This window comes from Phaseolus vulgaris, chromosome 9 (genome assembly GCF_051622355.1).
Source record: "Phaseolus vulgaris cultivar YP4 chromosome 9, ASM5162235v1, whole genome shotgun sequence".
Lineage (NCBI taxonomy): Eukaryota > Viridiplantae > Streptophyta > Magnoliopsida > Fabales > Fabaceae > Phaseolus > Phaseolus vulgaris.
The window spans coordinates 3,358,849-3,430,937 of record NC_143506.1 but is presented as its reverse complement, the minus strand read 5'-3'; the positions used below and the strand labels follow the sequence as shown (position 1 = coordinate 3,430,937).

Below are 72,089 nucleotides of genomic sequence, written 5' to 3'. Positions count from 1 at the left end.
GATTGTAAAACAAGTATTAAACATATGAAAACACAATTTGAACACATGAAATGGTTTTTCAAAGTTATCATAAGTGTTTGAATCAATTAATAGACCTTAGATTGTAAAAAATATATTAAACATATGAAAACACACTTTTAACACATGAAATTGTTTTTCTAAGATATCCATAAGTGTTTCAATCATTTAATAGATAAGATTGTAAAAGAAATATTAAACATATCAAAACACAATTTTAACACATGAAATTGGTTTTCAAAGATATCACAAGTGTTTTCAATCAATTAATAGCGAAAAAAAACAAGTGGCAAACATTTAGTGAAGTAATACGCTTGTTTTCAATAGTTAAGATACTTTTAAACTATTATTACACAGAACATTCACTTTCTTATAGTTTCCTAGGTTATAAAACCTTAGATTGCAAATGAAAGAAGTAGTAAACCTATCAAAACAAACTTTTAACACATGAAATTGTTTTTCAATGATATCATAGGTGTTTCAATCAATTAATAGACCTTAGATTGTAAAACAAGTATTAAACATATGAAAACACAATTTGAACACATGAAATGGTTTTTCAAAGTTATCATAAGTGTTTGAATCAATTAATACACCTTAGATTGTAAAAAATATATTAAACACACTTTTAACACATGAAATTGTTTTTCAAAGAAATCCATAAGTGTTTCAATCAATTAATAGACTAAGATTGTAAAAGAAATATTAAACATATCAAAACACAATTTTAACACATGAAATTGATTTTCAAAGATAACACAAGTGTTTTCAATCAATTAATAGCGAAAAGAACAAGTTGCAAACATTTAGTTAAGTAATACGCTTGTTTTCAATAGTTAAGATACTTTTAAACTATTATTACACAGAACATTCACTTTCTTATAGTTTCCTAGGTTATAAAACCTTAGATTGCAAATGAAAGAAGTAGTAAACCTATCAAAACAAACTTTTAACACATGAAATTGTTTTTCAATGATATCATAGGTGTTTCAATCAATTAATAGACCTTAGATTGTAAAACAAGAATTAAACATATGAAAACACAATTTGAACACATGAAATGGTTTTTCAAAGGTATCATGAGTGTTTGAATCAATTAATAGACCTTAGATTATAAAAAATATATTAAACACAATTTTAACACATGAAATTGTTTTTCAAAGATATCATAGGTGTTTCAATCAATTAATAGACCTTAGATTGTAAAACAAGTACTAAACATATCAAAACACAATTTGAACACATGAAATGGTTTTTCAAAGGTATCATAAGTGTTTGTATCAATTAATAGACCTTAGATTGTAAAAAATATATTAAACATATGAAAACACACTTTTAACACATGAAATTGTTTTTCAAAGATATCCATAAGTGTTTCAATCAATTAATAGACTAAGATTGTAAAAGAAATATTAAACATATCAAAACACAATTTTAACACATGAAATAATTTTTCAAAGGTATCATAAGTGTTTTCAATCAATTAATAGCGAAAAGAACAAGTTGCAAACATTTAGTAAAGTAATACGCTTGTTTTCAATAGTTAAGATACTTTTAAACTATTATTACACAAAACATTCACTTTCTTATAGTTTCCTAGGTTATTAAACCTTAGATTGCGAATGAAAGAAGTATTAAACCTTACAAAACACAATTTTAACACATGAAATTGGTTTTCAAAGATATCACAAGTGTTTCCAATCAATTAATAGCGAAAAGAACAAGTTGCAAACATTTAGTTAAGTAATACGCTTGTTTTCAATAGTTAAGATACTTTTAACTATTATTACAAAGAACATTCACTTTCTTATAGTTTCCTAGGTTATAAACCTTAGATTGCAAATGAAAGAAGTATTAAACCTATCAAAACACAATTTTAACACATGAAATTGTTTTTCAAAGATATCATAGGTGTTTCAATCAATTAATAGACCTTAGATTGTAAAACAAGTATTAAACATATCAAAACACAATTTGAACACATGAAATGGTTTTTCAAAGGTATCATAAGTGTTTGAATCAATTAATTGACCTTAGACTGTAAAAAATATATTAAACATATGAAAACACACTTTTAACACATGAAATTGTTTTTCAAAGATATCCATAAGTGTTTCAATCAATTAAACATATCAACACACAATTTTAACACATGAAATTTGTTTTCAAAGATATCACAAGTGTTTTCAATCAATTAATAGCGAAAAAAACAAGTTGCAAACATTTAGTTAAGTAATACGCTTGTTTTCAATAGTTAAGATACTTTTAAACTATTATTACACAGAACATTCACTTTCTTATAGTATCCTAGGTTATAAAACCTTAGATTGCTAATGAAAGAAGTATTAAACCTATCAAAACACAATTTTAACACATGAAATTGTTTTTCAAAGATATCATAGGTGTTTCAGTCAATTAATAGACCTTAGATTGTAAAACAAGTATTAAACATATCAAAACACAATTTGAACACATGAAATGGTTTTTCAAAGGTATCCTAAGTGTTTGAATCAATTAATAGACCTTAGATTGTAAAAAATATATTAAACATATGAAAACACACTTTTAACACATGAAATTGTTTTTCAAAGATATCCACAAGTGTTTCAATCAATTAAACATATCAACACACAATTTTAACACATGAAATTTGTTTTCAAAGATATCACAAGTGTTTTCAATCAATTAATAGCGAAAAAAAACAAGTTGCAAACATTTAGTTAAGTAATACGCTTGTTTTCAATAGTTAAGATACTTTTAAACTATTATTACACAGAACATTCACTTTCTTATAGTATCCTAGGTTATAAAACCTTAGATTGCTAATGAAAGAAGTATTAAACCTATGAAAACACAATTTTAACACATGAAATTGTTTTTCAAAGATATCATAGGTGTTTCAGTCAATTAATAGACCTTAGATTGTAAAACAAGTATTAAACATATCAAAACACAATTTGAACACATGAAATGGTTTTTCAAAGGTATCCTAAGTGTTTGAATCAATTAATAGACCTTAGATTGTAAAAAATATATTAAACATATGAAAACACACTTTTAACACATGAAATTGTTTTTCAAAGATATCCACAAGTGTTTCAATCAATTAATAGACTACGATCGTAAAAGAAATATTAAACATATCAAAACACAATTTTAACACATGAAATTTGTTTTCAAAGATATCACAAGTGTTTTCAATCAATTAATAGCGAAAAAAACAAGTGGCAAACAATTAGTTAAGTAATACTCATGTTTTCAATAGTTAAGATACTTTTAAACTATTATTACACAAAACCTTCACTTTCTTATAGTTTCCTAGGTTATAAAACCTTAGATTTCAAATGAAAGAAGTATTAAACCTATCAAAACACAATTTTAACACATGAAATTGTTTTTCAAAGATATCATAGGTGTTTCAGTCAATTAATAGACCTTAGATTGTAAAACAAGTATAAAACATATCAAAACACAATTTGAACACATGAAATGGTTTTTCAAAGGTATCCTAAGTGTTTGAATCAATTAATAGACCTTAGATTGTAAAAAATATATTAAACACACTTTTAACACATGAAATTGTTTTTCAAAGATATCCATAAGTGTTTCAATCAATTAATAGACTAAGATTGTAAAAGAAATATTAAACAAATCAAAACACAATTTTAACACATGAAATTGGTTTTCAAAGATATCACAAGTGTTTTCAATCAATTAATAGCGAAAAGAACAAGTTGCAAACATTAGGTTAAGTAATACGCTTGTTTTCAATAGTTAAGATACTTTTAAACTATTATTACAAAGAACATTCACTTTCTTATAGTTTCCTAGGTTATAAACCTTAGATTGCAAATAAAAGAAGTATTAAACCTATCAAAACACAATTTTAACACATGAAATTGTTTTTCAAAGATATCATAGGTGTTTCAATCAATTAATAGACCTTAGATTGTAAAACAAGTATTAAACATATCAAAACACAATTTGAACACATGAAATGGTTTTTCAAAGGTATCATAAGTGTTTGAATCAATTAATAGACCTTAGATTGTAAAAAATATATTAAACACACTTTTAACACATGAAATTGTTTTTCAAAGATATCCATAAGTGTTTCAATCAATTAATAGACTAAGATTGTAAAAGAAATATTAAACATATCAAAACATAATTTTAACACATGAAATTTGTTTTCAAAGATATCACATATGTTTTCAATCAATTAATAGCGAAAAGAACAAGTTGCAAACATTTAGTTAAGTAATACGCTTGTTTTCAATAGTAAAGATACTTTTAAACTATTATTACACAGAACATTCACTTTCTTATAGTTTCCTAGGTTATAAAACCTTAGATTGCTAATGAAAGAAGTATTAAACCTATCAAAACACAATTTTAACACATGAAATTGTTTTTCAAAGATTTCATAGGTGTTTCAGTCAATTAATAGACCTTAGATTGTAAAACAAGTATAAAACATATCAAAACACAATTTGAACACATGAAATGGTTTTTCAAAGGTATCCTAAGTGTTTGAATCAATTAATAGACCTTAGATTGTAAAAAATATATTAAACATATGAAAACACACTTTTCACACATGAAATTGTTTTTCAAAGATATCCATAAGTGTTTCAATCAATTAATAGACTAAGATTGTAAAAGAAATATTAAACATATCAAAACACAATTTTAACACATGAAATTTGTTTTCAAAGATATCACAAGTGTTTTCAATCAATTAATAGCGAAAAAAACAAGTGGCAAACATTTAGTTAAGTAATACGTTTGTTTTCAATAGTTAAGATACTTTTAAACTATTATTACACAGAACATTCACTTTCTTATAGTTTCCTAGGTTATAAAACCTTAGATTGCAAATGAAAGATGTATTAAACCTATCAAAACACAATTTTAACACATGAAATTGTTTTTCAAAGATATCATAGGTGTTTCAATCAATTATTAGACCTTAGATTGTAAAACAAGTATTAAGCATATCAAAACACAATTTGAACACATGAAATGATTTTTCAAAGGTATCATAAGTGTTTGAATCAATTAATAGACCTTGTAAAAAATATATTAAACACACTTTTAACACATGAAATTGTTTTTCAAAGATATCCATAAGTGTTTCAATCAATTAATAGACTAAGATTGTAAAAGAAATATTAAACATATCAAAACACAATTTTAACACAAAATTGATTTTCAAAGATATCACAAGTGTTTTCAATCAATTAATAGCGAAAAGAACAAGTTGCAAACATTTAGTTAAGTAATACGCTTGTTTTCAATAGTTAAGATACTTTTAAACTATTATTACACAGAACATTCACTTTCTTATAGTTTCCTAGGTTATAAAACCTTAGATTGCAAATGAAAGAAGTATTAAACCTATCAAAACACAATTTTAACACATGAAATTGTTTTTCAAAGGTATCATAGGTGTTTGAATCAATTAATAGACCTTAGATTGTAAAACAAGTATTAAACATATCAAAACACAATTTGAACACATGAAATGGTTTTGCAAAGGTATTATAAGTGTTTGAATCAATTAACAGCCCTTAGATTGTAAAAAATATATTAAACATATGAAAACACACTTTTAACACATGAAATTGTTTTTCAAAGATATCCATAAGTGTTTCAATCAATTAATAGACTAAGATTGTAAAAGAAATATTAAACATATCAAAACACAATTTTAACACATGAAATTGGTTTTCAAAGATATCACACGTGTTTTCAATCAATTAATAGCGAAAAGAACAAGTTGCAAACATTTAGTTAAGTAATACGCTTGTTTTCAATAGTTAAGATACTTTTAAACTATTATTACAAATAACATTCACTTTCTTATAGTTTCCTAGGTTATAAACCTTAGATTGCAAATAAAAGAAGTATTAAACCTATCAAAACACAATTTTAACACATGAAATTGTTTTTCAAAGATATCATAGGTGTTTCAATCAATTAATAGACCTTAAATTGTAAAACAAGTTTTAAACATATCAAAACACAATTTGAACACATGAAATGGTTTTCCAAAGGTATCATAAGTGGTTGAATCAATTAATAGAGCTTAGATTGTAAAAAATATATTAAACACACTTTTAACACATGAAATTGTTTTTCAAAGATATCCATAAGTGTTTCAATCAATTAATAGACTAAGATTGTAAAAGAAATATTAAACATATCAAAACACAATTTTAACAAATGAAATTGGTTTTCAAAGATATCACAAGTGTTTTCAATCAACTAATAGCGAAAAGAACAAGTTGCAAACATTTAGTTAAGTAATACGCTTGTTTTCTAAAGTTAAGATACTTTTAAACTATTATTACAAAGAACATTCACTTTCTTATAGTTTCCTAGGTTATAAAACCTTAGATTGCAAATGAAAGAAGTATTAAACCTATCAAAACACAATTTGAACACATGCAATTGTTTTTCAAAGGTATCATAGGTGTTTGAATCAATTAATAGACCTTAGATTGTAAAAAATATATTAATCATATGAAAACCCACTTTTAACAGATGAAATTGTTTTTCAAAGATATCCATAAGTGTTTCAATCAATTAATAGACTAAGATTGTAAAAGAAATATTAAACATATCAAAACACAATTTTAACACATGAAATTGGTTTTCAAAGATATCACAAGTGTTTTCAATCAATTAATAGCGAAAAAAACAAGTGGCAAACATTTAGTTAAGTAATACGATTGTTTTCAATAGTTATGATACTTTTAAACTATTATTACACAGAACATTCACTTTCTTATAGTTACCTAGGTTATAAAACCTTAGATTGCAAATGAAAGAAGTATTAAACCTATTAAAATACAATTTTAACACATGAAATTGTTTTTCAAAGATATCGTAGGTGTTTCAATCAATTAATAGACCTTAGATTGTAAAACAAGTATTAAACCTATCAAAACACAATTCGAACACATGAAACGGTTTTTCAAAGGTATCATAGGTGTTTGAATCAATTCATAGACCTTAGATTGTAAAAAATATATTAAACATAAGAAAACCCACATTTAACACATGAAATTGTTTTTCAAAGATATCCATAAGTGTTTCAATCAATTAATAGACTAAGATTGTATAAGAAATATTAAACATATCAAAACACAATTTTAACACATGAAATTGGTTTTCAAAGATATCACAAGTGTTTTCAATCAATTAATAGCGAAAAGAACAAGTTGCAAACATTTAGTTCAGTAATATGCTTGTTTTCAATAGTTAAGATACTTTTAAACTATTATTACAAATAACATTCACTTTCTTATAGTTTCCTAGGTTATAAAACCTTAGATTGCACATGAAAGAAGTATTAAACCTATCAAAATACAATTTTAACACATGAAATTGTTTTTCAAAGATATCATAGGTGTTTCAATCAATTAATAGACCTTAGATTGTAAAACAAGTTTTAAACATATCAAAACACAATTTGAACACATGAAATGGTTTTTCAATGATATAATAAGTGTTTGAATCAATTAATAGAGCTTAGATTGTAAAAAATATATTAAACACACTTTTAACACATGAAATTGTTTTTCAAAGATATTCATAAGTGTTTCAATCAATTAATAGACTCAGATTGTAAAAGAAATATTAAACATATCAAAACACAATTTTAACACATGAAATTGGTTTTCAAAGATATCACAAGTGTTTTCAATCAACTAATAGCGAAAAGAACAAGTTGCAAACATTTAGTTAAGTAATACGCTTCTTTTCCATAGTTAAGATACTTTTAAACTATTATTACAAAGAACATTCACTTTCTTATAGTTTCCTAGGTTATAAAACCTTAGATTGCAAATGAAAGAAGTATTAAACCTATCAAAACACAATTTTAACACATGAAATTGTTTTTCAAAGATAACATAGGTGTTTCAATTAATTTTTATTTTTTTTTTTTGATCGGCAATAAATTTCAATCAATTAATATACCTTAGATTGTAAAACAAGTATTAAACATATCAAAACACAATTTGAACACATGAAATGGTTTTTCAATGTTATCACAAGTGTTTTCAATCAATTAATAGCGAAAAGAACAAGTTGCAAACATTTAGTTAAATAATACGCTTGTTTTCAAAAGTTAAGATACTTTTAAACTATTATTACACAGAACATTCACTTTCTTATAGTTTCCTAGGATATAAAACCTTAGATTGCAAATGAAAGGAGTATTAAACATATCAAAAAAATATTTTAACACATGAAATTGTTTTCCAAAGATATCATAGGAGTTTCAATCAATTAATATACCTTAGATTGTAAAACAAGTATTAAACATATCAAAACACAATTTGAACACATGAAATGGTTTTTCAAAGGTATCCTAAGTGTTTGAATCAATTAATAGACCTTAGATTGTAAAAAATATATTAAACATATGAAAACACACTTTTAACACATGAAATTGTTTTTCAAAGATATCCATAAGTGTTTCAATCAATTAATAGACTAAGATTGTAAAAGAAATATTAAACATATCAAAACACAATTTTAACACATGAAATAATTTTTCAAAGGTATCATAAGTGTTTTCAATCAATTAATAGCGAAAAGAACAAGTTGCAAACATTTAGTAAAGTAATACGCTTGTTTTCAATAGTTAAGATACTTTTAAACTATTATTACACAAAACATTCACTTTCTTATAGTTTCCTAGGTTATTAAACCTTAGATTGCGAATGAAAGAAGTATTAAACCTTACAAAACACAATTTTAACACATGAAATTGTTTTTCGAAGATATCATAGGTGTTTCAATCAATTAATAGACCGTAGATTGTAAAACAAGTATTAAACATATGAAAACACAATTTGAACACATGAAATGGTTTTTCAAAGGTATCATAAGCGTTTGAATCAATTAATAGACCTTAGATTGTAAAAAATATATTAAACATATGAAAACACAATTTTAACACAAAAAATTGTTTTTCAAAGATATTCATAAGTGTTTCAATCAATTAATAGACTAAGATTGTAAAAGAAATATTAAACATATCAAAACACAATTTTAACATATGAAATTGGTTTTCAAATATATCACAAGTGTTTTCAATCAATTAATAGCGAAAAGAACAGGTTGCAAACATTTAGTTAAGTAATACACTTGTTTTCAATAGTTAAGATACTTTTAAACTATTAAAATACAGAACATTCACTTTCTTATAATTTCCTAGGTTATAAAACCTTAGATTGCAAATCAAGGGAGGATTAAACATATCAAAACACAATTTTAACACATGAAATTGGTTTTCAAAGATATCACAAGTGTTTTCAATCAATTAATAGCGAAAAAAACAAGTGGCAAACATTTAGTAATGTAATACGCTTGTTTTCAATAGTTAACATACTTTTAAACTATTATTACACATAACATTCACTTTCTTATAGTTACCTAGGTTATAAAACCTTAGATTGCAAATGAAAGAAGTATTAAACCTATCAAATTACAATTTTAACACATGAAATTGTTTTTCAAAGATATCATAGGTGTTTCAATCAATTAATAGACCTTAGATTGTTAAACAAGTATTAAACCTATCAAAAAACAATTCGAACACATGAAATGGTTTTTCAAAGGTATCATAGGTGTTTGAATCAATTAATAGACCTTAGATTGTAAAAAATATATTAAACATATGAAAACCCACTTTTAAAACATGAAATTGTTTTTCAAAGATATCCATAGGTGTTTCAATCAATTAATAGACTAAGATTGTAATAGAAATATTAAACATATCAAAACACAATTCTAACACATGAAATTGGTTTTCAAAGATATCACAAGTGTTTTCAATCAATTAATAGCGAAAAGAACAAGTTGCAATCATTTAGTTAAGTAATACGCTTGTTTTCAATAGTTAAGATACTTTTAAACTATTATTACACAGAACATTCACTTTCTTATAGTTTCCTAGGTTATAAACCTTAGATTGCAAATGAAAGAAATATTAAACATATCAAAACACAATTTTAACACATGAAATTGTTTTTCAAAGATATCATAGGTGTTTCAATCAATTAATAGACCTTATATTGTAAAACAAGTATTAAACATACGAGAACACAATTTGAACACATGAAATGGTTTTTCAATGGTATTATAAGCGTTTGAATCAATTAATAGACCTTAGATTGTAAAAAAGATATTAAACATATGAAAACACAATTTTAACACATAAAATTGTTTTTCAAAGATATTCATATGTGTTTCAATCAATTAATATAGACTAAGATTGTAAAAGAAATATTAAACATATCAAAACACAATTTTAACACATGAAATTGGTTTTCAAATATATCACAAGTGTTTTCATTCAATTAATAGCGAAAAGAACAGGTTGCAAACATTTAGTTAAGTAATACGCTTGTTTTCAATAATTAAGATACTTTTAAGCTATTATTACACAGAACATTCACTTTCTTATAGTTTCCTAGGTTATAAAAGCTTAGATTGCAAATCAAAGGAGTATTAAACATATCAAAACACAATTTTAACACATGAAATAATTTTTCAAAGGTATCATAAGTGTTTTCAATCAATTAATAGCGAAAAGAACAAGTTGCAAACATTTAGTAAAGTAATACGCTTGTTTTCAATAGTTAAGATACTTTTAAACTATTATTACACAAAACATTCCCTTTCTTATAGTTTCTAGGTTATTAAACCTTAGATTGCGAATGAAAGAAGTATTAAACCTATAAAAACACAATTTTAACACATGAAATTGTTTTTCAAAGAGATCATAGGTGTTTCAATCAATTAATACACCGTAGATTGTAAAACAAGTATTAAACATATGAAAACACAATTTGAACACATGAAATGGTTTTTCAAAGGTATCATAAGTGTTTGAATCAATTAATAGACCTTAGATTGTAAAAAATATATTAAACATATGAAAACACAATTTTAACACATAAAATTGTTTTTCAAAGATATTCATAAGTGTTTCAATCAATTAATAGACTAAGATTGTAAAAGAAATATTAAACATATCAAAACACAATTTTAACATATGAAATTGGTTTTCAAATATATCACAAGTGTTTTCCATCAATTAATAGCGAAAAGAACAGGTTGCAAACATTTAGTTAAGTAATACACTTGTTTTCAATAGTTAAGATACTTTTAAACTATTAAAATACAGAACATTCACTTTCTTATAATTTCCTAGGTTATAAAACCTTAGATTGCAAATCAAGGGAGGATTAAACATATCAAAACACAATTTTAACACATGAAATTGGTTTTCAAAGATATCACAAGTGTTTTCAATCAATTAATAGCGAAAAAAACAAGTGGCAAACATTTAGTAATGTAATACGCTTGTTTTCAATAGTTAACATACTTTTAAACTATTATTACACATAACATTCACTTTCTTATAGTTACCTAGGTTATAAAACCTTAGATTGCAAATGAAAGAAGTATTAAACCTATCAAATTACAATTTTAACACATGAAATTGTTTTTCAAAGATATCATAGGTGTTTCAATCAATTAATAGACCTTAGATTGTTAAACAAGTATTAAACCTATCAAAACACAATTCGAACACATGAAATGGTTTTTCAAAGGTATCATAGGTGTTTGAATCAATTAATAGACCTTAGATTGTAAAAAATATATTAAACATATGAAAACCCACTTTTAAAACATGAAATTGTTTTTCAAAGATATCCATAGGTGTTTCAATCAATTAATAGACTAAGATTGTAATAGAAATATTAAACATATCAAAACACAATTCTAACACATGAAATTGGTTTTCAAAGATATCACAAGTGTTTTCAATCAATTAATAGCGAAAAGAACAAGTTGCAATCATTTAGTTAAGTAATACGCTTGTTTTCAATAGTTAAGATACTTTTAAACTATTATTACACAGAACATTCACTTTCTTATAGTTTCCTAGGTTATAAACCTTTGATTGCAAATGAAAGAAATATTAAACATATCAAAACACAATTTTAACACATGAAATTGTTTTTCAAAGATATCATAGGTGTTTCAATCAATTAATAGACCTTATATTGTAAAACAAGTATTAAACATACGAGAACACAATTTGAACACATGAAATGGTTTTTCAATGGTATTATAAGCGTTTGAATCAATTAATAGACCTTAGATTGTAAAAAAGATATTAAACATATGAAAACACAATTTTAACACATAAAATTGTTTTTCAAAGATATTCATATGTGTTTCAATCAATTAATATAGACTAAGATTGTAAAAGAAATATTAAACATATCAAAACACAATTTTAACACATGAAATTGGTTTTCAAATATATCACAAGTGTTTTCATTCAATTAATAGCGAAAAGAACAGGTTGCAAACATTTAGTTAAGTAATACGCTTGTTTTCAATAGTTAAGATACTTTTAAGCTATTATTACACAGAACATTCACTTTCTTATAGTTTCCTAGGTTATAAAAGCTTAGATTGCAAATCAAAGGAGTATTAAACATATCAAAACACAATTTTAACACATGAAATAATTTTTCAAAGGTATCATAAGTGTTTTCAATCAATTAATAGCGAAAAGAACAAGTTGCAAACATTTAGTAAAGTAATACGCTTGTTTTCAATAGTTAAGATACTTTTAAACTATTATTACACAAAACATTCCCTTTCTTATAGTTTCTAGGTTATTAAACCTTAGATTGCGAATGAAAGAAGTATTAAACCTATAAAAACACAATTTTAACACATGAAATTGTTTTTCAAAGAGATCATAGGTGTTTCAATCAATAAATACACCGTAGATTGTAAAACAAGTATTAAACATATGAAAACACAATTTGAACACATGAAATGGTTTTTCAAAGGTATCATAAGTGTTTGAATCAAATAATAGACCTTAGATTGTAAAAAATAAATTAAACATATGAAAACACACTTTTAACACATGAGATTGTTTTTCAAAGATATCCATAAGTTTTTCAATCAATTAATAGACTAAGATTGTAATAGAAATATTAAACATATCAAAACACAATTTTAACACATGAAATTGGTTTTCAAAGATATCACAAGTGTTTTCAATCAATTAATAGCGAAAAGAACAAGTTGCAATCATTTAGTTAAGTAATACGCTTGTTTTAAATAGTTAAGATACTTTTAAACTATTATTACACAGAACATTCACTTTCTTATGGTTTCCTAGGTTATAAAACCTTAGATTGCAAATGAAAGAAGTATTAAACCTATCAAAACACAATTTTAACACATGAAATTGTTTTTCAAAGATATCATAGGTGTTTCAATCAATTAATAGACCTTAGATTGTAAAACAAGTATTAAACATATCAAAACACAATTTGAACACATGAAATGGTTTTTCAAAGGTATCATAAGTGTTTCAATCAATTAATAGACCTTAGATTGTAAAAAATATATTAAACATATGAAAACACAATTTTAACACATAAAATTGTTTTTCAAAGATATTCAAAAGTGTTTCAATCAATTAATAGACTAAGATTGTAAAAAAAATATTAAACTTATCAAAACACAATTTTAACACATGAAATTCGTTTTCAAAGATATCACAAGTGTTTTCAATCAATTAATAGCGAAAAGAACAAGTTGCAAACATTTAGTTAAGTAATACGCTTGTTTTCAATAGTTAAGATACTTTTAAACTATTATTACAAAGAACATTCACTTTTTTATAGTTTCTTAGGTTATAAAACCTTAGATTGCAAGTGAAAGAAGTATTAAACCTATCAAAACACAATTTTAACACATGAAATTGTCTTTCAAAGGTATCATAGATGTTTCAATCAATTAAAAGACCTTAGATTGTAAAAAATATATTAAACATATGAAAACCCACTTTTAACACATGAAATTGTTTTTCAAAGATATCCATAAGTGTTTCAATCAATTAATAGACTAAGATTGTAAAAGAAATATTAAACATATCAAAACACAATTTTAACACATGAAATTGATTTTCAAAGATATCACAAGTGTTTTCAATCAATTAATAGCAAAAAGAACAACTTGCAAACATTTAGTTAAGTAATACGCTTGTTTTCAATAGTTAAGATACTTTTAAACTATTATTACACAGAACATTCACTTTCTTATAGTTTCCTAGGTTATAAAACCTTAGATTGCAAATGAAAGAAGTATTAAACCTATCAAAACACAATTTTAACACATGAAATTGTTTTTCAAAGATATCATAGGTGTTTCAAACAATTAATAGACCTTAGATTGTAAAACAAGTTTTAAACATATCAAAACACAATTTGAACACATGAAATGGTTTTTCAATGCTATCACAAGTGTTTGCTTCAATTAATAGACCTTAGATTGTAAAAAATATATTAAACACATGAAAACACAATTTTAACACATGAAATTGTTTTTCAAAGATATTCATAAGTGTTTCAATCAACTAATAGACTAATATTGTAAAAGAAATATTAAACATATCAAAACACAATTTGAACACATGAAATGGTTTTTCAAAGGTATCATAAGCGGTTGAATCAATTAATAGCGAAAAGAACAAGTTGCAAACATTTAGTTAAGTAATACGCTTGTTTTCAATAGTTAAGATACTTTTAAACTATTATTACACAGAACATTCACTTTCTTATAGTTTCCTAGGTTATAAAACCTTAGATTGCAAATGAAAGGAGTATTAAACATATCAAAACAATATTTTAACACATGAAATTGTTTTTCAAAGATATCATAGGTGTTTCAATCAATTAATATACCTTAGATTGTAAAATAAGTATTAAACATATCAAAACACAATTTGAATATATGAAATGGTTTTTCAAAGGTATCATAAGTGTTTTCAATCAATTAATAGCGAAAAGAACAAGTTGCAAATATTTAGTTAAGTAATACGCTTGTTTTCAAAGGTTAAGATACTTTTAAACTATTATTACACAGAACATTCACTTTCTTATAGTTTCCTAGGTTATAAAACCTTAGATTGCAAATGAAAGAAGTATTAAACCTATCAAAACACAATTTTAACACATGAAATTGGTTTTCAAAGATATCACAAGTGTTTTCAATCAATTAATAGGGAAAAGAACAAGTTGCAAACATTTAGTTAAGTAATACGTTTGTTTTCAATCGTTAAGATACTTTTAAACTATTATTACACAGAACATTCACTTTCTTATAGTTTCCTAGGTTATAAAACCTTAGATTGCAAATGAAAGGAGTATTAAACATATCAAAACAATATTTTAACACATGAAATTGTTTTTCAAAGATATCATAGGTGTTTCAATCAATTAATATACCTTAGATTGTAAAATAAGTATTAAACATATCAAAACATAATTTGAAGACATGAAATAGTTTTTCAAAGGTATCATAAGTGTTTTCAATCAATTAATAGCGAAAAGAACAAGTTGCAAATATTTAGTTAAGTAATACGCTTGTTTTCAAAGGTTAAGATACTTTTAAACTATTATTACACAGAACATTCACTTTCTTATAGTTTCCTAGGTTATAAAACCTTAGATTGCAAATGAAAGAAGTATTAAACCTATCAAAACACAATTTTAACACATGAAATTGTTTTTCAAAGATATCATAGGTGTTTCAATCAATTAATAGACCTTATATTGTAAAACAAGTATTAAACATATGAGAACACAATTTGAACACATGAAATGGTTTTTCAATGGTATCATAAGCGTTTGAATCAATTAATAGACCTTAGATTGTAAAAAAATATATTAAACATATGAAAACACAATTTTAACACATAAAATTGTTTTTCAAAGATATTCATAAGTGTTTCAATCAGTTAATAGACTAAGTTTGTAAAAGAAATATTAAACATATCAAAACACAATTTTAACACATGAAATTGGTTTTCAAATATATCACAAGTGTTTTCATTCAATTAATAGCGAAAAGAACAGGTTGCAAACATTTAGTTAAGTAATACGCTTGTTTTAAATAGTTAAGATACTTTTAAACTATTATTACACAGAACATTCACTTTCTTATAGTTTCCTAGGTTATAAAACCTTAGATTGCAAATCAAAGGAGTATTAAACATATCAAAACACGATTTTAACACATGAAATTGTTTTTCAAAGATAACAAAGGTGTTTCAATCAATTTTTTTTTTTTTTTGATCGGCAATAAATTTCAATAAATTAATATACCTTAGATTGTAAAACAAGTATTAAACATATCAAAACACAATTTGAACACATGAAATGGTTTTTCAATGATATCACAAGTGTTTTCAATCAATTAATAGCGAAAAGAACAAGTTGCAAACATTTAGTTAAGTAATACGCTTGTTTTGAAAAGTTAAGATACTTTTAAACTATTATTACACAGAACATTCACTTTCTTAGAGTTTCCTAGGATATAAAACCTTAGATTGCAAATGTAAGGAGTATTAAACATATCAAAAAAATATTTTAACACATGAAATTGTTTTCCAAAGATATCATAGGAGTTTCAATCAATTAATATACCTTAGATTGTAAAACAAGTATTAAACATATCAAAACACAATTTGAACACATGAAATAGTTTTTCAAAGGTATCATAAGTGTTTTCAATCAATTAATAGCGAAAAGAACAAGTTCCAAACATTTAGTAAAGTAATACGCTTGTTTTCAATAGTTAAGGTACTTTTAAACTATTATTACACAAAACATTCACTTTCTTATAGTTTCCTAGGTTATTAAACCTTAGAATGCGAATGAAAGAAGTATTAAACCTATCAAAACACAATTTTAACACATGAAATTGTTTTTCAAAGATATCATAGGTGTTTCAATCAATTAATAGACCGTAGATTGTAAAACAAGTATTAAACATATGAAAACACAATTTGAACACATGAAATGGTTTTTCAAAGGTATCATAAGCGTTTGAATCAATTAATAGACCTTAGATTGTAAAAAATATATTAAACATATGAAAACACAATTTTAACGCATAAAATTGTTTTTCAAAGATATTCATAAGTGTTTCAATCAATTAATAGACTAAGATTGTAAAAGAAATATTAAACATATCAAAACACAATTTTAACATATGAAATTGGTTTTCAAATATATCACAAGTGTTTTCAATCAATTAATAGCGAAAAGAACAGGTTGCAAACATTTAGTTAAGTAATACACTTGTTTTCAATAGTTAAGATACTTTTAAACTATTATTACACAGAACATTCACTTTCTTATAGTTTCCTAGGTTATAAAACCTTAGATTGCAAATCAAGGCATGATTAAACATATCAAAACACAATTTTAAGACATGAAATTGTTTTTCAAAGATATCATAGGTGTTTCAATCTATTAATATACCTTAGATTGTAAAACAAGTATTAAACATATCAAAACACAATTTGAACACATGAAATGGTTTTTCAAAGGTATCATAAGTGTTTTCAATCAATTAATAGCGAAAAGAACAAGTTGCAAACATTTAGTTAAGTAATACGCTTGTTTTCAATAGTTAAGATACTTTTAAACTATTATTACACAGAACATTCACTTTCTTATGGTTTCCTAGGTTATAAAACCTTAGATTGCAAATGAAAGAAGTATTAAACCTATCAAAACACAATTTTAACACATGAAATTGTTTTTCAAAGATATCATAGGTGTTCCAATCAATTAATAGAACTTAGATTGTAAAACATGTATTAAACATATCAAAACACAATTTGAACACATGAAATGATTTTTCAAAGGTATCATAAGTGTTTGAATCAATTAATAGACCTTAGATTGTAAAAAATATATTACACATATGAAAACACAATTTTAACACATGAAAATGTTTTTCAAAGATATTCATAAGTTTTTCAATCAATTAATAGACTATGATTGTAAAAGAAATATTAAACATATCAAAACACAATTTTAACACATGAAATTGGTTTTCAAATATATCACAAGTGTTTTCAATCAATTAATAGCGAAAAGAACAAGTTGCAAACATTTAGTTAAGTAATACGCTTGTTTTCAATAGTTAAGATACTTTTAAACTATTATTACACAGAACATTCACTTTCTTATAGTTTCCTAGGTTATAAAACCTTAGATTGCAAATGAAAGAAGTATTAAACCTATGAAAACCCACTTTTAACACATGAAATTGTTTTTCAAAGATATCATAGGTGTTTCAATCAATTAATAGACCTTAGATTGTAAAACAAGTATTAAACATATCAAAACACAATTTGAATACATGAAATGGTTTTTCAAAGGTATCATAAGTGTTTGAATCAATTAATAGACCTTAGATTGTAAAAAATATATTACACATATGAAAACACAATTTTAACACATGAAAATGTTTTTCAAAGATATTCATAAGTGTTTCAATCAATTAATAGACTAAGATTGTAAAAGAAATATTAAACATATCAAAACACAATTTTAACACATGAAATTGGTTTTCAAATATATCACAAGTGTTTTCAATCAATTAATAGCGAAAAAAGAAGTGGCAAACATTTAGTTAAGTAATACGCATGTTTTCAATAGTTAAAATACTTTTAAACTATTATTACACAGAACCTTCACTTTCTTATAGTTTCCTAGGTTATCAAACCTTAGATTGCAAATGAAAGAAGTATTAAACCTATCAAAACACAATTTTAACACATGAAATTGTTTTTCAAATATATCATAGGTGTTTCAATCAATTAATAGAACTTAGATTGTAAAACAAGTATTAAACATATCAAAACACAATTTGAACACATGAAATAGTTTTTCAAAGGTATCATAAGGGTTTGAATCAATTAATAGACCTTAGATTGTAAAAAATATATTAAACATATGAAAACACAATTTTAATGCATGAAATTGTTTTTCAAAGATATTCAAAAGTGTTTCAATCAATTAATAGACTAAGATTGTAAAAGAAATATTGAACATATCAAAACACAATTTTAACACATGAAATTGGTTTTCAAAGATATCACAAGTGTTTTCAATCAATTAATAGCGAAAAGAACAAGTTGCAAACATTTAGTTAAGTAATACGTTTGCTTTCAATCGTTAAGATACTTTTAAACTATTATTACACAGAACATTCACTTTCTTATAGTTTCCTATGTTATAAAACCTTAGATTGCAAATGAAAGGAGTATTAAACATATCAAAACAATATTTTAAGACATGAAATTGTTTTTCAAAGATATCATAGGTGTTTCAATCAATTAATATACCTTAGATTGTAAAACAAGTATTAAACATATCAAAACACAATTTGAACACATGAAATGGTTTTTCAAAGGTATCATAAGTGTTTTCAATCAATTAATAGCGAAAAGAACAAGTTGCAAACATTTAGTTAAGTAATACGCTTGTTTTCAATAGTTAAGATACTTTTAAACTATTATTACACAGAACATTCACTTTCTTATGGTTTCCTAGGTTATAAAACCTTAGATTGCAAATGAAAGAAGTATTAAACCTATCAAAACACAATTTTAACACATGAAATTGTTTTTCAAAGATATCATAGGTGTTTCAATCAATTAATAGACCTTAGATTGTAAAACAAGTATTAAACATATTCTAACACAATTTGAACACATGAAATGGTTTTTCAAAGGTATCATAAGTGTTTGAATCAATTAATAGACCTTAGATTGTAAAAAATATATTAAACATATGAAAACACAATTTTAACACATGAAATTGTTTTTCAAAGATATTCATAAGTGTTTCAATCAATTAATATACTAAGATTGTAAAAGAAATATTAAACATATCAAAACACAATTTTAACACATGAAATTGGTTTTCAAAGATATCACAAGTGTTTTCAATCAATTAATAGCGAAAAGAACAAGTTGCAAACATTTAGTAAAGTAATACGCTTGTTTACAATACTTAAGATACTTTTAAACTATTATTACACAGAACATTCACTTTCTTATAGTTTCCTAGGTTATAAAACCTTAGATTGCAAATGAAAGGAGGATTAAACCTATCAAAACACAACTTTAACACATGAAATTGTTTTTCAAAGATATCATAGGTGTTCCAATCAATTTATAGAACTTAGATTGTAAAACAAGTATTAAACATAACAAAACACAATTTGAACACATGAAATGGTTTTTCAAAGGTATCATAAGTGTTTGAATCAATTAATAGACCTTAGATTGTAAAAAATATATTAAACATATGAAAACACAATTTTAACACATGAAATTGTTTTTCAAAGATATTCATAAGTGTTTCAATCAATTAATAGACTAAGATTGTAAAAGAAATATTAAACATATCAAAACACAATTTTAACTCATGAAATTGGTTTTCAAATATATCACAAGTGTTTTCAATCAATTAATAGCGAAAAGAACAAGTTGCAAACATTTAGTTAAGTAATACGCTTGTTTTCAATAGTTAAGATACTTTTGAACTATTATTACACAGAACATTCACTTTCTTATAGTTTCCTAGGTTATAAAACCTTAGATTGCAAATGAAAGAAGTATTAAACCTATCAAAACACAATTTTAACACATGAAATTGTTTTTCAAAGATATCATAGGTGTTCCAATCAATTAATAGAACTTAGATTGTAAAACATGTATTAAACATATCAAAACACAATTTGAACACATGAAATGATTTTTCAAAGGTATCATAAGTGTTTGAATCAATTAATAGACCTTAGATTGTAAAAAATATATTACACATATGAAAACACAATTTTAACACATGAAAATGTTTTTCAAAGATATTCATAAGTTTTTCAATCAATTAATAGACTATGATTGTAAAAGAAATATTAAACATATCAAAACACAATTTTAACACATGAAATTGGTTTTCAAATATATCACAAGTGTTTTCAATCAATTAATAGCGAAAAGAACAAGTTGCAAACATTTAGTTAAGTAATACGCTTGTTTTCAATAGTTAAGATACTTTTAAACTATTATTACACAGAACATTCACTTTCTTATAGTTTCCTAGGTTATAAAACCTTAGATTGCAAATGAAAGAAGTATTAAACCTATGAAAACCCACTTTTAACACATGAAATTGTTTTTCAAAGATATCATAGGTGTTTCAATCAATTAATAGACCTTAGATTGTAAAACAAGTATTAAACATATCAACACACAATTTGAATACATGAAATGGTTTTTCAAAGGTATCATAAGTGTTTGAATCAATTAATAGACCTTAGATTGTAAAAAATATATTACACATATGAAAACACAATTTTAACACATGAAAATGTTTTTCAAAGATATTCATAAGTGTTTCAATCAATTAATAGACTAAGATTGTAAAAGAAATATTAAACATATCAAAACACAATTTTAACACATGAAATTGTTTTTCAAATATATCACAAGTGTTTTCAATCAATTAATAGCGAAAAAACAAGTGGCAAACATTTAGTTAAGTAATACGCATGTTTTCAATAGTTAAAATACTTTTAAACTATTATTACACAGAACCTTCACTTTCTTATAGTTTCCTAGGTTATAAAACCTTAGATTGCAAATGAAAGAAGTATTAAACCTATCAAAACACAATTTTAACACATGAAATTGTTTTTCAAAGATAACATAGGTGTTTCAATCAATTAATAGACCTTAGATTGTAAAACAGGTATTAGACATATCAAAACACAATTTGAACACATGAAATGGTTTTTCAAAGGTATCATAAGTGTTTGAATCAATTAATAGACCTTAGATTGTAAAACATATATTAAACATATGAAAACACACTTTTAACACATGAAATTGTTTTTCAAAGATATCCATAAGTGTTTCAATCAATTAATAGACTACGATTGTAAAAGAAATATTAAACATATCAAAACACAATTTTAACACATGAAATTTGTTTTCAAAGATATCACAAGTGTTTTCAATCAATTAATAGCGAAAAAAACAAGTGGCAAACATTTAGTTATGTAATACTCTTGTTTTCAATAGTTAAGATACTTTTAAACTATTATTATACAAAACACAATTATAATCTTTATTTAAAGAGATTATTGTACTTGTAATTGGTGTGCAACATGACAGAAATGAAAACCTAATAGTTGTCCGTGTGGATGTAGGTTGCAGTTGGCGACCAAACCACGTTAAATCCTGTGTTGTTTATTTTCTGCAGTTGATTTGTGATCATGTGTGTTTCTTTCGTGTGTGTTTTTTCCCATCAAGTGGTATCAGAGTTTGTTTTGTTTACACACTAGAGATCCGATCAACAGAATTAATCGACGAGACATGAAAATTGTGGCTTCAACAGCGTCCCAAAGTTAGAGTTTCGCAAGGGCTGCAGTAGCGTCCCAAAGTTAGGGTTTCATAGAGGCGGCAGCAGCGTCCCAAAGCTAAGGTTTCGCAGGGGCTGCATTAACATCCCAAAGTTAGGGTTTCATAGAGGCGACAGTAACGTCCCAAAGTTAGGGTTTCGCATGGGCTGCAGTAGCATCCCAAAGTTAGGATTTTGCATAGGTAGTAGCAACATCCCAAAGCTAGGGTTTCAAAGGGGCTGTAGTAGCGCACGCAGTAGGTGGTGTGACATGCAGTGTGGGTCGTGACCGAAGTGGCGGCGGCTCTCGACGTTGTGCAGGTGGCTTGTTTGTAGTAGGGTCGTGTGTAGGCAGTGCGGCGATGGATCGCGTTTCGCGACGAACAGGTGCAGGTGCTTGCGGTGAGCGAGACGACACAGAGGTGCAGTGCGATGGCAGTGACGGAAGACGCAGGGTGGCGCGTGCATTTTTTTACTTGTGCAGCAGTGACGGTGCGCTGTTAGACACGGGGTGTGGTTGTTTTTCGCTGCGACACGAAGTTATGACTATTGAACCAAGTGGTGTTTAAGCTTTGAAGAATCCAAAACCCTTTGAAGGATGTTGAAGGGTTGTGCTTGTTGTTGCTGAGTTGTCTTAGATAGGATCTGGGGTAGTTTAAGTTTTGTAATTCACCCTTGATCGAATCCAAATCATAGGCATTCTCAATCTTTTTAAAAGAAAAGTGTTTTTCAAACTAAGTGAAAAACAACCGATTGTTTTGTCGAAACAACCGATTGTTTTATACTTAGGTGTTTTTAGAAAAGATTGAAAACTGTTTTTCAAATGGTTGAGCTGTTAAAACCAAAACAACCGATTGATTCGAGGAAACAACCGATTGTTTGTTTTGGTACCATAACAGAAAAGTGGTTTTTGTTTTGACTGAGCTTTAAATGTTTTAACTGATTACGCTCCAGTCTTTAATGTTTTGACTAATCTTTTAAATGCAATGGATAAGTTTGTTAAGATTTCATAACAAACAAAATCTTTGAATATATTCAGAAAAACAGATTTGAGTAATAACATTTAACACAAGTTTTTGAGATTTTCAAAGAGTTGAGATTGCTTAGAGATTGAGATTAATCAAAGTGTGTGAGATAGGATTTCTGCTTGTATTGATTTCAGATTTGCTTCTGTAACAAGTGTAATCCTTATATTTGTTGAACAAGAATCTTTGTGTGTTTGCTGAGAAGTGTTGTGTGTTCTTGAGCGGATCAAGATCAACATTCTTAGTGTTGGTGTGTTGGCCAAGAGAAGTGTGTGTCTTGAGGGGATCAATGTCACTTTCTTGGTTGTTGATATGAATCCAAATAGACATGACAATAAAATTGGGAATTTAGGGTTACAGAACGGAATAAATTCAAAGCAGTAACAATAAAAACCTGGATAAAGGAAGGCGCCACAAACAAAGTTTGATAAGCCTAAGGATGATCGCCACAAGAATTGGTGGATTCTTGATAAGATCGCAAGATACAGGGAAAAACCCTAGCAGAGAAACACTCTCTAAAATTATCAAAATATTCGTCCTTATTCTGAGGTTCAACAGTGTATAAATTACAAAGGTCTTTTCTTGTTTGTAAGAACATAAGACGAAACTACAATCCTTATATTTCAAGAAGGATCATTTGTCCCAGTGGTTAAGTTGATACTTTCCATTTGGTTATGGGTTCAAATCCTACTTGAGGCAAAAATAATAATATCCTTATATTTTTAAGGATCCAAACATGTTGTGCATGTAATCAACGAAGTCTTTTTAAGTTGTGGGCAATTCGACAATTGTGCCTCCAAAATATTAGCCACCTTGTGCTGTAAAGTCTCTTGGGCATTTTTAAGCCTTCCTCTTGTCATGGGTCCGCCTAAGTCTGGAATGGCTTGGTCAAGTTCCTCCTCACTATGCCCTTTGGTTTGGATGTCCTCATCATTCCCTCCCTCTTGAGAAAGACTTGAAGTTAATTCCAAAGCTTCATCATCTGCAATAAAAGGAGACAAATCAGACACGTTAAAAGTGTTACTCACATTGTACTTACTTGGAAGATCAATCTTGTAGGCATTGTCATTAATCTTTTCTAACACTTGAAAAGGTCCATCCTGTCTAGATTGGAGCTTGGATTTTCTTTGTCTAGTTAACAGTTCTTTCCTCATGTGTACCCAGACCCCATCTCCAGGATCAAAGATTATTTTCTTTTTTCCTTTGTTAACTTGTTTAGAAGAACCTTCACCTTTTCCTTCAACTTGTGCTTCAACCTTTTTATGTTGCTTTCTCACATAGTCAACCTTAGCCTGTGTATCTTTATGCTTTAAAACAGAAATGTTAGGCATAGTGAACAAATCTATTGGAGTTAAAGGATTTAATCCATACAAAATTTCAAATTGATCACAATTCGATGTGTTGTCAACAACCATATTGTAAGCAAACTCAACATGATGTAAACAGAATTCTTGGATAGCCGTCACCTTTTCATAATCTACATGAATTCCTTTGGCACTTACCACAAAACACAAGGATGCAATTTGTTCAGTACAAAATGTGCATTTCTCAAGATTAACATACAACTTTTCTGTTCTAAGAACATTTAAAACAACACACAAATGTTCCTCATGTAATTCCAAACTAGTGCTATAGATCAAGATGTCATCAAAATACACCACAAAAAATTTGCCCAAAAATTCTCTCAAAACATAGTTCATTAATCTCATAAAAGTGCTTGAGGCATTTGTTAGCCCAAATAGCAACACACGCCAGTCAAACAATCCATATTTTGTTTTAAAGACAATTTTCCATTCATTCTCATTCCTAATCCTAATTTGATGGCAACCACTTCTTAAGTCAATTTTTGAAAATATACAACCACCATACAATTCATCCATTAAATCATCTAACCTGTATGGTGTTTATACGTAATGGTAATGTTATTGAGTGCTCTGCAATATGTGCACATCTTCCAATAACCATCATTTTTAGGCACCAAAATTACTGGAACAACACATGGGCTCATGGTCTCTTGTACCCATCCTTTGTTCATCAATTCTTCAACTTGAGTTTGGATTTCCTGCAAAACAGAATCAACACTAGGAAGAAAATTAATTTGGTTAGAATGGTCAGCAACCAAAGTGTTGTCTTTGCAATAAGGTAAATAAAGAGGTTTGCTAGAAAGTAACAACTTCTTCACTTTCAGTAATCCACTCATTTTTCTCTCATGTGTTTCACTCTTTTTAAGTGTTTCACTCTTGCTCTGTTTAGGTGTTTCACTCATCTCTCTTTTCTCTTGGACTCTCTTTTCTCTCAATTTGATTTGATCCTCACACACCTCTCTAGGAGATAAGGGTTTGAGAATGATCTTCTTATTATTCTGCATGAAAGAGATTTTATTGGTGAAACCATCATGAATAGCCTTGGTGTCAAACTGCCACGGCCTCCCTAACAAAATGTGAGTTGCCTCCATTGGAACCACATCACACAAGACATTGTCATTATATTGTCCTATGGATAGGTTCACCTCCACTTGTTTACTCACTGTCATCTCTCCATCTTCACTAAGCCATTGAAGCTTGTATGGCCTTGGGTGCGGTTTTGTCTCCGAATTCAATTTGGTAACTAGTCTTGAGCTAGCTACATTGGTGCAACTTCCTCCATCAACTATGAGTGAACATATTTTCCCTTGAATGGAACATCTAGTATGGAAAATATTTTCCCTTTGGGTTTGGTCCAAAGCTTGCATTTTGCTTCCCATAAGCCTTCGAATCATCAACAAATCACCCTCCAATGTATCCAACTCCACCTCTACCTCTTCCTTCTCTTCTTCACTTGAAGGTTCACTGACTATTTGTGTCTTTGATAAACTGATCATATTCTTTTTTGTTGGACATTCTGAAGCATAATGTCCTCTTCCCAAGCATTTGAAACATTTTACCTCACTTGTTTTCCTTTTAGGTGGTGAGTTACTATATCTATGAGGTGACTTCCCACTTGAAGATGTGACTGAACTTGAGGGAACTCCTTTATCTTTCATCACCTTATCCTTCCAATTGAAATTTTTATTATTGTTAGAACTCCTCATGATTCCCTTCCTCTTGAGTTGTTGTTCTACTTGGTTAGCCTTGTGCAACAACTCCCTAATATCATGATTCAATCCATTAAAAAATCTTGTCATGATTGCTTCATTTTCTTCATTCTTTCCAGCTCTAAGCATGGTCACCTCCATCTCTTTAAAATACTCTTCCACACTTCTATTCCCTTGAGTCATTCTTTGAAGTTTGAGTTGCAAATCCCTATTGTAGCTTGCTGGAATATATCTCTTCCTCATAATCCTTTTCATTTCTGTCCAAGTGTTCACCATGGGTTTCTCATATCTAATTCTCTCCCTTTGGTATTTATTCCACCAAGTTAAGGCATAATGTGAAAATTCAGCTGCTGCCAACTTCATCTTCTGCTCCTCATTGTACTCATTGCAAGCAAACACATGCTCCACTTTAATTTCCCATCAAGCATCAGGATCACTTTTCCCATTGAATGTGGGAATATTTAATTTTATTCCATCAATTCTCAGAGTTCTTTGTTCTCCATCATTTTCTCTTCTTCTCCTCCTATCTCCTCCTTTATTTTCTGGATTTACTTGTTGTGCTTGCTCCATTTGATCCAACCTCTCATGGAGTCCATCACTTTGTTGTTTCATTATCCTTTCCAAGTGTTGTGTTAAGGCTTGCATCTGTAGTTGAGACAGTCCACTATTTGACGGTTCCCCTGCCATGCTCAAGTAAACAGATTACAAATAACAATAAGTTTGGGCCCCACACCACTTTCTCACGTGTTTACACTCAACACTCGTGTTTCACACAATAAGGCTTTTTTTTCTAATGATCACACTGCCTTTTACCACTTTTTCTCTACTTAAGGTTCTTACAAGAATCAAGCAATCAATGCAGAATCACTTTCAAAAGTAGCAATCAGAATCAATTAAAAATAATAGTAAAGAACAAAATAGTGAAGAACAATTTCACTATCAACAAACAAGCAAGACAATTAAAAAAAACAGCAAGCAAAAATAATATATAGAGAAAATAAAATATGTAGACAGGACACTTTTAGAACTTTTAACAAACACCAAGTATGCACTGAATAAGAACTATTTTTTTTCTGTTTTTTTCTGTTTTCCTCTTCTTCTTCCTTTTTTTTTCTCTTCTTTTCTTTTTTTCTATTTCTTCTTTTTTTTTTCTTTCTGTTTCTGCTTTTTTTTTTAAAAAATAACAAAATAAAAAAAATGAACAGTACCGTGAACAGTGTCGTGAACAGTGACGTGAACAGTAATGAGGGGAAAAAAAATTTCAGGATGCACAATTATATTATGACTCAAACCTTTGCTCTGAATACCAACTGATATGAATCCAAATAGACATGACAATAAAATTGGGAATTTAGGGTTACGGAACGGAATAAATTCAAAACAGTAACAATAAAAACCTGGATAAAGGAAGGCGCCACAAACAAAGTTTGATAAGCCTAAGGATGATCGCCACAAGAATTGGTGGATTCTTGATAAGATCGCAAGATACAGGGAAAAACCCTAGCAGAGAAACACTCTCTAAAATTATCAAAATATTTGTCCCTATTCTGAGGTTCAACAGTGTATAAATTACAAAGGTCTTTTCTTGTTTGTAAGAACATAAGACGAAACTACAATCCTTATATTTCAAGAAGGATCATTTGTCCCAATGGTTAAGTTGATACTTTCCATCTGGTTATGGGTTCAAATCCTACTTGAGGCAAAAATAATAATATCCTTCTTGGGCCTTTTTAAGCCTTCCTCTTGTCATGGGTCCGCCTAAGTCTGGAATGGCTTGGTCAAGTTCCTCCTCACTATGACCGATTGTTTCTGCGAAACAACCGATTGTTTTTCTGGTGCAGTTGCTTTTTGCTTTGTGTTTGGCAAACTGATTTTCTTTATCAATTGATTCTTGAAGAAATTTCATTCTTGACTTAAAAGTTTTCGAAAACCCTCTTTAAACAATTCACCCCCCTCTAGTTTAAAGCCATATATTCTAACAATGACAATTCAGTTACTGAGCACATCAATATCCGATCTTAGCCAGACTTACGTCAGTGGGCATTAAGTTCGATGATGAAGTTCAAGCTTTACTATTGTTATTGTCTTTACCTGACAGTTGGTCCGGAATGATTACTGCAGTTACCAGTTCAGCAGGATCCGATGGATTCACTTTTGAGAAGATTCGTGATCTCATTCTTGGCGAGGATGTCCGAAGAAGGAGTTCTGGGGAATTATCTAGTGAATCGTTATATGTCATCAGAGGTAAGAAAAATATCAGAGATAGTGGGAGCAAGAACAAAAGAAGGAGTCAGTCAAAGACTCGGGATTAAGTGTAACATGTCGGAACTACAAGGAGGTGGGGCATTTCAGGAATCAATGCCAAAATGATAAATAAGTCAACATTGTAGAAGACTTCGCGGACGAGGACCTTTTAGTCTGTTGCGCGGATAGCGATATGGATTCTTGGGTCATGGATTCTGAAGCTTTGTAGAATCTAGTTATTGGAGACTTTTTTAAGGTAAGACTAATGGACAATAGAACTCTTGATGTTACGGGCATGCGTGACATAGTGTTGAAGACACCAGTTGGTTTCTGGACTTTGAAGGATATCATAGTTGTTCCAAGCTTGACGAAAAGTTTGATTTTTGTTAGGCAGTTGGACGAACAGAGACATGAAGTGAAGTTCGAAAATCAGCAGTGGAAGGTCATCAAGGGAAATCTTGTCATGGCCCGCGGAAGAAAGAATGGTTCGTTGTATATGGTCAGATTACCGTCTGAGAGAGTGACCGTCTCAGTTCAGAAGATAAACAAAGTCCGGTTCACAAAATCTCGTGGGCAGAAGAGGGTTGTCGTTACAAGAGAGAAACCCATAGCCACAGGTCAGATTCGGGATGAACGAGCATGGAAAGGTTTAGATAGACCAATCAGAGGTACTTATGGCAATGAGAGCTTGAGTCGTAAGGTTCCTAGACGACAGTGGGTTAGGAAAACCAGTATTCCAGCTGTTGAAACATCTCTAGAAAATTTCTTGTTGAGTATGGAGTATGTTTGTTCTCAGGCTATACCAGGATCCGCCAGTTTCGGTAAGTGGGAGCCGGTAGGAACAGAGAATGGGTCAGTGACTGACGTGTTGAAACTCAGGGGAGTTTTAACGAAGTCTTCAAAATGATTAAGAAGGCTGGTGGCAACTAGAGGTGGAGCATTGAGTTCCATCGACAGATTACAGAAGTACATGTACACAATTGAAGCGCAGGTGAACATTGTTCCGTGACTTCAAGTGAGAGATTGTTGGGTATGAAGTCAAGACCAATTGGGTTGGGCTGACTAGACACCATGTTTAGTGAGTGAGCTTAATCATTGAACACAGTTGAAGCACGTGTGTACATTGTTTTGTGGCTTCAAGTGGGAGATTGTTGGGTATGAAGTCAAGACCAATTGGGTTGGGCTGACTAGACACCATGTTTAGTGAGTAGGCTTAATCATTGTGTCCCTTTTATAGTTTCTATTTAAAGAGATCATTGTACTTGTAATTGGTGTGCAACATGACAAAAATGAAAACCTAATAGTTGTCCGTGTGGATGTAGGTTGCAGTTGGCGACCGAACCACGTTAAATCTTGTGTTGTTTATTTTCTGTAGTTGATTCGTGATTATGTGTGTTGCTTTCGCGTGTCTTTTTTCCCATAAGAACATAGATAAGAATTTCTTTAAAATTATTTAATATTCCACATATACAATTTATCTAATTTTGAAATAAATAAATAAAACAATTTAGCCAATTTAAAAAATATGAAATCAAATTACACCATTTTTAGAGAAGGAAAAAAAAACCTCTTTCACCTAACATTTCATTGATTAGTACATATCCACACCACCAATAGAAATATACAAGAGGATGTCGTTAATATGATATTTTTATTCTTAATAGTGGAAACACCGGCGCGATTGTGTATATGTATCCACATTTTTTTCTTTTACTCAATTTTTACGATGATAGAAATATAACATACATACAAAAATAATTTTGGATGAGTGGAAAGTCATATAAACACTATACATTAATATTAATTTAAAAAAAAAAATATTTTTTAAGTAGTTAATTTGAAATGACAAAATACTAAATTGTATTAATAAAATGAGATATATTAAATAAGAATAGAATCAAAACAAATTTATGTAAAAAAAATATAAATAAAAATCTCTTTATATATATAGATATAGAATAAAAAGCTAAAGTTCAATTAAACTGCAAACACTGTGTTAGGAATAAATCCGAATGAGATAACAGAACTTTGAAGTTATTTTTTTAAAATTTAAACTCTCTATAGAGAATGTTTCCTTGTATGTTTAATATAATAACATTAAAAATTAGTTTTTAAATTAAAAATTTCCCTTCTTATATTTTTAGTAAATAATATTCTTTTTCTTTATATCTTAACTTACGAAACACAGGGCAACAACGGTTTATGTAGGGTTTATGCATATGCATTCTTCTAAATATCTGTAAAAGTTTATTGTGTTTCAATGTTACATTATAATTTTATAATAATTTTAATTTTTGGATTAATATATGAGCCAAATTTAGAAACGTCCTTACAAATTTTAATATATTTCTTTATATAAATATTTGTAAAAAAAAACACTAATTTGCATTATAATAGTTCTGTAATAATAATTTTTCCATAAATAAGAGACAAAATAAAAATTAGTATTCGGATCTAGTTGAACTTCCATTTCGTATATAAGAAGTACAATTTTTATTATTAAATTATAATAATAATTGAACTTTTTTATATTATCTAATTAAAAAAACATAATTTGTCTTTTTAAGGATCTTCTTAATTATTTGTAGAATATGTCATCCATAAGTTTTTTTGAGTTTTAAAGAACTACATAAAAAAAAGTAATATCATATACTTAGACACATTAATAATACATAATTTATAATAAAAGATTGAATTAGTAATAAGAATTTTATATATATTTTTTTCACAAAATTGTTGTTATAACAACTATAATTTGATATTGAATTCTCTTGTATACTAATAGAGAAAATAATAAATTAAAATATATATATATATATATATTATTATACGTAATTTTGAACAATTTTTATTAAATTTGAGAGTTTAATTTTATCGATTGTTACTAAGAGTTTCATCCAATAAAATAAATTTGCAAACAATCATCCTAAAATGAAGAACATTATTCATATGAATAAAAAATAATCATACAAAGAAAGCATATATGTAATCATCCTACAAAGAAATCATATATACGTGTTTTGATATGTCACACATAAATAAAAAGGATAATACCATGATAACATTTTTTTCTATAGACAATAGATTAAGTGAATTGAACTTTCTTATTTTATTTAAAATACATATTTTCAAAATTTTATTTTCTAATAAATATAAAAATTAAATAATATTATATCAAAAAAGAAATGAATGATTTAATTAATGAAAATTTATTGTAGTGTTTTCTAATATCTTCTTAAAGGATGTTTCATCTAGTAGTTTAGTATTTTGGTCCCATTTTCCTAAACTTATAGGACTAAAAAATTACATTAAATTCTAACTTTAGAAAAGAAATGAACCTCTTTATTAGAAAAGTAATACTATATTTCTTATTTTATTTTTATTTTTATTAGAATTGATCAGTCCTCGGTCATCGACCTCAGTTACTGACATCAGACATTGCATACCGGTGTCTGATAGTGGACAGGGGCCACGTAAGATGGACCCCAGACGCACCTATCAGAGGATTGGTCAGTCTTCGGACATTGGTACCATAGACCCCGATGTTGAAGATCGACATCAGCCCTCGCCAACAGAGGGAGAGATCGGACATCGGCGGTCTGAACGTTGTGTTAGGCCACGTGAGGTGGACCCTAGAATTATCCTTAGTTATAGTTAAAACATCTGATATGGGGAAAACCTAAGTCACGAGGGATCCATGCACGTGGTGTGTATAGCGCATACAGACGCGACACGTGAGAATAATCATTGGAGGCGCTAAGAACCATTAGGGTTAGGGTTTCCAAGGGAAGCTGCATGCATGGCACGTGAATACTTAGGACACCCGTAGAAACAAATGGCGCTAAAGATTAGGTGCACAAGTTGGTACCTAGGCGGCCACTCTGTTATTCGTTGCACTCTAGTTAAGGGAAGTTCTATGTGTCAGATACGCTAATATTATGTAAATAGCGGCGCAAGGACGTTCCCCAAGGAACTCTAGACAAGGGTAACAACACAAAGGTAAACCCTAGTTTCAACCTATATAAAGGGTGCCAAGAACCCTAACAAGGTACACAATTTCGAAGACTGAAACTTCTTTATACGCTTGGTGTTTCCTTGCCCTTATACTGACTTGAGCGTCGGAGTGCAAACGGCCGTCAAGGCGCCCCTTTGTCTTTGCAGGTGAGAGGTTTTTTGATCAAGAAAGTAAGATTCTCAGACGGAGATAGAGGCCCAGGGCTACCATTTGAGTCAATCGGCAACGCGAGTCAACCGACAAGAACAAAATTCAATAATATAATAATAAATTTAATATATATATATATATATTATAGTTATTTTTATATTAGAATAATATTTTATAAAATGCATAAAATTTATGTATTTATAAGATAATTTATAATTAATGAAAGTATAATTTTGTGATATTTTTAATAAATAATAGTTAAATCATTCATAGTCTTATAAAAATATTTATTTTTTTTATATTTTTTTTTTTTTTTTAAATTTAGCTCATACAAGAGAGTGTAAGTGTTATTTATTATTATTTGAGGGAGTTGGTGCAATTTTTCTCGATTTAAAATATAGATTTTGCCAAAGTTAAATATGAGTGATTTTAAAAATAAGTAAAATATATTGTAGAAGCATGTTTCGACCAACTTTTCTTCATGACTTCCAGGAGAAAAAAAATGCATGTTATTGCAAATTTAAAATGATACTTATTTTTAAATTTATCTTCTCTCTTTATATAGTAACATTTTGGGAAGGAGACAGTGTATTAAAAAGAGAAATGCTATAGATACATTTTTGTCACTCTTTCTTAAATTTATCTGATAGATAAATTTCTATCAGATAATTTATAAGAAAAATGTTTTTAAAGGAGTGTAATAAACAATATTTCTATGACATATTTATCATATTAAAAGAGTTCAATAACATTCAAGATAAATCAAATATATAAAGATAAATTTGTTTGAGATAGTTCATATTTTTTTTTTAAAAAAAACTAGCTACTAAATTATTAAATTTAAAATTTAAAGTCATGAATAGTTTTATACTCATTAATTAATTTTTTTCTAACTATTAATTCTCCCTACATTGAAGACTTAACTGTTGACTATATTGAAATGCTGAAACCAGCATACTTACTGTCGTCAAAGTAAATGTTTTTAACATTTAATAAGTCTACCTTTTTCTTCATTTTCAATTATAAAATAATTTATTTTTATCTGTTACAAATTTCACTAAAATAAAAATAAAGATTATGCTAAAAACATAAAACTAAAATATTAAAGTATTTAAAACACAACACTAGCTCCAAAATACTCAACTACTATTAACCATATTAAAAGTTGCCCTTCCTAAATGGGAGTTTAATTATTATAATATTGAAAAACAACACAAGCTTTCAACTTTAATACTTACTATTAAGCAGACTAAAATTAATTTGATGTTCCAATCAAATCCAAGTAAGCGTTTCCATCTTAATCACTAGGGAAAACAAACGTTGGTTTTTAAAAAGTTTGAAAAGGTATAACTCATCATTAAATAGTACAATTAAAAAGTTTTTGAAAGTATTTCTTTAAAATATATTTTAAATTATTTTTTTTATGTTTGTTCAATGTAAGAGATATTGAAAAAAAAAGTTAAATGAAAAGGTTGCGAAAAAGTCGTGGAGAAACTAATTATGCTGAATGAGTATCATAAATAAGGGAATCTCATTGTATTGTCATAGATATTATATAACTATAAAAATTAATTTCAAAACAAATTAACAGAAACAGAATCTGTTCACAATTTTAAATTTTGAAATGATTAGAATAAAAACTGAATTTAAAATATAAATTACAAATGAGTTAAAAATAATACCTTGCCCATCTCTTACCATGAAATAAAAATAAATAAATAATCTTATACATGATTTTTACTGAATAAGTGGGTTGAATCTGAATTATTCGGGTCCCGATGTTGACGCTTTGCAGATATTTTAGAAGATAAATTAATTTATTTTGTGAAATAATTTGTTAAGTGGTTTTAATTCTTTAAACAACCTTACATAGAATTCCTCAAATATTATAACAAAGTGTATATTGCCTTGTGTCCAACACCTGTAATAAATAAAAATATATATATTAGAAGAACAAAAAAAAAGATTAGAACAAAACAGAAGAGAGGAAAAGTAGGGCTCCTGATATATACCTGAATCAGTGGAGTGGAAACGAGTTAAACCAGTACACGTGTATCAATGCATACGGGTTAATTGGTTATTTGATTTTGGACATATCAGATTTAAAGCTTATTAACTACCTTTTTATTACTTTTTGAAGTTTCAGAATCCAAAGAGATATAGAGATATAATATAGAGTATATTGTGATAGCAAATTCTGTTATGTTACCCACACACATTTTCAAGTTTGAATGTTTGACGAATTCACAAATACCACACTCACACTATAAAAGAAAGTCACTCTATATCTTTGCCTCTCATCTTTTAATACACAACCAAACAATCATATATCTTCATCTCTTATCAAAAACCCTATCTCCTTTTTCTTTATATTCTTCAATCCTCCTATTCTTTTCTCAATTTTCAAGACAGCACCCGCATAGTTTCCAAGACAAAATTTTCCCACCGGCACTATTCAATAACTCAATGGCAGAAAAAGAGTTAGATCTCAACTTAATGGCAACGGAAGAAGAAGAACTCACTCCATTGAAAAAAGAAGGAGTGCATCTCATTCCAGTAATGATAGAAGAAGAACGGCATCTCATCCAAGTGATGACAGTAGAAGAAGAAGAACATCTCACCAGAGTGACAAGAATAGAAGAACAACAACGTCTCATCCAAGTAACAACGGAAGAAAAAATAGATCTCAACCTCTCACTCCGTTGTGGTGGTTCAAAGATGATCGAGAGTGTTAGTTTCAAAGAAACTCCAACCCCTTATCTTTTTCTTCCCCCAGTAAACCCTTACCAGACAAACGTATCCTTAATGAAAATGCAAATGTTTTCTCCTAACCCTAACCCTAACCCTAACGTTATCATTGACCCTAATCCTTCAATGGCGTCATTCTTCAAGAACAACAACAACAGTGTTTCATTGGCCTCTTCCAGCCACAACACCGACCCTCCAAATGCTGCCAACCCTCCAAATGCGGAGAAAACTGTTTCCGCAGCTAAAGGCTCTGTACGTCGCTCTCGTCGCACTTCATCTGGTCGGCGGTGCAAAAAAGTGAGAAAAACCGTTCCTGAGCCGTTCCCCTGGGCGACGAATAAGCGAGCCACCGTCCACAGCCAGCAATATCTATTGGAGAACAATTTCCGCACCATCAAAGGGAAGATTCACTGCAAGAAGTGCGATAAGGACTTCGAGTTGGGTCTGGATCTGGAGGAAAAACTGGGTGAGTTATGCAAATTAATTGAGAAAAAAAACGGATTCTGGCATAATAGAGCCCCGGCGGGTTGGTTGAATCCAGTGTTCCCAAAATGCGCCTTTTGCGGACGACAAACCACCACCAGACCCATCATTGAGAAAAACAAAAAGGAGATTAATTGGTTGTTCTTATTCCTTGGCCAAATGCTGGGTTGCTGCACACTTGATCATCTCAAATATTTCTGCAAACACAACGACATCCATCGAACTGGTGCAAAAGATCGTCTTCTTTATCTTACCTATACCAACCTCGTCAAACAGCTCGTACCTGATTTCTCCAATTCTTGATCCACCCATCCTCCTGCCTCATTTGTCTCAGTATTAGGATTTGTTTAGGTCTTTTCAATTTGGATGTTAGGTTTTTTTTACTTTCAAGAGATGTTTTCTTATGTTTTCAGTATCAGATTTTGATACTGTAGATTTATCTTAATATATCTGCTGTGTTTTCGTGAGATGCTACTTTTCCAATTCAATGATCATCGTAATTAAGATTTTCTGGTTTATGAGTTGAATCTCAAGTATATCATTACGCGCGCTTAAAACTTGTTGGCATATGTATCATGAAATCGAACGCAAATCTTCTTTTACAAACTTAGCTTTACGCTTATAACTATTTCTCCTCAACTTCTTCCAAGGCTAAATATACCATTTAATGTTTTATGTCGCGCTTCTAATTTCACTTTGAAATTGCAGTGTCATGAAAGTGATGAATGAGTAAGTGTTCGGGTTCTAATTTGTCTTGTTTGGTATAATAGAACTTGTGCTACTTCAACTTGCTATATTTTCTTGTTTGGTATAATAAAACTTGTGGTACTTCAATTGATGGTCTTGATTTCAATAGAAATTCTTGTTTACTGAACATGTACACATCACTAACTTCTTTTTTATACACTCTATTATAATATATTATTGAAAAAATTTGCACTACTAAAGAAAATGAATTTTCTCTAAAATTTGCAGTACTCAATTGTAAGTTTAGTGTTCATCTGCTTTTTTTTTTTTATTCAGATTAATACGGTTGGTGTTAGATTTTCTCTAAAATTCTATCCGCTTATTTTTCTTATTCATATTAATGTCTTGAATTTATGATTTACCAATATTCGATTTAGATTTAGATTTAGTTTTAGATTGTAGGTTTTTTGGTATTGGGGTTTTTTTTGCTTTAGAATTATAATTTGGCTAGTTTTAAAGTAGTTTAGTTAATATTATTTATTTATTATTATTGATAAAAAAAAACTAAAGAAAATGAATAGAGATTATTTTGAATCTAAAGAATATATTTTAAAAACTTAACGGTAATAATAAAAATACAATAACAGTCATATTTTCAAATCTGTAGACTCTTCCATATTCAAATACGTCTAGTCGTTCAACTATTTTCTATGATCTTTTTACAATTAATCTGCTGTGGAAATTTAAGTTTGTAGTCTGGTTTTGAAATTTATGAGTTTTTAAAAAATTATTTTTAATACAATATACACGAACAATTTTTATTTTTATATCTTATATGCTCACACGGACTCTGTCAAGACAAAATAATGTGTGGGTAGAATAATACTTTTATAGTTTTGGTATAACAAATATTGTCATTTTTTATTTTATTTTAATGTAATTGTAAAATGGTGGTTGTTATTAATTTAATATATTAGATATGGTTCTGTTTATATTTTATTCACAGGAGTTAACTGATCGATATGCGTGGCTTTATGCAAACAACTAATCAAGTGACTATTTTGTATTACTTTTAACTAAAATAATTTTTTCAAATATAGAAATATTGTTGTAGTCAATTAGTTTTCTTCAAAATCTTTAAAAAAATTAACTGTAAAAGATAATTTTTTGTATTTGAAAAAATATTTTAGGTAAAAAGGGAAAAAAAAATGCATGCGACACTTATTGTTGATGAAAATGAACGTTGCATTTGGTCTGTTCCTTCTCTTCGGCAAGGTAACTGCTTTTCTTAATTTCCATGTTTAATGCTAATATAATAAAATCCTAAAGTTCGAACAGTTTTTTTTTTTTTTTTTGAATCTGACGCTGGTGTGTTAGATTTTTGGAAAAAAACTTATTTTTATTTCTTTATCAATTATATTATTGCAAGTGTTTTTTATTTTAAAATTATATATATTGTACTATATGGGAAAACTATTTCAAAAACAAGAAAATTATTATATTTTTATTTGTAAAAATAACCTCAAGAGCTATAAAATGTAATTAATGTATACGTAAATTCTTTTTAAAGATAATTTAATTATAACTTTTTTTAATTTTCTATTGGTTATTTAATAAAATTTTATAATCTAAAACTATTTTAATTTTTTTTAATCTATTTTTTAAAACGTATTGTATAAGCACTTGTAAAAAATAAACGTAGAAGTATTTGTGGCTCTAACGGACTACACAGCCACAGAGATACTCCTACTTATAATATTTATTCCGTTCTTATTACCTTTATAAATACTAGGGGAACACACAAATAGGCGTTGTATGTGTATCTGCATTACTTGTGTTGAATTTCTATGATGATAGAAATTTAAGGTAGATAAAAAAAATATTCATGCGTGCGTAGTCGGTGCTCGTCGAAGTTATGCAAAGGTCAACATGAGCGTCGGTCGATGAAGCGGCGTTCTCCATGCGTGAAGTTGCAAAAGTCAACATGATCGCCGGTCGATTGAAGCGGCGTTCTCCATGCGTGCCTAGTCGATGGTCACCGAAGTTATGCAAATGCCAACATGATAGCCGGTCGAGGAAGCGGCGTTCTCCATGCGTGTGTAGTCGGTGGTCGTCGAAGTTATGCAAAGGTCAACATGATCGCCGGTCGATGAAGCGGCGTTCTCCATATGTGTGTAGTCGGTGGTCGTCGAAGTTATGCAAAGGTCAACATGATCGCCGGTCGATGAAGCGGCGATCTCCATGCGTGCGTAGTCGGTGGTCGCTGAAGTTGTGCATCATTGCCGTATCCGAAGAACAAAAGATCAGATAACTGGAAATCGCCGAGGTAGACACATCGTCGGGTTCTCCAGAAAGCTTATTTGAAGCTGTTGGAGATTTAGGTGAGTAAGTCCAGATGTGTTAGTTCGATAAAGATGTCTGTTAAACCTCAACATGAGCAATAAGATGAAGGGAACAGCTCGCTCGTCGACGAGGGGATTTCCCGAGTGGATCCTCGTCGAGAGCGGGGTTTCCTTAGGTCAGAGCATACATGGCGAGTAGCATTAGCGGCAGGCGATTTTGCAGAGATTGTGCTCCTCGTGGCACTTAGTGCTCACCAGAGTAAGCTACAAGGCGAGTTATTCCCTGCATGGGTAACTTGTCGCGTGGCGAGGTGAATGTAGGTAGCCTCGGTTCTGGGCGTTTCGGTAAAGTTGAATGTTGCTTTGAGGTAACTTGTTGGTTATATTTTTTGGTATGTTTTTCTCACTTTATGGGTGTTCTGCTCCAACCATAAAGGAGAGTTTCTTTTGTGGATGATATAGGAAGTCCACTTGTGGTTACTGTATATGGGTTGGGATACCCCTGAAGTATCCCCTTTAATTTTATTTATTCATTGCTGATAAAAAAGTAAAGTTGTTTGAAATTGAGTGGAGAGAGTGATTGAAAATGAATGTTATTTTATTTGATAAGTAAGATTTGGTGTGGGAATGGAGGAGTGAGGGTGAGAGTGTGTTATCTTTATTTTTGTTGTTGCCTTAAAATAAGGAAGTAAGGAAAGAGTGGGAAGTTAGTTTGAAAGAATTTAAAAATTAAAAAATAATTATATTTTCTAAATAATTCATATGAAATGAACGAAATAGTCTATTGTACTAATAAGATCAAATATATTAAATAAGAGTAGAATCAGAAAAAAGTTGTGTAAAAAATCGGTTATAATATAAAATTCATTGTATATATATTTATTACTTTACTGATAAAAATAATAATATTGAGCGAAGTATACTAAGAAATTAAAACTCTAATAATATTATATTAATATGGATTATGTTTTTAAAGACATGTATTATTTATAAAATATTATTAAAAGTATCTGTGATGATTGTAATTATTCAAGAGTATTTTAAAATTAAAATGACTTTAATCTGGTCTAGAATTGGTCATGTTATTACATAGTAGATTTAATGAGTTAATCATCTTATTTATTGATTAAAATGTTATGATTGATTAATTATAAATATGAATATAAATGATTAGTTTAAAACATTAAAAGATCAATATAATGAAGAAGTAAAACTATATTAACTGTTCTATGAAATGTCATATCCACAAATTAGAAACAAAAAGAGTATACAAAAACATAATATAATTAAATAAGAAAAACAGTGTAAACATCACGTTTAAAGGGAATATAAAAAATTGCTTGTGTGAATAATAAAGGTGATTCATTTATTCAAAAAGTATTATGGTGTGTAATGTATTTGTACTACCCAGCCCTCTACCGTGCACAACACAGGGGTATTCTATAAAAAAAATATCACCTAATAAAAATAAATAAATAAAATATTACATAAAAAATAATTAATAAATAATAAAGAACTAATAAAAATAAATAAATAATAATTAATGATACCTAATAATAATAATATAGAAATAATTATTATTTATAAATAAATTATTAAATAAATTACACATTACAAAATTTTAAATTACATAATTTCTCAATTTTTATTTACTAATTTTGAATTACATATTTTCTCAATTTTTATTTACAACAATAAAAAAAAAAAACTTCATGTTTTCATCTCACCAAACTCTATGTTGTAAGTGAACTTTGAAAAATAACTTCAAATATTAAGTGTAAACTTCAAATATTAATTGTAATATCATGTTATAATAATAATAATAATAATTGTAGTACGAAGTAAACTATATAGTTTATGTTTACCACATATAGCAAATCTCTTACCAATCAACTAATGAAACAATGACAAATGTCGCAAGCACATGAGGTCACACTCCCCTCATATAAGCACCAATGTCTCTCGTTCTCTTCATTCCCTTCGTAAACCCTAAACCACTCTCACGTTCTCTCCTCTATTTTGCTTAGGTTTCACAAATTTAGCAACTGCACCATCTGCTCTCATCTATGACCAACTGTGCAGATCTCATCTTTTCGGTATATTTGACTTTGGCGCGATGTTTGAACTTTGCAATGGGTTTCTGAGCGCGATATTTGAACTTTCAAATGAGTTTCTGAGTGTAAATATGCACATTCATTTTCATCTTAAGAACAGGTTAGTCTTCATCGTTTATTTTCTTTTTTCTTCCTTTTTGGGTTTTTTTATTTGACGATTTCATATTTTGATGTTTCTACCTATTGTCTTCATCTCTTTTACGGTTTTTTTACTTCTTAAATAAAATAAATATTACATAACAAATAACTAATAAATAATAAAGAACTAATAAAAATAAATAAATAATAATTAATTATACCTAATAATAATAATATAGAAATAATTATTGTTTATAAATAAAATAATAAATAAATTACACATTACAAAATTTTGAATTACATACCCTCTCAATTTCTATTTACAGCAAAAATAAAAATAAAAACAACTTCATGTCTTCAGCTCAGCAAACTCCATGTTGTAAGTGAACTCTGGAAAATAACTTCAAAGATTAACTATTTACTTCAAATGTTAACTGTAATATCATGTAACATTTATTTATGTATATTACATGAACAAATACCTTAAAGAAAACCATAAAGAAAATAGTATAATAAACATAAACATAACAATAAAAATAAATATCGAGGGTCATAAACATAAAAATAAAAAACATCTGAATTCAAAATCATAAGAATAAAACTAAATATCCAAAGTTATAACCCTAATTTAACAAAAAAAAAATTGTTCAAGTTTCCAGCATAGGGAAACAATTAGCCTCGATGGCTCTTAAAATAACTACGCATAAGGGCAAAAACTCTGATATGCGATGCAGACTTGTTAGAACACTCAAATATTATTTTATTCCCTTCCCAAAAAGAATGAACTTGGCATAAGTTCTTCCAGTCATATCCAATCTTCACATTTTTTTTTTGCAGGTAAAGGTCTCCATGAAACCTTGCATTGAACATCTTTTATAAGCCCATGAAGAACAACTTTTTTGAATCTGCTTCTACGAATGTATTTGGCAAAATGCTCAGGTAAATAATTCAAGAAAATAAAACAATGTGTAAACAACTTAATTTACAAAATAAGGATTGAAATATTAAATAAGACAAAAGTAAAATGTCACCAGAGAACTTGATTGAGTCTGACAAAGAGACAATGTTATAGAGAAATGTTGAAAAGGATCATTGGTGAGTGGTTGACAAAGTTGAGCTTCAGCAAAATAGTTAGATACCATCATTTGAGAAGCCTCTTCCATGTGGACATTTATATGAAAGCAGTTATCACCAACATACCAGAAATATACACAGTGTTCTCCTTTAAGATCATAAAATGACGTAAACCCCCTATGCATAGGTTATTTTAGGATTCAACAAATCCATGTTGTACATTACAACATGGGTGTTCCCGTAATTATCTGCCAGCAACCAGTGCTCACCAAGTTCATTGTGAAATTCTATAGCAAATGCGCGATCAACAATATCATACTGTTATTTAAAAATCAAAATAAAAACTGTAAGGAACTCATTGAACTGTGAAAAATCAATATAAAAGCATAACCAAGAAAACACATACATCACCCTTAACACTCATTGTCCAAAACATGCCTTTGGTATCCAATCCGACAATCTCCTTAGATTGCGGTTATTATCTTCATAGTAAATGAAAGGAGGAAATGAAGAAAAGAATATGAAAGGACTTACAACACAAACAATGAAATAGGATTCTGGGTATACAATAATCTCAGAAACCACACCTATAAATAACATATTAATATCCAAAATGTGAGACGTTTGGCTTTTCCAAACTGCCACCATCCATTCCGACGTTTCATTCAAAGCATTTCGAAATTAATTAATATTAATATTAATTTCATATTTCATATTTTTTACATTTTTAAATATTAATATAGTAATATATATATATATATATATATATATATATAAAAGTATAAGGAATTCATTGAACTGTGGAAAATCAATATAAAAGCATAAACCCCAAAAACACATACATTACCCTTAACACTCATTGTCCAGAACATGTCTTTGATATCCAATGTGACAATCTTGTCAGCAATTGCCATCATTGTCTTCATAGTAAATGAAAGGAAGAAATGAAGAGAAGAATATGAAAGGACTTACAACACAAATAATGAAATAAGATTATGGGTATATAATAATCTCATAAACCACACATATAAATAGCATATTAATATGTAAAATGTGAGACGTTTTGATGGCAGCCGTCCAATCTCGAAACTTTCGGCCAAGAAGATAGATGAAGATCAAGCCTTATATTTTGGGCCAAAGTAGAGAAACATGTAAATAGAAAATAAAGTAAAGTGTAAAATAGTAAAAGAGGGGTGCAAATAGAAATGTAGGCAAGGAAGGCATGAGGCTCCACATATCTTCTCCTTAATGGAGAGGATTTGCACCAGTAAGGTAGTGACACTTGTCACACTCTCATTTGAGAGTTTTTGACTGACTTTCTCATATAAATACGAATCTTTTATACATGTATTTTTTTAACTTGGAATTAGTAATGAAATGCTACCTATTTTTGGCCATTCTACATATTTTTAAATTCTCCGTGTTAATCTCCTTCAAGACTTAACCTAGACTCTTTTCTAGTGAGTTGGCCTCACCTCTCACTCTCACAAATTCCTAACTCCATTTCAATCCATGGAAACTCCTCTTGCATTTCTTTAATGCTTCCGCTCCTCAAAACTCCTTCATCATCCATCAAAGAAGAAATTACAAAGATCACTATTAGAAGAAGAGTTTTTTTCCATCATTTGGTATTGAGAGCTATGGTTGTAAGATTTTCTTCTACTTTTTTTCATAATTTCGCGTTGTTTTCATATTTTGTTTTTCATGATTTTGTGTTTTTGTTCAGTTCAAATTAGTTGTTCTTACTTGAAACTTCATGTATATATTTTTAGGTGTTCTTGTGTTCATGTTCATGTGTGCTTTTTGAACTTTTTGAGTTTTCTTCAAATTTGTTTGGTGAAATTTTCTTATATTTGAGTCATTTTGACATAAATGTTTTGTCCGGAGTCATGTTTAGTCCAAAAATTGTCACAAAATTCATTGGTTAAACTTTTTGATTTTTTTTCAAATTTCTTCATAGATTAGAGCTCTTGAGTGCTTTTGATTTTCGTTTTTGAGTTCATAAATTGCTACTAGATCATTAGCAATTTTCTTTGAGTTAGGGTTCCATTATCATTCTCTCAAAATTCATTTTCGAAAATTCTCTAAATTTTTTCCAAAAATTGTTCGTGGTTTAAAAAGAAATTTCAAGATGTGAAGAGTAATCTGGATCTGTTTGTGAGATCTCATTGGATCTGTGGTGCAAATAGCAGTTCTGATTCTGTTTCTATTGTCAAAATTTCACGAAAATTGTTGCTCGTTCACGTTCATATGCGTTTTCAATTTGTTCATCTTGTTCTTCATTCTTAATGTGATTTTGAAAACATGTGAGCTGAGTTTGGTGCGAAACTGAGAAACAAAATTTTGACGAAAAAATTGTTCGGTGTGAAATCTAATTGAAGCGGTGCGGTGTTAGAGGAATCTCGAACGGAGGTGTTTTGTAGTTTTTGGAGAACGAAATTGGTGTAAGGAGGTTTTGCGGCTTCCGGTGAACAGAATCAGTGGATGAAGGTTTTTACGTTTCCGGTAACCTAAATTGGTGAACAGAAGTGGCATTTCAGGTGAGTTTTCGATGCATTTATAATCTTATTATTCTTCATTCTCTGAATCGATTTTTAAATCCTGTGATCTGAGAACACTGAGTAGTGATTGCGAAACAGAGATGTTGTGGTTTCCAGCGGAAACATAAGTTTACATCCCCACTGGATCTAGAATCGCATTGGAAAAGTGCTAATCGGAACTGTTTCGTTGTTCTTCACTGAAGCAGCATAAATCCATTTAGTGGAATTGTTGGAAGCAGTGTTGTTCGTGACCTAAGATTTTTCCAAGCGAAGCAGCTACAAATTCAAGTTGGAACAAGTATTGTTTAGGGAGATTTTAGTGTTCGTGGTGGAAAGAATTGTTTGGTGCATTAATTTGATCTTATTTTGAACCAAAGCAGAGGCAACATTGGTGATTTAGAATTGGTGCAGATTTTTATTTTTAGTATACCATCTGTTTGATAATTTGACTCCAATTCTAGAATTGGTGCAGTTTGGCTGTTTCGGTGCGAATTTTGAAGTTGTTGATATTTTGCTGGTTGTTTCAGTGTTGTTTAATGAACTTTGGTGGAAAGTTTTACTGCAGATTTCATGGCTTTAATCACTTGAATTTGAATTTGTGATTCCTAGTGCAAAAGCTAAATTGGTGTTCTGATTGAGTGAAGATTTGGGTGCATAATTTTTTGGTTTAACAGTTTTAGACAGCTGCTAGAAAGTGTATGATAAATTGTTTTAGTGCAGTTTATTTGGAATCAAACTTTTTGTTTTCTGGTTTTTGCTGTTGTAGTTTCTAATTGAAACTGTGCCTCTGAATTTTCATTTGATCTTTGTTATTCTTGGTGGAAGGAACTGTTTGAAATGGCAGCATGAATTTGATGAGAATTTGGTGAGCACAAACATCAGCTGTGATTTAGTACAACTGGAATTGGGAACTTAGCTGGTGATTTCCGAAATTCGTGCGGGAAGAATTGGTGCATTTATATAAAGTGCAACAACAATGTTCACGTGAAAAAAAAATAGCTTCAGCTTTGTTTTGAATTCAAAAGGATGAAAAGTACATGCAACTAAAGGTGAATTTGAGCTAACATTTCAATTGGAATTTTCTGCACTTGAAAAAAAAATTGAAAGGAAAGAAACTTTAACAAGTTGAAGTAGGACCCACGCTCTTGAATTTTCTTTGTTTCAATTGGTAAGAATTGGCACAATGACATAACACTTGGAGTTGAATTGTTGGTGCTATAAATTGGTACGCGTTAGTGTATGTGGTGGGACCGTGACATTTGTTGACATTGCTTTGATTCATTTGTTGGGCTGCAAGAATTGTAATTGGTGTTTTCAATTTACACAAAGAAGTCAATTTGAGGTTGTGGCTGCACGTGAGTTGCAGTGTAAATTCTAAAATTAGCTGAATTGATTAATTAATTGTAGTGAAGTAATTGGACCAGCATATTCCACCGACAACATTTTGGATTTCATGCTCTATTAAGAAATTTGTTCATTCTTTGTTTTAATTTTGTAATCCATTTTAGAACCATTCTCTAGGAAATTCATTTGAGTGCCTACTTTCTTGAAAATATATAATTTCTTGCTTGTCTTGATTTTATGGATAATCTTTGTGTTTGTCATCTCTAATCTCCTTTGAGTTTCACTCTTCAATTTGAGCTTTTATTGCTTTTATTATTGACCTCTTGAAGTGGAATATACCTTGAATTTGTTCTTTGTGAGAATTGAGCTAACTTCTAGGTAGCATCCTAAGAAAAGGCAAAGAACTTTTGCAAGAGGTACTCAACTTTGGAGGACAAACAAGTAGAGGCTTGGAGAGAAACACTTCTGAGAGAATAGAAGAGAACTTTGAAGATTTTTTGTGTGATTTCAATTTTTGTAATTTGGCCATTATCTTTACTTTAGGTGTCTTGGAAGAGCCTTTGGTGTTCTTCCATCTCCTACAAGTTTTCTTTAATTTGCCTATTAGATGCACGCTTTATACGGTAAGTGTGTCTTGAAGGTTCACAAGTGCCAACAAGCCTCACCATTAGGAGTCGTCTAGTTTAAATTTTTGCAATTTAAATTCTTAGTTTTTAAAAGTTTTTTTTAGTTTTCTTCTTTAGAAAACACTTTGTTTATGGTGAAAAAGTTTTCATTGGAAGGAGATTTGAGAAGTGCATCGGGATAAGTTCTGGCTAGGAAAGACTTGGTACTTAAAAGTGTCCATTGTGAGCCACCTCTCTTTCCTGGGAATTTACCTTGTGTGCTAAACTCATTTTCCTTTTTGTGAAAAATCTCTTAAATACAAAAGCTTAATGTCTATGTATACTTCTCATTATAGCAAAAGTGATTCAAGTTCTTCATCAAAGAATTTGAAAATTATTTCTCAAGAACTTAAGTCACTTCAACCGTGGAGGCAACAAGAGGTTATTCAAAAGTAAAAGATTGAAAGAGATACCCGTCTTGCCATTCTTGAGAAGGAACTTAGAATTTGAAGGCAAAAAGGAAATAGTCATAGAGATAAGGAGCATAGTTATAGAAGAAAGATTTATAACCCTTATTATAAAAAAAAAGGGATGTGTTTTGAGCCTAGAAGTTTATATTATTCTACCGAGTCTGAAGTATACATTCCTTAGTTTGATGGAAATAAAAATGTTGAAGCATATTTAGAATGGGAGAGAAAAGTTGATCAAATCTTTGAAAAACACCAATTGGATGAATTTAGCAGATTTTCATGGCTACCCTAAGTTTTCAAGAATATGATATGTCTTGGTGGACAAAAAGGGAAACTAATGTTAGAATTGGTAGAAAAGCAAAAGTACTTAATTGGGATGAATTGAAGATGTGCATGAGAAGAAAGTTTGTTCTGCCTTAATATGTGAGAAAGAAGAAGCTTAGAGAAGAAACGAAAGAGCTTGTAGAAAAAGGAAGAAACTTTATATACGAAGAAAAAGAATTTAAAGAAAAATTTCAAGCTCTTGTTAGAAAGAAAGAAGAGAATGAGAAAAGAGAAAGAGAGGAGAACGAAAGGAAACATAGAGAAGAAAAAGAAAAGAGAGAAAAAATTATGATAGAAAAGGAAAATACAAAAAACACTTTTTTATGTAGTTGAATCAGATATCGATAACAGTTTATCTTCTCTAGAAAACCCTTATGAGGATGTGCTTGCAGAAAAATCCAAGTTTGGAGCTGAACCAAATATAGATATAAATGTTTCCTCCATAGAAAATACTGAAGAATGTTTGATTGAAAAGGAAGAAGAGGAAACCAACAAAGAAAGAGTCTTTTATGACACCCCCTGAAAGCATAGCTAAGAAAGAATCCTTAAAGGGGGATTGCAATACTTTGAACACTTCTTTTCAATTATATAATGTTCATTCTTCTTTACAAAAATCTCAAAAACCAAACTTTGTGATGTTGTTGCCTAGCTTGGGCAATAAACAACACAAAGTGAACAAAAATATTTTTGAAAGGGGTCTTATATTTTTCTTTAAAAAGAATTTTAAAGATAAAGGACCTTATTTTTGTTTAGTTTTCTTTTGTTTTAATTTTCTTTTAAAAAAAGAAATTTGTCTCATGTTTGTTTGATGTTTACTGTAGATTGACATTTGATCCAGGAGGAAAACATCAAATAAATAGAGACTTCTGTCATTGAGCATAATTTAGATCTAAGAACAGATCCTTTTTAAGAGGGAGGGGATGATGTCAACCGTCCAGCCTCAAAATATTCGGCCAAGAAGATAGATGAAGATCAAACTTTAATGAAGAGTTTGTAGAGTCTTTTTCTTCTTCTTAGCCTTGTAAAAATTGTATAGAGTGGTTAGGAAGTTTTGGGCCTTGTATTTTGGGCCAAAGTAGGGAAATATGTAAATAGAAAATAAAGTAAAGTGTAAAATAGTAAAAGAGGGGTGCAAATAGAAATGTAGGCAAGGAAGGCATGAGGCTCCACATGTCTTCTCCTTAAAGGAGAGGATTTGCACCAGTAAGGTAGTGACACTTGTCACACTCTTATTTGAGAGTTTTTGACAGACTTTCTCCTATAAATAGGAGTCGTTTATACATGTATTTTTTTTAAACTTAGAATTAGTAATGAAATTCTGCCTATTTTTGGCCATTCTACTTCTTCTTAAGTTCTCCCTAGGTTAGTCTCCTTTAAGACTTAGCCTAGACTCTTTCCTAGTGAGTTGGCCTCACCTCTCACTCTCAGTAATTCCTAACTTCATTTCAATCCATGGAAACTCCTCTTGTGTTTCTTTAATGCTTTCGCTCCTCAAAACTCGTTCATCATCCATCCAAAGAAGAAATTATAAAGATCACTATTAGAAGAAGAGCGTTTTTCCATCACGTTTGCCTTTTCCAAACTGCAACCATCAATTCTTGTTTTTCTTGTTTTTCACTTAAAGCATTTCAAAATTAATTAATATTAATCTTATTTTAATATTTCATATTTTTTACATTTTTACATTTTAATATAGTAATATATATATATATAAGTATAAGTAAATATAATATATATATATTAATATATTTTCAAATTAATATATTTTTAATATTTATAAAATAAAATAATATATAATATATTCATATATTGATTAGTATTAAATTATATATATATAAAGATTTATATGTAGATAAACATTAAATAAATATTTATATATATATAAATATATAAAAAAAAACATATATATATATATATTAACATTTCAATGAAAAATCAGGGTGAATTAATAATGGTTAAATGCATAATGTAATGAGTAAGTTATAAATTATGTAGCACGAACTATATAACTATTAAAATTACGTTGTGGAACTTCAAATGCATTAAATGCCACAATAAATGCTCTGTCTGACATTTGTTGTAAGCATGTATAAATGGGTTATGCCTAATAAACAATTTATTGCAACTCATGTATAATGATAATAATCAATTTAAATTCCACTAATAATCAAGCATTTGAGACTGTAACATACGTATGAAAGCATAACAGAGTAAAAACTAAAAATCAGAATTGATACGTGAAACATGTGTTGCTATAGTTGGCTTATTTTTATGTAACAATATTAAATTAAAATTGAACACATTTTAAATAAGCCAACTGTTACTACATTAGACATAAGAAAACTAAAAAACTAAAAAATGGACTGAGGTTAAGAAATTACCAAAACAATTGTTACCTTAACTTTATATTGTAAAGCATGTTACAGCCAACAATTATAATATAAAACGCTAATAACTTAGATTTAAGTAACTGTAACATTCTGAGTTGTGATCGACCAACATATTACCTAAAAAAAAAATCATTACATCATAAACATATTAAATAAAAACATAAACTATAACACAAATAAAATATATGATGGTACACAATCATGACATATACTGGTACACAATCACATTTTCTGTCATGGCAGTGATGTTTTTTATATGTAAGAAAATAAGACATTAGTTGTTCATACCTCATGTGTTATGTGACATCGTATTTTCAAGATTTTGAAACACTTCATTGTAAACAACATTAATTGTTGAAGTACATCGTTGTCCATCTTCATCCAAAATTAAGATTTTCAAACCTTTTTTGGATTTTACTCGAGAAACAACAACATATAAATGCCCATGTGTAAATACAGGTCTTCGAAGATAAAACCCAACTTTGGAAAGTGTTTGACCTTGGCTTTTATTTATAGTCATTCTAGGAATCAAGTCCATTCTAGGAATGAGTATTTTATGCCCAATGTTTTTGCCGGTAATGATTGTAGCACCAATAACATTCTTTCCCAACTCATTAACTTGTAATTTGGTACCATTACATAATCCATTTGCTTGATCAATATTTCTTAAAAGCATTATTGGAACACTAGTTTTCAGTTTTAGGCAATGATTAGGAATTTCTGAGCATCTAACATCGTTTAAAAACTCTTATGCAAACCACTTGACTTGAATGTCTCCTTGTTCATCAAACGGGCAAGGTGTGTCTGAACTTAAGTAAGTAACTTCTTTTCCATTCATTAAACATAGGGTACATTCATTAACTTCATCTACACACTCAGTTGTTGGACAAAGTATTGCACCGTCATCAAAATAGTTAGCATTTCTCATATTATCCAAGAATTTAAGATACACAAATTCGACTAAGCTAAGTAGAGGTGACTCATTGTGTTCGATTAAGAGATGTGTATTTCAATTATGCCTTCCCCATTTTCATTTAACTTCATATTTCCATCACCAATCTTAGAATCCATTCAACAAATTCCTTTATCTCTGTAGCACTCTGAACTGATTCTTGATTTGCAATGTTTTCATAATTCAGAGTAGTTTACAATGTTGTATCTTGATCCCTTTTTGACAACAGGCGGAATTTGCCTAAAATCACCTTCTAGAACAACAACTTTGCCACCAAAAGGCTTCTTACTGTTCTCTTCATCTACAACCTTCATAATATCTCTTAATGTTCTTTCAAAAGCCTCAAAACATAACATGTTCATCATTGGAGCTTCATCCCATATAATCAACTTTGTCTCAATCAATAACTTAGAATGAAGAATTCCATGACTTATGTTACAGGTTTATTCCTCATTTATAAAGTGGAATACAAAAGGTAGAATGAGTTGTTTTTCCACTAGGAAGCAATAAAGAAGAAATCTCCCTTGAAGATACATTTAATACTATCATTCCTGTAGATCTAATTCCACTGGACCAATGTTTTCCACATAAATGTTTTGCCTGTTCCGCCATATCCATATAAGAAAAAAAACCTCCTACTTGATTATGTACAACTGTCATTGTATTTTCATATACATTCAGTTGTTCAATAGTAAGACATATATATATATATATATATATATATATATATAATGATTCATGCATTTCAGACATGGTTGTTCTATCATAACTGAGTTCATCAATAAGAAATCTATTTTAAAAAATATATGAATTTGAACGAATAGGCTGGGGTAGACAACTGAAATCCTTTAAAGACAAATTTGTAAAAGACAAATATTTTGCAATTCAGAATCGTCAATATGAAGGCCTAGAAAAAAACAATTATATTAGACATTTGATTTAAGTCCATCAAATATAAGCATAAATTACATAACTTTGAATTATAATTTAACTTTGCAATAAGCAATTCGTTTATACTTGGTAAGTTTAACTCTCTCCTTTTTTTGTATAGAACATCATCACATAGTAACTCCCAAGTACATCTTTAGACTTCATCAGGCTTAGTCATTGTATTCATCATTAACAGTGTAACAAACAAAGTTCTCAGTTGTTGTGCAGAAGCAATGCAGTTAGATTCTTTAATTGCACCAATAAATTCTTTATTATCGGCTAATATGCCCATTGCAAAGCATGCTTCTTGATACGTCTTGTAAGTTACGGTATTAACAGTTTTTATGTTGTCATAGTCAGTACAACCTGTTTTATTTGTTAGCAATATCCTCAAATAATACAATTCGTTTGAGCCTAGAGGGACAAAGGTAAGTCTTCAAATGCTAAATCCGTTTTTTCTTGGTTTCCATTCTCTTTGTTGAGCCATCCAAACAAATTTGGTAGGGAAATCAACATACGTCAAAGTTCTCCCTTCAACATATTTCTTATTAGCCTCAAACCAAGCTAAGAACAAGGTATTCTTGTTTTCATTATTCTTCGAGACGTCATTAATTTCATCATTTTTAAACAACATTGATTGATCATGGAATAAATGGAATGTTAATCTTTGAATAGGAGGCCATCTATGATGAATATCAAACCCAAATATTTTCCAAGCTGCTTCGCATGGAGATATGTATCTACAATCATAGTATTGTTATATCTCATCTATAACTGAGTCTTCATCAAACTTTATTTAAGACTTGTCGTATTAGGACCTTTGTTGACGTATTTAAACAAATACTTGATTGAGTTGGATTTGTTGCAATATTCCGTATTAACATGGCCTTGATATCTCATGATAATAAATGGACTATATGGGACAACGTTTCTATTATCTAATTTAATCACATTCTTTTGTATGAATATGCCATTATCTTTACGTCTATAACATGAATATCCATCTTGATCAATAGTAGTGGACAATGTATATTTTTTGGGATAAAATTTAGAACATCTACCTCCTTTCATGCAAGGTGAGCTAAATCTAGCGGAGCGGGACCACATGGTCCATGTATCATGAATGTAGCAACTGTCTTTGCCAATTTAGGATACGATTCTGCATGAGGTAATTCTGCTGAAATTACTTTATCAATGTCCCTTAGATTTAACAACTTATTTGCACCGTCTAACCACAATAATATATGAGCATATGGTAATCCCCTTTTCTGAAATTCAATTGTGTACATGCCTACATTAGTAAAGGAATTGAATATTAGATTTCATAACTTATGAAATAATAGTAATATGTATGAGAAGCAAAAAAATTAAATTACCTTCATTTACTTTGCCAAAGAATTCATTTTTTTTAAATCAGTCATCATTTGATCCAACTTCATTCTAAATACTCTATACACAATGCGGGTCTATCAGATGCTGCACAACCTCTTGAGGAAACTAAATCACGTATTTCATGTCAGTTTATGTTGCACGTAATTATGATAAACAAATTTGGATATCCAAATTTCTTACATATGGCCATAGCATCTTGGCAGTTATTGAACATATACCTCATACCACATGTAAACGATGAGGGTAGAATTATACGCTTTCCTATGATAGAAGAATTTGTCTCTCCTTGGTGTACTGCTTCTTGTACACCATGAAGAGTATCACAACGAATAAGTTTCTGGTTAGCTCTAATGAATGACAACCTTTGTGCCTCAATCATCGTGTATGAATCAACCAAAAATTGTTGAAACAGGCGACGTGAGATTACTATATTGCCAAACTCAATTTGTCTGTCTTGAATTCTAAAAGCAATAAATTCCCTAAAGGAAATACAAATCTTTTTCCTTATGTGACTGGTTGTGATAGCTTCACGGATTGGAATATGTTCTTGATAACCATCTTCTCAATATGGAAACAATAAGGGATATTGCAATGGAATGAAAGTTGTATGGGTTTCATGGAGTTTTGTCAATTCTCCACAACTTTTTTTGACAATGATATTTCTTCCTACATGCATGGTACTAAGGTAACCCATTACTAATGATGATATCTCATCAGATGTAGAAGTATTGTAAATTCTAGGATCCTTGAATCGATTTCTATATAATCTCAATCCAAAGTCAGAATGTTCATCAGTCTGTAAGACATCTCTAACTCTTCTAAAGGATTATGCAAGAACATTGTGGTTTATGAGCATATATTTATTCACACTTAATAGCTTTAATCATAGATTATTGGACTATAATAATAAATAAATCTGTTGTTTTAATTAATATTCATATAATTGGGTTTATTTGGGCATTAACTATTATTTTTTGTAATTTTGTGTTATTGGGGTAAATGATCTGAAGTAGTCTACCTTTGTGAATGGGCCAAATATGCAAAAGTCCAAGTTACTTCTTTGAATCTAAACAGAAAACAAATTATGAGGAGAAGAAAGAGAAAATAAAAGCTTCAAGATCCCAGAAACAGAATTGGAAGCAAATCTTCTGCAAAATAAAAAGAATTATGGAAAGTTGAAAACTGTTTACAAAATCTAAACTGCAATATTTTCCCAAGATCCTTGGAGCAGAAAAGCCTATAAAAGGACACAAGCATCAAGTAGAAAAGGGAGAGAATTTCATAGGGTTTTCTTAGTTTCTTTTCTTCTTTGTAATTCTTTTGCCTCCACATGGAAAGCTAAACCTTTTGGTTGATTCCTTTGATCAATAAAAGTTTCTATTTTTAATTCTCTATAACAGTTGTTTTTATTGTCTAATCTCCAGGAAAACTAGTTTTTGTGAGAGGTTGTACTTGAACGCATAATTGAGAGTCATCCTTATCTTAAACTTTGGTTTCTTAGTTAGTTCGTATTGTTCTAATTAATTTCTTAGGCGCATGATTCAAGAGAGAGGAGATAAGCATTCCCATGGAGTATACACATGGAACAGAGTGGGTATTGATTAAACCGATAGACGTATGCTTTATCGGTGAGCTTCAGTTGAATTAGGTTTGGCGCATGTTCAATCTAGTTTAGCTCTGTTGAGGATTGAGAAAGGAATAATCTTTAGAAAACTTGTGAAGAATTCATTGGTGGAAGAACTTGTGAGTCAATCTGCATTCTTTACTAATTTAAATCATCATTTATATTTTCTTAACGATCACAACCCCTTTTACTTTACCATTATTGCTAATTTTCATTGTTTGCGGATAGGTTTTGAATTCTATTCACTGAAATCACTATTGGATTCGTTGGGAAATGACTTGGGGTCATCTGACCACTTTTATACTATCATCTCTCTAGCATTAGGCAAATCTACGCTAGAATCATCTTAATTTGAGAGCAAAACAACAGTTATCAGTGGTAATCAATCATCTTCATCAAATTTGTAATCAATGACTTGTCAAATCTAGAGTTTTTCATTTTGGAACTGTACAATTCATATTGAAAGTTTTTAGTTGTGAGCAGTACAACATTTTTCAAAAGAAAAGCAATCTATGAACACTTACTCAAAGTTAGAGACTCTATTTTTTACTTCGTTTTCAGTATCATATATGTACAACTGGGCAAACTTAGGAGTCTGTCCACTTTCTGGTAGCAAACTCCCAATTCGATGGTAATTTTGGCCATTCAAAATAAGGTCCACATCCATCATTAATTGAAGAATGAATCTTACCGCCAATTGAAGTGAATGAAAACATATTGTTGTAGTTCCGATGTTTTGTAAATAATGATTGATTCTACTGTCTTGACCATTGTATAACCTTTGAATCAATTGAGGAAGTTTTTGTAAAAAAGGAAGTTGAACTTTTCCCTTTTGACAACATATGGACAAATGATTTTTTTTATATGTTTGTGTTTTATCCGATCTTTCCTCATACCAAACTTCAGCCATACAATGCTCACACTGTATAGCAAGTTGTCCAAATTCAAGAATTCCTAATTTCCAAAAAAAAGGGAATAAGTAATCATGTTTGTAATAAGATATAGTATATAATAATAACACAATCACTCTTTTAGAAATGTACCTTTAGTTTCAGCTTTTGCATACAAATCAAAGTTGAAATTGCTTTGTTCATCATCTAATATCAAGTGAAAACAAAGGTAAGATAATCTTTTTAATTAAGCAAGACATTTTGCATGCATAGCAATATAAATTACCTTTTTGCTATATATATCTTTGAAGTTGAACTTATTACACATTGTTACTTGACAAAAAAGAAGTGCAAAACATATGTTTGGATAAGAGTTTTTGTACCTGATATATTTTCACTCATATTGATCTCATATGTTGACAATTTTGAATAGTTTCTATTCATATCAATGTCTGATATACTGTGTGGCATTGATAAACCTATCATTTTATTCTCAGAGTGTGTGTAAAATATGACTTATAATAACGATAGAAGGATAATGTGTTGTACCTAAAAGTTTCTGTTTGTTTTTCAGCAATTTTTTAGCATGTATATTTTTCCTTTTTATTCTTGCTTTTTTGGAATCATGTTTGCCTACAATCAAGAAATTAGTACAAATAATCCATATAATTCACAAAAAAACATAAATGTTGAAAACGAAATCTCACTTCAGGGTATCATGTTCACAATCTTACTTAATATAATAATAATATACTAATTCAATTACAATTGTATATAACACTTATGTACAATTATATATGAAATATGACTTCTAATAAAAATATACACATTTGGCTTATTGCACAAAAAAAGGGCACACTAAATATGACTGGGATAAAATTCATCGTACTTGATATTTTTTTAGTGATATTGAACTCAAGTGTTGACAATTGTGAATAATTTTCAGTTTCACCTTCATTGGTAGTACTTGAGACTTTTTCTTTCTTTTTCATTGATTTCTGCTCAAGTATATTTATCTTTTTCATTGTTGCATTTCGTGAATCATGTTTATCTACTATAACTGTAAAAATGATTACATCACGTGAAAACTAAATAATTAGTACAAATAATTCATACAACAACATGTTGAAAATATATATATATATATATATATATAAGTTAACCTTACCATTGTTTATGTCAGATAACGATATCCAATTGAAAGTGTTATCAAATGCATTTATCGAATATAAATTAATGAATTATTTCAATGACAAATTAATTCAATTACAATTGTATATACACTTATAGCTGAAATATGACTTGTAATGAAAATTACACCTTTGGGTACTTACTTATTTCACATTTCTAATTGCACAATAAACAAAGAGATAGTGAATATGTCTAGGATTAAACCTATCATACCTGACATTTTTTTTACTGATATTGAACTCAAGTGTCGACAATTGTGAACAATTTTCACTTTCACCTCCATTACTAGTACTTGACACTTTTTGTTTGTTCTTCATTGATTTCTGCGCAAGTATATTTCTCCTTTTCATTCTTGCGTTTCGTGAATTTTGTTTATCTACTCTAACTGTCAAAATAGTTACATCACGTAAAAACCAAATAATTAGAATAAATACTTCATACAACAACATGTTGAAAAATAATATATGAGTTAACTTTACCATTGCTTATCTCAAATAAGGGTATCATATTCAACCTGTTATCAACTGCATTTATCCAATATAAATTAATGACTTAATTTAATGACAAATTAATTCAATTACAATTGTATATACAATTATATATAGTTATATCTGAAATATACAAATATCTGAAATAAGAGTATGTCGATAGTTTGAAATATATATCGATGGTATATTTTAATAACATTCTTTAAATAATTAATCAAAATATACGATTAATAATCATATTATGTTTAATAATTTTTTAAATCGTAATTAAGAGGTATTTGATTATTTTTCATAAATATATATAGGTAGTATTCCAATGTAAGAAGAATCAATATGTTTTCAATATCAAATCACTATATAAAAAAACACTAACTTAAATGGTGAAGTGGCATTATATCTAAACAAAAAAATTAAGAACGAAACTGTAAAAATTAAAAAAAAAAAAAAAAACATGATAGGATCATGATTTTGTAACTACTTCTCCACAAACTTTATAAAGCAGTTACGAGGAAATATTTTACATTGCCCTACCTCGAGCATCTTCAATGTGTCTGCCTGATTACATTAACATATTCATTTTTTCATTCTCCTCGGTTTTTGCTGAAATAAAATGTAATCTAAGCTTGCTATATTTTATTGTTCGGTATAATATAAGTTTTGAAACTTTAATTGATGGTAGATTATTGTTTTTGAGCATGTATACACTACCATCTTTTGTTATACCGTATACTATAATAGATTATAGAAAAAATGTTATTTGATGATTGTATAGTTAAAACTTATTAATTTATAATCTTTCAAAACTTTACACACTACAAAAGCCATAGTATTATTGCATTAACTTAACGTTAAATAGATATTAATTTAACTCAATTATTATTAACACTTCACTTTATACTTCAAATGATTTCGTGTTAACCTTGCAATAATAGAAGAAAGGAAGAGAGATTATTTTGAATATAGAAAGATATTTATTGACTATTTTGAAAACTAAATCATAATAACTATCTAACGCTCATATTTTCTAATTCGCAAATGATTACATAATTAAAAATAGAGTTTTCTTTCAACTGATTTATTTATTTATTTATATATATATATATTAATAAAACAAAATTTAAAGCAAAATTTCATGTTTACTATTATATCTATACCTATATAAAGAGATTCTCCTTATAACCGTTTTTTGTGTACACAAATATTTTTTTATTTTATTCTTATTTAATATATCTCATTTTATTAGAATAATTAGAATAATGAGATATTTTGTCATTTTATATGAATTACTTAAAAATTAAAATTATTGTTTAATTTTTTAAATTAATATTAATATAGAGTTTTTATATGCAAACTAACTTCTCCATCCTTCCCTTAATTTCTTATTTTAAGACCGAGCATAAACACAAAATCTCACATATCAAATAAAGTAACTTTTATTTCCAATCACTCTCTTCACTCCATTTCAAGTAACTATATTCTCTATTCATTTGTATCTACAATCAGGTCAATCTTAACCTTGACGTGAATATCATCTGACTCTTCGATTCCAAAACTATCCATGAAAAAAGAGAAAAAACTTGAAAAAAAAGAAACACTCAAATTAGAAAAAAAATAAAAAAATTGTTTGATCAATTTATTTTACATTTGTTTTTCAATTTTAACTTATCTAAATTTTTTTTTTTATGTATGTTAAATTTCTAAATCACGAGTAAATAAAAAGAATATGAAACAATTGCGCCTATATTTCCCGTAATAGTTGCTTATAATTGGAAAACACTTTTTACAATGTAGTCGTCGGGTTTTGAAATTTAACAGTTTTTAAAAATTTATTGTTAGACAATATGCATTAACAATTTTTTTTTTTACACAATAAAATAAAATTGTCCAATCTTTTAATCATATCTGTTTATATTTTATACGCTGACACGAACTACGTCAAAACAAAACAATACCAAATATTGTCAATTTTTTTTTATTTTAATGTAATATTAAAATGCTGGTTGGTATATATTAGATATGGTTCTGTTTATATTTTATTCACAGGAGTTAACTCATCAATATGCTTGATGCAAACAACTAATCAAGAGACTATTTTGAATTATTTTTAACTAAAATGATTTTTTCAAATATAAAAATATTGTTATATTCAATTAGTTTTCTTCAAAAGTCTTGGTCTTTAAAAAAGTTAACTGTATAAGATAATTTTTTGTATTTGAAAAATTATTTTATGTAAAAAGGAAAAAAATAAAAAAAAATGCATGACCCGGTTTGCTGTTCCTTGCTCTTCGGCAAGGTAACTGCTTTAGCACTTCTTAATTTCCATGTTTAATTACAATATCCTAAAGTTCGAACAGTTTTTCTTATGTTTGAATCTGAGATTGGTGTTTAGAATATATATATATATATATATATATATATATATATATATATAATTAAAATAAATTATAAATGTATATTCTTAATATAAGTATGCGAATAATAATATTTTATTTAATTTTAAATATTAATTTATATATAATGTGCCCTTTATTCAATAATTATTGATAAATATATTAAGTATTATATAGGATCTAAATTTTTAAAATTTTCAAGAATAAATTACATAATCTAACATTAATATTAATAAACTAAATTTTAAAGCTACTAATTTTATTAAAAAAAATTGCATTAGTGAAATATTTATGAAATTTTACTTACAACAAATGATTAAATTTTTTATTATATTTTAAAAAAAATACAAATTTTAAAAATAAAAATTAATAAAAAGAAATAAATAGATGTGAATTTATTATAATTTTATATTTTATTTATTTAATAAATAAATACAGATGAAAAGAAAATATGTTGAAAATATTTATTTCAAAATTATTCTGTGGTTGAATAATTTTCTAAAGATATGATTGGTAATAAGATTTAATTGAAAATCAGTTATCAATGAAAAAAAAGTATAAATGGATTAAACATTCAAATTAAAAATATTAAATATTGTACATATTTAATTTGATAATATAGAAACAAAGTTGGAGAATTATTATGAGGGAATTAAAAGATATCATTGTTGACAAGAAGTTGTGAAATATTAACAAAATTTATCTATTATTATTAAGAAGTGGATTTTAAATTAATTCAATCTCATAAAACTGACATAACATAGGAAGAAAGAGACTCAACAAAAGATGTGTAAGAAGGTAATAAATTGTTGCAAGACAAAACATAATTCAAAGAACATTTAACTCTTGAAGATGTATTGAAAATATTAAGATTACAATAATAGTCTTTTAGATACTCGGGTAAGTTTTTTTTTTTTTTTATCCCAGTACTCATTCGGACAAACTGATCTGATTCTAAATTTTGTTTGGTATCATGATATTCATTGAGGTTTTGATTTATATGGGAACAAACTTCTTCTTAAACATTAATGTTTGACTCACAAATATTATTACTGTTATTTTCAACATTATCACAAGGTACAAAAATGACTTATGATAGCTGACTCGAGACAGGTTGATCTTGATTTTTTAGTAAACAAAATTTGATCATAAATGTTAGGACGGTTATTTTCATTGCTAGTATCTTGAATCATTTGACATGAAAAAAAAAATCATAAAAGATAACATTTCTAAACACAAAAAAAAAATCTTTAGATTTAATGTTCAACCCAACACATCATTTTGTCTCTCTTTTAAAATTAATAAAAACACATTTTTATGTTCTTGGATCAAGTTTTTTTTTTCTATTTGTTGATAATACTAACATAACACAAAAATCCATACACCTTTAATCTATTTATAAAAATAAAATAAATAAAGAAATCTCGTAAAAATATTATAATACAGAGAAATATTTAAGAAGATAAGTTTCGGATCCGGAAAACCCGAACCGAGCCCCACTGTCATAGATCCGAGAACCAGAGTCGAGGTACGATGTTGTGCGCTGAAGCTCAAGTGTGCCAGTGTGTTTTCTGCGCATTTGTCTGTGGAAAAATTGTTTGAATTGAAGATTTGTATTTTTGTTTCTCACTGAATCTGCATCTAACGAGATCTTTTACAGGGTGCGTCTTATTATCACTTTTTACCCTAACTTTCCCTTCTATCCCAAAATCAATTCCGTTTCTTCATGGCAACTATTCAACCCTTGCTTCATTTATTAGCATGCCTTTCTTTCCTATTCTCACCTGGAATTGCTGATTCACTTTCAACTCCGGTTAGTAAAATACCCTTTCTTTATAAATGATTTTCCTCTGTCTTTGATGATATAGAAATTCATGGCACACCCTTTCAGCATTATAATCTGTTTTGTTTTCTTTTAATTTTACCAAATGATTTCTTGCGTTTTCAGGTGGTGGATTCTCCCATCAATAAATTTCTGATGCAGTTCTATTATGACACATACACCAATTTACACGATTCCGATTTCGAAAACTTTGTTTCTCAAAAAGTCACTTCTGAGTTGTGTGAAGTGCTTCCAGATAAGCATGATCTTGTATGGAGATTGTCAGATCTAAAGCGCAATCTTACTGGTGAAGGTTCTCATCGTAGTGTCTCTACATTGATCAAATTTCAAAGCCAACAGTTAAAGTCTTTGTCTGAACTGTTAAGCTACTCATGTGAATTCATAATTATTGAAAGACTTCCTTCTGGAGTTTTTGCTGATCCATTTGAGTTACAACATCTTGTTCAGCGTGGTGGTAAATATTCTACACCCGCGCTTCATATTTATAGAGAAAAATGTAAAAAAAGAAGAAGCCATATTTGTAATTTTAGGAGTATCTCCTTGTTTCTTTCTAGTGAATTGCACTTTTTATTGCAGTGTTCAGTGATGTAGCTGTCTTTGGTGATACAAATCTGGAGCTGCCTTCATTCTTGTCCAATCGTTCTGCTGTTGAAATTCACTTAGTTGTAGACCCAAATATATTGCAAGAGCCAACTGATGTCAAGATTGAGCTTCCATTGCATGCTCGTTACCAAGTAAGACTATTATGGTTCAATTACTTCGTTACCATATTCAGCCAAGCTTGTTCTTTAAAATCTAATGTTCTGCAAAAGTAGCAAAAAATTATGGAGGATTTGACATTGTTTCACCATGATAATTGATTCAACTAGAGATCCAAATGAAGTTGAAGCAACATCACCGAGGCTAATTACTTTTTATTTACGATTATTGGTGCTAATGTTGTAAAACTATGTTAACAATACTAATTTGTTCATCTGCAAGAATAAAATGGAAGTGACCTGAAAAAAAAAATACTATATCAGTATGAGGATGGTTAGTAACAGAGTCTAAATCTCTCCTTTCAAGACACTCTTTCTTATTGTTTGAAAGAGAATGTGGGAGAGAGTGCATCAGTAGCATTCATGCTAGTGTTATTACATGTCCTATATAGTCTATGACACTGCCTCAACTGCATCATTTCTCTCTTTTTTTGCAGTCTCTGAATGAAAGTGGGTACTCAGCAGTTGAATTTGGTGCACCGGATATGTTAGTGCGCTGCAGCACAAAGGAGAAGGTGGAAAATCGCTACTGCTTCTTCAAATTGGAAAAAGGTGATGCTAATGTGTACGACAGTCGTATTGTTTGGAAAATACCTTCTGGAATAAAGACGCATGCTAATCTTGTTTCTACTGTTACATTTACTGTAGCTTTGTTATCAACTCTTGCAATAGTTGCTGCATCATTATATTATTCCAATAGCTGATTCAGAAAATATTTATGAACATCGCATGGGAATTTTGATTTGAAGAAAAGAAGAGAGGCACGAGAGAAATTTTAGAGGACTGGGTGGTCCAAATGTTAAGCATAGGGGCTAAAAACAACTAACAACAAATATTAAAAAATATGAAATTACAAAATAGTAGGAGTTAAATGTATATACCTTTTAAGTTACGTACGTAGTTCATTCATATCAGAATCAGAACATCATCAATGACAGACTTTGTATCAAAATTTTCAGCAGACCTTCTTTAAATATATTTAATCAAATAATTTGTGCAAATTCATCTTTCATCTTATTTCTAAGCCTGTTTTTCACAATCTTCATATTCAAACTTGGTAGATTCAGATTCAACCTATATTTAAGAATGAAAAAAAAGGTAATGAGAAATGTGAAAATGAATGAAAAAAATCTCTCTAACATTACCGTTTGTGACTCTTGTTGAAGAGATTGCAAAGTTGCAGGAGGAGGCAAAAGCTTCAATACAAGTAGCGTGTGAAGTCTTTGATTCGATAAACTTACATTGTGAACATTTTCTATCCCAAAATATTCTCTTAGATAAATAATAAAATGTAGAATATATATATATATATATATATATATTGTGTGGTCAGAGGTCGATCCAGTTATTTACCTTAATGATTGGTGCTGAAGAGATTATCGTTATAGAATCTGTGTAATGGGTAGTTAAGTAATCAAAGGAGTTACAAGGAAGAAGAAGAGGCGAGAAGGAGGGTAGGTCGATAAAAGCTATAAGATGGAAGGGAGACTAACTAAGAATGGGGGGAGAAAAAACATAAAAAATTAGAGTGTTGAACAATCTTGATGTTTTAAGTCCAAGGTTATTTGTCTTGGCTAAAACATTTGGCGCCCACCGTGGGGCAGGTAAAATTTTCCTGTGCCACTATAAAACATCGATAAGAATGAGTGATTTGAGGGTAGAAGATAATGGAATGGTGTCTAATGTGACTCAAGTTTTGATGGACATAATGGAAACTATGAGGAAACGAAACGAGGAACAAGCGGAGGAATTTAGAAGAGTCCAGGACGAGATGAGAAGGGAAAGCATCCAAGCAAGAGAAATGTTGGAAGAATCACTAAAAGTTCATGATTGTTTACAAAGAAGGAATGAAGAACTTGAACACCGTTTGGATCAACAGTTGATAGTCCAATCAGAAGAAGAGAATAATGTTGATCAGGATTTTCAGCCCTTTTCAGAAGAAATCCAGAGAGAGCATATCCCAGTGGGTTATGTTTTCCCAAAAATAAGTGTGTTTGCGGGAAAGCAAGATCCATGAGCCCATTTGAAAGTCTTTAGAACCCAAATGTCGATATGTGGAGGGACAGACACCCTGAGGTGTAAGATGTTCACAGGTACGCTGGTAGGAACGACGCTGGATTGGTTTAGCCGTTTACCGGAAAAGTCAATAACTTCGTTTGAAGTATTCTCGAGATTATTTATATCTCATCTTTCGGCAAACAAAGCGAAACCTTTGGAGGTAGCAGATTTATTTGAAGTAAAGCAAACAAAGAAGGAGTCTACAAAGCAATTCTTGTGTCGATTCAATGAGGTGATGGTACAGATTCCTCAGCCGAATGAACGATTGTTCGTGGAAGCCTTTATAAAGGGTCTGCGCCCAGGATCGTTTGGAGAATCTTTGATCAAAAGGAGGTCAGACCGTATGGTAGCGGTAAAAACAAGAGTTTCCCCATCTCACAAAAATAATAGCCATATCTCACATTAAGGCAGAAGAGTTCACAGTAAAGAAGAGGGAAGATGAGAAGAGGGATGAGGGGGCAGTGAATGGAGGAAAGAGTGGTGATGTCAAGGGAGGACCTGTAAAAACAGGTAGGAGGGAAGAAAGGCGACATGAAGGACCTTAGCCTGTGACAGAGGAGGAGGGCGAAATGAGTGGTCGAGAAGACACAATGATTTTAGTGGGGGAAGGAGTGAATGGCTGCCATCAAGGTTAACGGTCTCGCAAAGAGATATTGTTAAGGATGTCAATACCGCAAGGTTGCTACATTTCCCAGAAAAAACAGATAGGAAGTTAGGGCCTAACAGATACACGTGGTGCCATTTCCACAGAACGTATGGACATGATACAGAGGATTGCGTAACGTTGGCAAGGCAAATTAATGAGCTCATTAAGGAAGGGATTCCGACCAAGAGTCGGATAAAGATCAATTAAGAAGACCATGCTTTGCATGATGAAATCCATTTAGGATAACTGAAAGGGATTCCGATCACGAGTCAGGTAAAAATCAATTAAGGTCATGCATTGCATGATGAAATCCCTTCAGTACAACTGGAAGGGATTCTGACCAAGAGTCGGGTAAAGATCAATTAAGAAGGCCATGCATTGCATGATGAAATCCCTCTAGTACAACTGCAAGGGATTCCGACCAAGAGTCTAGTGAAAATCAATTAAGAAGACCATGCATTGCATGATGAAATCCCTTCAGGATAGCTGAAAGGGATTCTGACCACGAGTCGGGTAAAGATCAATTAAGAAGGTCATGCATTGCATGATGAAATTCCTTAGTACAATTGGGAGGGATTCCAACCATGTTTGAATAATTTGTCAATTAAAAAGACAAGGCATGACATGTGAAATCCCATCAAAATAGAAAGAATGTAACCTTGTTGGGAAGAAATAAAAAAGACGATGCATGATGGATGAACGAGAGCAAATAGGTCGAAATATAAAGGTATAAGTTAAAGGCAACATAAGTAGTAATTACATAAAGAGTTTGGCAAAGGCGTGGAGAGTGTGCGAATAATTACAGACCAACAGTTTGAAAGGTCAAATACAAAAAGCAAAAAGAAGAATAAGACACGACACTGAGATGACTCTTCCAGTATCTTCCCATCAACAACTATTTTAAACGGGTCAAATTTCAATTGATCAAGATCGGGGTAAATAGCTCGAAATTGTTCTAAAGCAGCACTGAAACCATCCACAAACCCATGAGCAATTTTGTCCTTTGCAGCTTCAAGGGCGGTGTCGAGCGTTTGAACTTTGGTTTGGAGCAGGCTTTCAGAAGCAAAAAATTCTTCGCGTTTTTTAGCAAGTTCAGATAAAGCTTGTTGTAGTTTAAAATGAAGGTCATCTTTCTCCAAAGAAATGTTTGTCAGCTAGTTCTCAAGATGAGTATTTGTGGCCTTCATCGATGCCACGTCATCCTCAAGTTGACGCTTTTGAGAGTCCAGAAGGCTAGCTTGGCTCTGATGACTTTGCGCCAGCTTACTCAAGTAATACAGGAAGTCTGTCCAAGAGGAAAGGTGGAAGTGAGGAAAAGTGTGGGGCACATTGTTTGACAATAGGCAAATCAGGTTGGCCACGTGGAGGAAAGAGGACGTGTTTTCATTTAATGCATATGGGACGAGCAATAATCAGGTGTGTTAATCAAGGAAGGATTATCGAGGTGTTCGTTTAGAGGCATCAATAACATCAGACACAATGTTGCTTTTTGTGAGATGGGGAAACTCTCGGGGAAACTTTGTTAGCCTCTTTGGCTTACGCCAGAGCTTGAAGGGCTATGTGGTCATGGACCGACCCTGAAGCCTCTTGTATGCTCATGGGCCGACCCTAAAGCCTCTTTATCTTACGCCAGAGGTTGAGGGGTTGTGTGGTCAGGGGTCGATCCAGTTATTTACCTTAATGATTGGTGTTGAAGAGATTACCGTTACAAAATTTGTGTAATGGGTAGTTAAGTAATCAAAGGAGTTACAAGGAAGAAGAAGAGGCGAGAAGGGGGGCAGGTCGAAGAATATAAGAGGGAAGGGAGACTGACTAAGAATGGGGGGAGAAAAAACATAAAAAATTAGAGTGTTGAACAATCTTGATGTTTTAGGTCAATGGTTATTTTTCTTGGCTAGAATATATATATATATATATATATATATATATATATATATATATATATATATATATATATATATATATATACACACGAAATAAAATCTTCTTAGATAGTAAAACAATGTTTAGAATATTTTAATGGTATAAATCATAATAAAATCTTTAAAAAGTTGTTCAAAATAAAATAAAATTAATAAGTAATCATATGTTCTAATGTCACGTCTAATTAGAGTATTTCATAAAACAAATGAAAAAGAAAAATATTTTTTTTATTCTAGTTACTCCAAACTTGTTCATTTGATTGAGGCTGATACGTTGAATTCAACCAAGCTAGATTCTCAAAACTTTATTTCCCCAAGATCTACATCTAAATCTATACTTTTTATTATAAACTAAGTTAAGGTATATCGTGTAATCTAACAATCACTCTTATGTATTCTCTTAAAAACATGTTTAAATATAAATCACTATTTTGAAGATTATTATTCCTAATTTGATATAAACTCATGTTTAAGGAATACTGTAATCCAAAAAATGAAATATAGTATTTGGTGAGTTCCACAATTTTGTGAATTTGGAATGTCATTTGTCTAATGTACATCTTACATACTTGTGTGTGTTTGCGTGTAACATAAAAATTATTAACATGAATTTTGAATTGTAATAATTCAATAATCATTATCTAAATTCTTCACATATTGTTAGAGTTTTTTTTACAAGTTAGAGATAAGACTAATATACAATATATAAGTGAGAAAAAACATTATATTACTGAATTGATTTTATGAAGTCAAGTTAAGCCTAAATCTCACTACTTTAATATAATATCAGAGTTATTGAAAGTCTATATTTAACATATCGTGTCACCTGATATCAAATTTCACATTCATCTTATTAAAAACAATTTTAAGAGTTAAATTTAAGTTTCACTATTATCAAAATTATTAAGAGTGAATCATAATTAATATTTAGACTTGTAATATCATCCATTATCAAACTCCCTCAATTCCCTCTTGACATATTTCATCTTTCTTAATTTCTTTTAAACATGAAAAACGAGATGAAGATAACATTAAAAAAAATATAAGTATCATTTATATACTTATGCATGACTTACAATTAATTTTAAAGACTACGTCCATCTTTATCGTTGATAATTTTTTAAGTATATTTTAACATAAGTGTTGTAATATATTTGATTTGAAATTTTACGTGCACTTTGAATGATAATAACATATAAAAGCGTTGTCCTTTTGTTTTTATTAGTGTAATCTGCTCTAGGTACAAAAGAAAATGATTTTAATCCCTGTACTAAGAAAGATTCTTTTATACCGGTTCGATTTTGGTTAATCAATTAAAATTTGAAAGAGTATTTTCACCGGTTCAACTTTATAAAAATGTTAAAATAAGTTGCATTTTATAAACATATATTTCCAAGCTCTTATTATTATTATGCTGAACCAAATTAAACAAAATTAAAATTATGTACCTAGTTGTATTTTTAATCTTTTACCATGTGTTATTATATGAGTAGGGAATGTTTTATTCTTCACGTTGTTATCTATGTAACACAATCATCAATACTAACACTGATATGACACGGAGATATGTATAGTCTTTAAAATGTAGGACACGTAGAGACGGATTTATATATTTATATAATTATGAATTATATAAATTGACAATAAATATTTATTGCACAAATATGTTTTAATTTTTTTTTTAGCAGAAAGATATTTTTCATGACTAGTTCAAAATGATTTGTTTCTTACTTTTATAATCATAATAAAATTTTATACAATAAATTTAAGTTTTTAGAAAATTAATATATTTTTCATTTTTAAAATTGTATTAGAACTGTGCTAAAATTGTCAGAAATCCAACAAATAGTTTTTGAATTTCATGGATACGTGTTCTACAAGTGTCATATGAGTGTCGGTGTCTCATACATATATCGAACTCCGAGAGATTTGAAAATTCATTAACGTTGGTGAACATATTTATAGATATAAGTTAAATCTGATTAATAGAAATCTATTATTAATTAAGTCTTCATATTCGTATTAGTGTGACATGAGATAATGATGTGGACTTCCACCTCTCAACCATGCATTACAATATAATATATGTGTATATTGATGAAGTGATTATCACACCTAATTTTTTGGTAAGAGTTGGATGAAATTTAATTATCACACCTTCATCATATAAATACTCCTTTCTAATTCTCGTCTTTTGGTACGCTTTGACTGGAGACTTCAAATAAACAGACAAAACTGTCCCTACCTACGTGACACGAACCAAATTTCAAACTATATTAGTTAAGGTATTTATGCTACTTTTTCAATTTTTCATTCACTCATAAATTCATAAATGTGAGATCTAAAGTTCTTGATTGATTTAGAATTATTAAAATATATAAATTAAACTCAAATATTCGAAGTAAATCCAAACCTATTGATACCATAATTTATTTAAGTAAACTATTTGAAATATATTAATTATTTCAATTAAACACTCTATTTTAAAGTATATTTTTAATGTTATAAATTATAGTCCAATTTGATTTAAACATTTTTAACAGTTAAATGTTTAAAAACTAAATTAATAATTCACTGTATTTTTTTTTATAAAATTCAACTCAATTAAATATAAACATTGTTTAATTTATTTTTTTTAACAACCTTGTTAGTAAATTTCAATTGAAAAATAGAATAATTCACATTGAAACTATAATAGTTAAAGATTAATGACACTGTAACTTATTTTCGGTGTTAATTATTATTTTCAATGGTTAATAGACCATACAAATGTCACATTTTTTTAATAAAAAGTCCATACAAATATCACAATTTATAGAATTAATAACATAAAATTTTGATACATAGCTTCGTGTAGTTATACTTAAAAAATTGAGGAACTTTATTGTAACCTTCAAAAGTTGCATGATTGCATTATTAAGAGTGATATTTTTTTTAAAGGATGAATATCATAAATGTTATCAGTTTAGAATAAATATCAATGTTGTAGCGAAAATATATGAAATTATTAGGAGGTTATAAATTTTTAAAATGGATATTATATAAATATTACATTTGTATTTTCTAATAAAAAATGAACTTGTAAATACATATATAAATTTGGATAAGCTCACAACTAATTTTAAAGATGGTAAGTATTTTGTTTATGAAAAAATAATATATACGTCCATAGTTGTGGTTGATGAGACTTGGACGCACACTCTTTAAAGTTGAAAATGAATCTATCATTCCAAAATCCTTTAGCCAATGTGGTTTAAGTGGATTTTAAGACTAAAAAACATTTCTCAATATAATATAATTATGGTACAATGTTATTAAATATCGAGATTAATTCGATAATTCGTAATCATTTATATTTAAAATAAAAATTTATTATAATATATAAATAGACATTTTATTAAGATAAATATATGTATTTATTACAATAATTAATATTATAAAAATGCATTTTTCAAGTATTTGTATAAGATTGAAGATTGCATGTAAATACCAATGTAAAAATCATAATAATAAAATACAATAATAATAAATTAATAAATTAATAAATACCAATACAATATTTCTAGGTGATGTAAATATTTAATGTTTTGTTTGGACTAAGGAGTAGAAACGAGAGAGTAAATTTGAGATGATTTGAAAAGAAAGTGCGAAAAAAATTAGGGTGTTTGGATTAAAGTAAATAAGGTGGAAAATGTAAGAAAAGTTTATAAAAGTTTGTGAGTGATATGATGGATGTAATTGAAATTGTATTTTTTTTAATTGATAAAAATGTAACTTTACACGTTTGTCCCTGCATTTAAAAACTGATAAAAAACTAATTTGATTAATTATCTGTGACTGCATGGCACTGCTGTTATGGCACATAGGATAATAGGTGAAGGGTAATATGGTAAAAGTCAAAGCTTTCTCACAAAATCTTCACAAACTAGCAAAGAGTCATTCTCCACTTTCTTTGCCTTTCCTCTCTTTTTAATAACCGCAAAGACCTAGGTGCAAACAGGAAGTTTCCTTGTTTTTGTGAACAGTAATCATCCGGATCCAATTAGTGCCTAAGTGAAGTATATATCTACTGGTTGCTTCGGGAGGTATTCACGTTTGACATATACCTGCTTTGACCAAAGTCTTTGGAGATGAATCCGTACTTCAATTTGGCGGAGAAACTTTAGGACATCCTTAGGGAAATCCACCAAGTGTTGTAGCTAATCGAGTAGCTCTTAAAACATGTGTGTAGGCTAGAAATGAAGAAGGTGATCTTGCTCGTGAAGGTAATGAAATTATGAAACTAGCAAATCAAGTCTAAATGAAGTATACAAATTTAACCTAGGTTTCACACGTGATTTATTACTTTCAAACCCACCATAAATAACTTTTTTTCATCCAAAATGACATTTTTTTTATAGAGCTAGTAGTTGGAAAAGAAAACAACATGTGCATAATTACTGAATAATACAATATCGTGATTAGAAGATAAAGGTCGAAATGTAAATATATGATTACTAAATAAAATCAATATATACAATAGGATAATTTTGAAAGATACAAAAAAATTAGTCATAATTTGAAAGCGTGTAATTTCGTAAAGACAAGTCATACATTTATTTTAACTTGTAAAATTCAAAATAGGTTTTTTTTTATCATTATAAAGTTAATTTTTTTATAAAGTAATTTTAGTACATTTTAATCCTTCAAATTTATAAACATGTCATAATTAACATTCTTTAATAATCTTAGGATATAATATTTTTTCCTCAACAAACTATTTATTTAAATTTTTATGTTCTTCAAAATTATAAATATAAGGTCATTACAGACCAAATTCATGACTTAATCCATCTAATATAATTGAGTTGTTTTAATATAATTTGTCATGTAATTAACGTAATTAATTATGTGCCTAATATAATTATTGATCTATTTAAGAGAGCGAATTATATGTTTTATTTAACATAG

The 72,089-nt window shown here is 29.0% G+C and overlaps 4 protein-coding genes, 1 long non-coding RNA gene and 2 pseudogenes across 8 annotated transcripts; 3 read left to right on the top strand and 4 right to left on the bottom strand.

The window, feature by feature from the left end:
• Positions 1-23,933: 23,933 nt before the first annotated feature.
• On the bottom strand, positions 23,934-24,705 carry LOC150025115 (uncharacterized). Its single transcript, XM_090294737.1, has one exon. It carries the CDS (start codon positions 24,703-24,705, stop codon positions 24,097-24,099), a length of 609 nt encoding a protein of 202 aa, XP_090150863.1. The 3' UTR covers positions 23,934-24,096.
• A 557-nt stretch (positions 24,706-25,262) lies between these two features.
• LOC137820603 (uncharacterized) lies at positions 25,263-26,810 on the bottom strand. The gene has a single exon (XM_068624765.2). It carries the CDS (start codon positions 26,808-26,810, stop codon positions 25,263-25,265), a length of 1,548 nt encoding a protein of 515 aa, XP_068480866.2.
• An 8,512-nt stretch (positions 26,811-35,322) lies between these two features.
• On the top strand, positions 35,323-36,390 carry LOC137820601 (uncharacterized). Its single transcript, XM_068624762.2, has one exon. It carries the CDS (start codon positions 35,323-35,325, stop codon positions 36,388-36,390), a length of 1,068 nt encoding a protein of 355 aa, XP_068480863.2.
• A 7,373-nt stretch (positions 36,391-43,763) lies between these two features.
• LOC137822525 (uncharacterized) lies at positions 43,764-45,544 on the top strand. Of its 3 annotated transcripts, XR_016515270.1 has the most exons (3): positions 43,764-44,025; positions 44,764-44,922; positions 45,022-45,544. It is a non-coding gene; the product is annotated as an uncharacterized LOC137822525 (long non-coding RNA). The 3 variants fall into 3 exon arrangements; XR_011082933.2 differs by lacking the exon at positions 43,764-44,025 and having other exon boundaries at positions 44,035-44,922; XR_016515269.1 differs by lacking the exon at positions 43,764-44,025 and having other exon boundaries at positions 44,035-44,922; positions 45,008-45,544.
• Positions 45,545-50,344: 4,800 nt separating this feature from the next.
• LOC150025114 (uncharacterized) lies at positions 50,345-51,049 on the bottom strand (annotated as a pseudogene).
• A 134-nt stretch (positions 51,050-51,183) lies between these two features.
• Positions 51,184-54,185, bottom strand: LOC150025113 (uncharacterized; annotated as a pseudogene).
• A 7,193-nt stretch (positions 54,186-61,378) lies between these two features.
• Positions 61,379-63,236, top strand: LOC137822559 (phosphatidylinositol-glycan biosynthesis class X-like protein). 2 transcript variants are annotated; one of them, XM_068627463.2, is made up of 5 exons: positions 61,379-61,440; positions 61,573-61,725; positions 61,861-62,209; positions 62,332-62,489; positions 62,951-63,236. In XM_068627463.2, the coding sequence occupies exons 2-5, from the start codon at positions 61,639-61,641 to the stop codon at positions 63,215-63,217; spliced, it is 861 nt and encodes a 286-aa protein (XP_068483564.1). In that variant the 5' UTR covers positions 61,379-61,440; positions 61,573-61,638; the 3' UTR covers positions 63,218-63,236. The 2 variants fall into 2 exon arrangements, with proteins under 2 accessions (XP_068483564.1, XP_068483565.1); XM_068627464.2 differs by having other exon boundaries at positions 61,399-61,474.
• Positions 63,237-72,089: the final 8,853 nt, after the last annotated feature.

Bases quoted from the DNA above. Each gene is read 5' to 3' on its own strand.
- LOC137822559 (XM_068627463.2), top strand. From the start codon at position 61,639: ATGGCAACTATTCAACCCTTGCTTCATTTATTAGCATGCCTTTCTTTC. The intron at 61,726-61,860 runs GTTAGTAAAATA...TTGCGTTTTCAG, and splicing joins CTGATTCACTTTCAACTCCG to GTGGTGGATTCTCCCATCAA. The intron at 62,490-62,950 runs GTAAGACTATTA...CTTTTTTTGCAG, and splicing joins CATTGCATGCTCGTTACCAA to TCTCTGAATGAAAGTGGGTA.
- LOC150025115 (XM_090294737.1), bottom strand. From the start codon at position 24,705: ATGCCTAACATTTCTGTTTTAAAGCATAAAGATACACAGGCTAAGGTT.
- LOC137820603 (XM_068624765.2), bottom strand. From the start codon at position 26,810: ATGAAGTTGGCAGCAGCTGAATTTTCACATTATGCCTTAACTTGGTGG.
- LOC137820601 (XM_068624762.2), top strand. From the start codon at position 35,323: ATGGCAGAAAAAGAGTTAGATCTCAACTTAATGGCAACGGAAGAAGAA.